This window comes from Trematomus bernacchii, unplaced genomic scaffold (genome assembly GCF_902827165.1).
Source record: "Trematomus bernacchii unplaced genomic scaffold, fTreBer1.1, whole genome shotgun sequence".
NCBI lineage: Eukaryota > Metazoa > Chordata > Actinopteri > Perciformes > Nototheniidae > Trematomus > Trematomus bernacchii.
Genome location: NW_022987609.1, coordinates 4,184,996 through 4,257,084, shown reverse-complemented (window position 1 = coordinate 4,257,084; position 72,089 = coordinate 4,184,996). Strand labels below are relative to the sequence as shown.

Below are 72,089 nucleotides of genomic sequence, written 5' to 3'. Positions count from 1 at the left end.
GTCAAATAAGAAATTAGTATGCTATAACAGCATAATACAATTCCTTGCATTATGGCAGGGCGATTTTTTGATGTGTTTTCTTCAACAGTAGCACCTTTTAATTGTAGGTCTATAAAACATATTATTTTTCTTTTTTAAATCTTATGATAAGTTGGCAAATTGAATCCATTTAATTGTAGATAATCTGTGTTGTGTCCAAGAGAAAAAGAGAATTTCCTTAAAACCTGATACTGATTTTTGATATCTCTTCCTTTGTATTGGGTTATAATTGTGTTTCTACTGTCTGCAGGCATATTGCAGTATTCTCTACTTGAAGCCTCGGATGCAAATCATCATACGGGGTCAAAAGGTGAAATCTCAGCTCATTGCTAAGACACTGGCCTCCGTCAGAAAGGACCACTACAAGCCCACTTTCCTGGTATCCTTTCTCCACAGAGAATAGATAATTGTGTATGATTTGGGACATTTTGTTGTTCATCTTTGTCTTGTCAAGTGTTTCTTGAGTTTCCCTTACATTTTATTTTAGACCAAACGCATTCCCATCACTTTTGGCTATAACACCAAAAATAAAGACCAGTATGGCATTATGATGTATCACAAGAATCGGCTCATCAAAGCCTATGAACGTGTAGGCTGCCAGCTCAAGGTGAGTTGGTGTTGTTTTGTGGAGCGTGTTTGTATATTACACATTTTCAAGGGTTTCTAAATGTCATCATCTGGTATTCATGTTTCTGAACCGTTGCCTTCTGCAGGCCAACAACGAAGGAGTTGGGGGTCATTGGGATCATAGAGTGTTTCTTTCTGGAACCTACCCACAACAAACAGAGCTTTGATGAGACAGATAAGTACAGGTAATGCTATCAATTCTGTTTTGATTATATCGGTACGATTAAGGCCCAGGAATACAGAAATCTGAAGTATTCATGTATTTTTATAGGAAAACAATGAACAACTTGGGGACCAAACTGAAGGAGTACTGGAATGAAATGACCCACAAGAAAAAACAAGAGAATCCAAACAGCACCATACCCATGGAAGAGACCACGTTAGTACATTTTGCAGGGACTATCATCGTGTATTCTACACGTTTATTTGTCTAGCAATGTTTGCTTCCTACTTGCTTTGATACTTGTCTCTTTCTTTGTCCTTAGGAAGCAACCAGATCAAAACTGGGTGCAGTGTCATGAGTGTTTGCGCTGGCGCAAACTCCCTGATGGGATCGACTCCGACAAGCTGCCAGAGGAATGGTACTGCCATATGAACCCGGATCCTCAGTTCAGGTAACTAGAGCATTCTCCAAACCCCTGTTGCAATGATAATAAGCTTCTGTGATAAATTAACTAATATACATTTCTATCCACATCTCCTTTTTTTTAAATGCCAAGTTATACTCCATAAAAGTCTATCTAGATCTACACACACACCTGTGGATACATCAGATACTAGAGCCACTAACAAACCTCTAAACATTAACAGATGTTTTTCAAATGATTAAAACACAATAATCATACTATTGACTCCAAATTGATCTCCAGGTGCAGATTGGCTGTCTGTTTATAGCTGTAATAACTTGTTTATAATACTAGTTAAGCCAGATAAGCAGGGACATTGCTGGACTACTGAGCGGTGCCTAATCAAGACAATTGGGTTAAGAGTCACATGTGAATTGGCTGAGTAGATTTATGATAAAGTGCTTTACAAAAATGAAAGACATGAAGAGCATTAAGAAACATATTATAAAATGACATTTAAAAACACTCATTTAAAAGCAAAGACACATGAATAAAAGTTACAGTGCAGTGTGAGATACACACATCTGAAATGTTTAGGTCTGACTCTCAATCATTGCTAACTTTTTAGCAGAAATAGTTTTCTATCACCTCCCTTTCTTTCTACTTTCTTGTTTAACTTGTCCTTTAGTTATTTCAAGTGTTTCATGCTAAACGAACCCCCCTCTGGAAAATTATAATCTGACCCCATGGTACCTTTTAGTTTTCACCGAAACTATTCCTCTTTTTTAAATGCACATTAGTTAAGTTTAAGTTGTCTTTTCTATTTAACATGAATCTCAGTCTTCCACAGAAATACTACTCCAACTTTTGCCAAATTGTTCTGTGATTTGAAATGAGAAGCATCTTCATTTTCTCTCCCAGGAGCTGCCAGGTAGAAGAGGAGCCTGAGGACGCAGTTGACGATCTGCAACCTTCATACTGCAAGACCTATAAACTAAAGTGAGTCCCAATGTTAATTTTTGACACTGCCCAAAAAGGTAATTTAGTGCTCGGACTCAAAATGAATTGCATATATTGTTGGGAAATCCACCACACCCTAAATGTTTCTGAGGTTCGTATCGTTATCCTCATCTGTAATCGACTGGCCGACTTTCCGATCATATATTTTTGTATCAAGCTGCCAAAATATTCTTTAATACATTATTTGAGCATAATAAAGGAAGTGACTTGCCTTGCCTAACCTGTGCTTGTGTATTATCTACAGAGAAAAGGAAGAGCAAAAGGTAAGGACGCACCCTATGCTGTAATTCACCCGTTTCCTCCACATGGTACCAAGTTGGGTATAAAAAGTTATTTTAATTATAGTATTTGTTTATAATTATTTAAAAGTATACATTTCACTAATAGCACTAAAAAATTGATTTATTTGTCTAGGCTGAGGAGGCTCGAAAGCATCAGGAAGCGCTGGATTTGGCTAAAGTCACCAAGCAGAAACAGGCCCAAATACATCCGCAGGTTGGGAGAGACGACTAACCGTGATGTCATTTTACTGAAGACATCGTTTGTGTTTAACTGTCTATGTTGTTCTTTTTGTTGTTCTTGTTGACAGGCTGTGGCTCCCCCCTCCACACCTAGTACCCCAAAGAGTAGGTTTAACAACATGTTGCCCCAAGGGGGGGCTGGTATGTGTGTCTGTGTTTGGTGTTATGTGTGTGAAAGAGAGAGAGAGAAAACGTTTTACAGATTTAAAAATATCTATTTTATTTCTCTCTAGCTTGCAGCCCAAGTAGCAGCGATCTTCCAATGAATCCCCCCCAGAGGTAGTTTTTATCTGCTGTTTACAAGCATAAATGTATCCATGTGACTTTGTTTAAGAAGCATTCTAATTGTGCTTTGTGTGCACAGCAAGGGGAAAAGAACCCAGCCTGCTTCTCCACAAATGACCCCCAAAAGACCGAGACAGAATGGCTTAGCTCAGAGCAAATTAGACCCATCAACATCAGTGAATGTGAGCCCACTGAGCTCCCCATCAGTTCTCAGTGATAACAAAAATGATGATGATACTGATGATGACATTTGCATCGTGGAGTGGGCCTGTATCCCCAAGCCAAATCTGAACGTCGACTTGACTAAAGTGAAGACCGAGGCGGAGCAAAGTGATGCTGACGTGGGCATGCTGATGGAGTGCATCGGTGATGCTGCTTTGGATAACGGCCCAGAGATAAATGCTGCGGGAACGAGCTCTATAGCATCTGCAGCTGTGGGAACCAGTACCTCCACAGCACCCCCCACAGAGGTGTCCACCAGCACCACCCAAATAACAAACCAAATTCAAACTGAAGGGGAGGAGAGAGTGGAGCTGAGTACATCTAATAAGAGTGATATAACAAAGCCTTCAGGTGTCTGCAGTGTCGAGCAAAGTGTAACTAAGGAAGAGAGCAGTGGAGATACCACGTTAGTACATTTTGCAGTGATTATCATCATGTATTCTACATAATTATTCGTCTAGAAATTTGCTTCCTACTTGCTCAGATACTTGTCTCTATCTGTGTCCTTAGGAAGCGACCAGATCAAAACCGGGTGCAGTGTCATGAGTGTTTGCGCTGGCGCAAACTCCCTGATGGGATCGACTCCGACAAGCTGCCAGAGAAATGGTACTGCCATTTGAACCCGGATCCTCAGTTCAGGTAACTAGAGCATTCTCCAAACCCCTGTTGCAATGATAATAAGCTTCTGTGATAAATAAACTAATATACATTTCTATCCACATCTCCTCTTTTTTGTATACACATACTCCATAAAAGTAGGTCTAGATCTGCACACACACCTGTGGATACATCACTGTGTTTAGAGCAACTAACAAACCTCTAAACGTAAACAGATGCTTTTCCAATTATTCAATCACAATAATCATACTATTGACTCCAAATTGATCTCCAGGTGAAGATTGACTGTCTGTTTATAGCTGTAATAACTAGTATCTGTTTATAATACCGGTGAAGCCAGATAAGCAGGGACATTGCTGGACTGCTGAGCGGTGCCTAATCAAGACAGTTAGGTTAGGAGTCACATGTGAATTGGCTTAGTAGATGTATAACACATAACCTCTGCAGGGAGTGGTTATAGGTCAAAACATAATTTAACATGAATCTCAAATACTACTCCAACTTTTGCCACTTTATTCTGTGATTTGAAATGAGAAGCATCTAATTTTCTCTCCCAGGAGCTGCAAGGCAGAACAGGAGCCTGTGGACTCGGATGATAAAGTCTCAGATGGAGTGACACATCATGAGGATAGTGAGGAAAAAGCTGTACCTTCTTACCACAGTCTTACCTGCCAACTGCCAGACGCGCAGAGCAGACTGCAGGAGCTGATCAGTGTGAAGAAGGAGAGCTCCAACCAGGCCAGCCAGACCAGTGGCGGCGCCAGAGATTTTCTTTTGGGGGTGCTGTGGGGTAGCTTGATGTTTCATAGAGGGGGCTCAAACATTTAGGGTTTCCCATTAAGGTAACAGGCGCTACAGTTGAAATTTCTACTGCAACACTCCCCACACGCACATACACAGTGTATCCGCGACTGTTACAATGAAGGCTCGATAATCAGCTCACGGCATATAGGTGTAAGCAGGGGCGAAGTGCTATTTTTATAAGTGGGGAGTGGACCTAACATCCTCTAGGGGGGTCCGGGGACATGCTCCAATGCATCAATCTTTTTTTTTTTTTTTTTGTCAATTTATTGAACATGTCAGAAACAAAACATACAACAATAATAATAATAATATATATATATCATTTTCTTTCTTGTTTTTTCTCACTCATAATAATAATTATAACAAAGTACAAAAAAAAATAATACAAAAAAAAATAGAAATAATAAATAAATAAATAATAATAATTCTCAAATAGTCTCAAGAAGAAGCTTAAAGGTGGGGTAGGTTTGAGAAACCGGCTCAAGATACACTTTTTGTTATATTCCATGGAATGCTCTTAACATCCCGATAGCAATGAATATCTTAAGTGCTTTGACAAAATACCATAAAAAAATGTAATCTGTGGAAGCCGTAAAAAGTACGACCAATCATTTTAGCCGGCCCGGCTAAAATAACTGGATGGCCTACCTGCCTGTCAGCCTTCCATCTGTGCACAAACTTATCTCGTGCCCTCATTGGTCATGTGCGCGTTCGTGTGTGTTGGAGGAGGGGCTCTATAAGGAAGTGGCAGATTTTCTCCGGTTGTGTATTTTCAAATTCTAGCAATCTCGAGCCGGTTTCGCAAACTTACCTACCCCACCTTTAAGAAAAACTTTTCTGGTCCTACCCCCTCTAGCATACATTTTCCTTATAAATAAAATATTAGGTCATCGTCATCAGCGATATGTTTGTCTTGTTAATTTCTTTTTTTTTACAAAACAATCAGAAAGAAATTACTTTTACAATTACAAGAAATAACAAATGGGATTTTACAGGTCCTGTTCATAACCATTAATGATTTGTCTCCTAAATAATACTTTCAGTTTAGATAGACTTGTACAATATTTCAGTGCATCATTACAATTATTCCACAGACTAACACCTTTTGATGAGATGCAATGAAGTTTGGCATTTGTTGTGCTGGTGCACTTTGAGAGAGAAATGAAGAGATCTATGGATACATCTCTCAACACCCATATGAAACAGAACTGTAAACTGATTTTCTATTTCTTTATGGATATTTTACAAAACACTCCCCATTCAAACTGTATTCTTGTTTTACTGTCATATAGTATTTCATACCTGTTTTTAATTTATGCTCTTATTATTTGTATACCTATAATGATCATATAAACGTGCGCCTCAGAAATACTTATTTACATTAATCGTGACCAAACCGTTTGAGACCCACTGAGATAACTTGGATCTAAACACTGAGAGAGTCCTTTACTTCACCTGAGCTGAGGTTATCTGAGACTCTCAGTCTTGTTGTTGTAATAGTAATCAGCATTCTTATTTCTGTTTCAGGCAATCCCAATCTTCATCCCTAAATCCTTCTTTAGGGAATTAGATAAGTGCACTTCCACTTTTATTTGGGATAAAGCTGTACCTCGAATTAGGAAAGAGTATTAGGAAAGGCCAAAGGGGGAGGGTGGTTTGTCCTTACCCAATTATTTGTATTATTATTGGGCTGCCAACATCCACAAACTGATGTTTTGGGTTGATGTGACGGACGAATCCCCAGTTTGGTCTGTAATGGAGCAACATTCAAGTAATCCAGTGTCACTTTGCTCTTTAATTTGCGCTCCACTACCCTTGAGTAAAAACGACTGGACGAATAACCCAGTCATCCAAGGCTCTCTAAAGATATGGACTCAGTTTAGAATTCATTTCAAACACAAACAGGCACTTATTGCTTCCCCAATTCTGGCAAATGTACATTTTCCTCCATCTCTTTTTTTTCACTGATCCATCTTTTCGGTTATGGCATGGGAGAGGGATTAGGTGTGTTAATGATATTTTTTTAAATGGACACTTTATTTCTTTTGAACAGTTAAAGAAGGATTTTAATATCCCACAGTCATCCTTTTTCTACTGTACATACTGCCCCTACTGTACATACTGCCCCTAGGTTCAATTCTCACAAAACACAACATCCCCTTCCATTGTTACGCCGATGATGTACAGATCTATCTGCCTCTCAATTCAAATGCCAACTCACTACAGCAGCTGATGGACTGCTTAACAGAGATAAAATCCTGGCTGAGCCAAAACTTCCTCAACCTCAACGAGAGCAAGACCGAGGTCATCTTTTTTGGACCCCAACCTCCAGCCTCCCCGGTTGAAATTCTGGGCTCCCTCAATAAAAACATCCTCCCCTCTGTCATGAACCTTGGAGTGACCTTCAATAGCGCTTTTAAACGTAGTCAAATCCTGCTTTTTTTAAATACGACTATTGGCCAAGACCAAGTCGTTTTTATCTTTTAAAGATCTAGAAAGGGTTATTAATGCCTTTGTTACCTAGAGACTGGATTACTGCAACGCTCTGTATGTGGGTATGGACCAGGCCTCAATTAGACGCCTGCAGCTAGTGCAGAACGCAGCTGCACGTCTTCTGACTGGCCATAAAAAGCGTGACCACATCACCCCAATTCTGGCCTCATTGCACTGGCTTCCAGTTCGGTTCAGAATAGATTTTAAACTTCTTTTATTTGTTTTCAAAGCCCTAAATGGGCTGGCTCCGGCTTATTTAGCAGAACTCCTCCAGCGCTACACCCCAGCCAGAGCTTTAAGGTCGGCTGACCAGCTGCTGCTGATAGTGCCCAAGACCAGGCTCAAAACCCGATGGCACCGAGCCTCCGCAGCTGCTGGCCCCATGCTCTGGAACACTCTACCCCTCCATGTGAGGTCGGCCCAGACCCTAGGGGTTTTTAAATCAACACTAAAGACTCACTTCTTCTCTCTGGCTTTCTAGTCAGAGCGGAGCACGACTCCTGACATGTGTGATTTTATTTTTGCTGTTGTAATTTATTGTCTTCTGTTTGCTATTGTAGTAAAGTGTTTTTATTGCATGTACAGCACTCGACCAAAAATCGTTTAAAAAATGTGCTATATAAATAAAACTTGATTTGATTTGATTTGATTTGATGTTTCTTCAGATATTTGCAGATACGTAGTTATGTCAGGACCCACTTCTCTCTAGCAGCCCCACAGAGTACCTGGATTGATGACTGTTTAAATATGGATCCCTGTGACAGGGGTCTGGTGTCTGTATTATATGACCATATTCAGAGGGTCGCCGCCCCATTGCTTAATCACTTAATGTGGCAATGGGAGGAAGAGGGGATAACTATATCAGATACTATTTGGCAGGCAGCTATTACATTTGTCCACTCATCCTCAATGTGGATTAGACATGGGCTGCTACAATTTAAGGTTTTGCATAGGTTACATCTATCTGCAAGTAAACTGGCCAAATGTTACCCAGGTTTAGACCCAACCTGCATCAGGTGCAGTCGGGACCCGGCCAGCCTAAGTCACATGTTTTGGCTCTGTCCAGAATTGGCCCATTTTTGGACTGGTATATTTAAAACCTTTTCGTACATGTGTAACACGGCTGTGGATGCAAACCCATTGACTGCATTATTTGGCGTGGTCCCACAGGAGACACGAATAACTGATCAGGCTGAGGCTGTGGCATTCTCTACCCTACTTGCTAGACGTCTGATACTCTTTAGTTGGAAGAAGGCTGCACCGCCATAAGCGCTGGGTAGAAGAAGTAATGTCCCATCTTAAACTTGAGCAGCTAAAGCACACTACCCGGGGCTCTATCACAAAGTACTATAAGGTCTGGCAACCGTTTCTGTCCTACTTTGAGAACGAATTCTCTGACATTAAAACAACGTTGCCAACCTCCCCCTCCCTTTGTTTTTATTTATTTACGTTCTCATTTTTACTCTTGGTTGAGATTCTTCAAGTTTAGTGGAACGCCATATCCTTTCAAGTTGTCTCGACTTTTGCTTTATTTTGCGGGTTTCGGCATTATGCCATGGAGCTAGTCTATGTTGTTTTATTTTGTTCTTTTTCAAAGGAGCAACAGAGTCTAATTTTATTCGCAGCGCACCTGTAGCACTATCAACAACATGATCAATTTGGGGTGGTGTACATTTTGTATAAGTTTCCTCCCTTACATACAGACATGCTATTGAGTTAAGTATTGATGGAATCTCTTCCTTAAATTTGGCTATAGCACTAACAGATAGGTTTCTGCTGCAGGAGCTTTTGACTAATGGTTTGTAGTCTAGTAACAGTACTTCAAAAGTTACAACAAAATGGTTGGATAAAGCAGGATTATGTGGTTGGACTAATAGTTGCTAAATTTCAATACCATAAGTCAGAACAAGGTCGAGTGTGTGATTATTACATTACATGTCATTTGTTAGACGCTTTTATCCAAAGCGACTTACATACATTCAGGACTGTGGACAACCCCCACAGGAGCAATTTGGGGTGAAGTGTCTTGCCCAGGGACACAACGACATGCTGACTGTAGTGGGACTCGAACTTGCTAACCCGATTCAAAGTCCAGCACTCTATCCACTGAGCCACAGCCACACAGATTATAGTGGGTTGGTTTATTTACACTCTGACGGAAACCAATATAATCTAATATAGAGTTAAAGGTGGGGTAGGTAAGTTTGAGAAACCGGCTCGAGATACACTTTTTGTTATATTCCATGGAATGCTCTTAACATCCCGATAGCAATGAATATCTTAAGTGCTTTGACAAAAAATCCATAAAAAAATGTCATCTGTGGAAGCCGTAGTACTGTAAAAAGCACGACCAATCATTTTAGCCGGCCCGGCTAAAATAACTGGATGGCCTACCTGCCTGTCAGCCTTCCATCTGTGCACAAACTTATCTCGTGCCCTCATTGGTCATGTGCACGTTCGTGTGTGTTGGAGGAGGGGCTCTATAAGGAAGTGGCAGATTTTCTTCGGTTGTGTATTTTCAAATTCTAGCGATCTCGAGCCGGTTTCTCAAACGTACCTACCCTACCTTTAAATGCAACAGTAAGGCTATTTTTATCGTCGTCAACATGAATATTAAAGTCAACTACGATAATTACTTTATCTGTTTTAAGTACCAAAGTTGATAAAGAATTCTGATAAAGTTATATTGGCTGCAAAGTTTTCCAGGTCGGATGCATAAGACTAAAAACAAGGCTTTCAAAGGAGGTATAATTTAATTTTAGTATTGATAAGTAAACTTGAGTCAAACATGGCTGCACACCAGAAGCCTGTACTACGAAGCTGGTTCAACCTAACCTGGATATGTTTGAGTTAGCCGGTTGGCCCAATCCAAAACATACGCGCTCTGGCTAAACTGTACTACGACGCTGGTTATCAAGTGGATCGCTCAAGCCAGCCGTGTCCTTAGGTGCGCGTTCACATGAAAGGGGTGGTATTTGGAGCATTCGACCAATCTCAAACACGGACAAGCGTACTGACAGCGCAGCGTCATACTTCCTGAATGAAAAGTGAACTTTAATATTAGTCAAATATGAAGAAGTTAAACTTTAAACATCCATGACTTAAACACTTTATCCAGGATAAAAGCCACATAGCTGCACCTGCAAGGTGAATACAGCTGGTAAAAGAAAAAGTGTTTGAATGCGTACATTAACAGGTTTATGAAATCACTGCCCCGTCCAAGACACGAGTGGATCTGACTTTAATTACATTTGACTCGAGTGTTTCGTCAACTTAATGTGTTGCTTAAAATAATACTTCTGCATACAGTATGTGACACTGTGAGTGTTGCACGGCCAGATACGGCTCAAGAAGCTGACTCAAATAAGGAAATATATGATACATTATGATGTGATATGATATGAACAGTGGCGTTTTTATATGTACAAAAGTGGTGGGGCACAAAAAACTTAGATGTCTATAAGCTTCTGCAGTAACGTGCAGTGAGGTTCATGGCTGGTGAGGCACTGGCACTGACTCTTCAGGTTTACAAATATTATATTTTGACCTAAACCAAAATATAATATTATTTTCAAAAGCTTTTTTTGTCTGATGCTTCGATTAATTTTAAACAGACAGTTCAACAAAAGGATACCCAAAAAATGTAATTTTATCATTTAAATATTGAATTGTTCTCTCTTAGTAAGATCCCATTTTCAATAAAATGGCGGTCTTACCTTGACTTGAAGATGAAGTCCATTTGCCTATCCTTCTGGACAAACATTTCTATTACTTTTTTGTAAAAGTCCTCCTTATGTTCTTGTAGTTTCAAAAGTCTATCATAAATCTAATCCATAGATTTATGATAAAAAAATTATAAAAGTAGGGTAGACATGTGGATGTTATCCGGCTAATCAAAACGTGCATTTATCTAACAGGTACGTTTCCCACAGATCTTATTTCGAGCTATTTTCTAAAATCCTCTGGAGAAATCTCATTGCTTTTTTGTCGAGGGAAGCCATGCGCAGCTTACTTCCTGGTTTTAGGACGCGCCACTGCAGCTCTCTCGTCTCCTCTTCACACAGCACACTTTTCGCGGCACACGTACTTACAGCCAATCAGCTCTGAATGATTTGAGACGACGTATAGTGGGGATGGTAGCTCCATGCCCCTCTGGTCATTATTTTTTTGCCACACACATTTCATTACAAAATACTCTGAGCATGCGCAGTGTAGTTTTTACAGTCACCGTTGACTTCACAGCGAGAGGAAGGGGCATAATCAGGTTTTGTCCCACATGGCTCTAAACAGCTCAATAGGCACACACTGTGACTGTAGACACACTAATTAGAAGAACACAGACTAAAACAGCAATGTACAGACGAATCAGATGATTAAACATGATCTTAAAATATATTTTATATATTTTTTTATTTTATTTTTTGCATTTTTGTAATCATTATTTGTAATACTTTCTGCTGACACTAGGTGGGGCTGTGCCCCACCTGCCCCTAATGACCAGTCGCCACTGGATATGAATGATAATGGGACACATCGACGTCTGCACTCACATACCCCTTTCACACCAAGGCTTTTCCCCTTCTAGCTCCGTGCTAGAGCTTTTCTGGTTCAGAACCGGTTCTTCGGTTTAGCGCCGGCTCTTTTCACACCGCTCAGAGCCCGACTGGTGCTGCCGCTGCTGCGTCATGACGTCACAGTTTACGTCGCTGAGTTTCTCCCCAACGGAGCTCACCTCACAACAACAACGGGCCGGGGACTGTGTCGGGTCGATCATCGTGTTGCTTTTAATCATACGAAGCCAGATTAAATTAAATAACGACTTCTCCAACCTTATACTTTTCTCCAGAGTGCCGTGGTTCATTGTTTATTAATGTGTTTCAGCGGCATTTACCGACCGCTGCAGTGCTGACTGCTCTTCAACGGGAGTGTATTCTCCCGTTAGCTCCGGGTTAGCTCACACGGCTCTAAAGTATTCACTGTCTGACTGTCACACAAGCAGCTGGTACATATCCCCAATTCCCCTTAAGTGAATGTGTGTCAGTCTGAATTGACGCTGTTTGGCATCACAACGCTGTTATGAAAGTTTCTCTGGTATAACATGGGTGATGTTAGCATAGCAACCGAAGCTAAACTGACTACTTGCTAAGCCGTTTTATACAGGCACTTTTTACCGGCGTATTTTTCATTATGATTCTACTTGTGATAGTCGGACATGACAACCTGTGCAGCCCATGTATTGATTCCATCCGATAGCTGCTATAATAACAAACAAAACGTCTGCCTGCTCTCCACAATGATCAATAACAGCGAACGGATGGTCAAAGTAAGGTACAAATAAACAGAATCACACGAAGCCTGGTTAGTGTTGCCTGACTTTATAAAGCGTGTTTTTTTTTTTACAAGTGTGTGGTTGCGTTCTAGTCACTTTGCTCAGCACTACTGCTTGTTACAACTTTTATTTGCCGTACTCTCCTTAACTGTTATCTCAGGTTAATCTCGCCCCCCTCCGACGTAAGCGGTTCTTGCTTCTACACGGACAACTTTTTGGTGCTCGAAACGAACCGGATTCCGGAGCTTAGAGGCTGCTCCGCTGCGGTGTGAACAGGAAAACCCGGTGCTTTTCAAGCACCAGCACCGAACCGGCCCCGAAACACCGTTGGTGTGAATGGGGTAACAGTGCCGCGGACTGTACTTAATGTTACTCTGATTCGGTTACTTATGTCGTGGCAGATATTTAAGTAAGCTTTCTTAACGCTAATATTATAATAGTCAGATTGCTCTGAAGATGGGAGGGGATATTCTATTAATTTTCACGTTCACATAGTCAGTTGATTTTGGCCGGCCGTCTTTCCTGCAACGGCAGTTTTTCTGTATTTCCTCTATCCTGTAATATGAATTGATCGCTTTAAACTCCGCACACGGAGCTCTGATTGGTCAGCAGGCGGTGCTTTCACTGAGTTGATCTCTTAGCCTGCCACCTAACCTGCTCCGGAGCAGGTTTGTCGCTCAGCATAAGTTACCATGGAGATCTAGCCCGCTAAAAAGAGAACCAGCGTCGTAGGACCGGAAAGCCCGAGATTTCCCTGAAGTTAGCCGGCTAAGCGAAAATCCAGCTTCGTAGTACAGGCCTCAGGTTTAAAAAAAACTGATGAATGAAAAATTCAGAAACTGTACAAGATAAAGTTAAAGGAATCCCGGTACATCCTGATTACAAGGTAGAAGAAATGACATTTAAATATAGTCTTCCAAAATCTACAAAACTAACCCCAAATTGTGAAGGAAAAAACAAAGAAAAAGAGAAGCCATCCGTGGGATCATTTTGCAATTTCTTTCTTTTATTTGTCTTGTCAAGTCCCAAGTAAAACAAATCTTTATTTTCAAACAATTACTTTGCAAAACATACATTATTCCCCTTATCAATTAAAATATCTGGTACTGTACTCTACCCACATTTAAATATGAACATTTAACCCTGTGTACCTCTCAATCCAGCCCTCTGGTGTTCTGTGTAAAAATAGAGTACAGCCCACTTACAATAAAAAAAAGACTAGTAGTTTTCTTTACAATCATCGGTCAATAAGGCCACATGCCTCAGTGGTGCAGCATCCTCACAATCACTTTGTCAGCAAAAAAGCAGTAAATATAAACATTTTGTGACAATTAGTCATTTCAATGTAACACTATTGTCGAATACAACTTATGTTCTGTTGAAAAAAAAAAAAATCATCTGATAATGAATGTTTTGCTTCCCGTGCCCCTGACAAATAAGAAACTCTATTTAACAACAAATAAGCAGCTGGTTGAAAAAAAAAGATCCTTTTGGACTCGGATCGTCTCCCCATTGATACTGAAGGATCAAATATGTTATTATAAATAACATTTAGTTTCTCTAAAGTAAAACATAATACTGAAAATCAATGATAAGATACACACACAAATACACAAAGCAACCTTTAAAAAACACGTGAAAATGTTACAATTAATTACTTTCCACTTCCCTAAAACAACAGTAAAAGATATGAAGATAGAACAAAAAGGATGAAAACATTAGGACAATTCATTAAAAAGAGGATCAGTGTTGCACTCTGAATCTCGTTATACTCTGTGTACAATGACAATAAAAGGCTTTAACTTTGACTTAGTGTCTATACTGTGGAAATTAAGCCACAAAAACCTGGTTTCTTCTCATCGATACCGACAATTTTGGTAATTTTGGTATAACGACCAAGCTTGCTGCAGAATATAAACTATATAAAACTACAGTAGATGTTGATCTAATGAAAATATATTGCAAGTTCTGCTTTTCTCCTGTAAACAACCAACATGATTCAAATATAACAGTAAAGAAAGGAGGCAGCTTTCAGTATAACATGATTCACACAAAAATGCTTGAATATTAACAGACCAAAAATATCTTCCTTTTTAAACATGTGAACATAATTCTTTATCTACTTAAAAATGCTTAAAAGTCTCAAGGGTTTATGCCATATTTGGATTACGTAATCAGCACCTTTATGTCATTGATGAATATCTTTCCTCCTGCAAAACTCTTTTGCACGAAACTAACCAGAGGCCGGTCTCTGCTCTTCAACTGGCTTCTTTTACCATTCCAAGCTGAGATGTGTTGCTGGTCGCTGGTTCGTAGCAGTGTTAACAATCACTGAGTAGTTTAGGCAATAAGGAAGGATTGTCAGTGTCTTTAAACTCCTGTTGGTGGAGGAGTTCAGGGGAAATAATAACAAACTAAAGCACAGAGCTGAAGGGATCACAAACATCCCTCTTTTGTGTCTTTGGAGGACAGAGTGACTGCTAGCTGTGCACACAATCTGCAAGTGTTTCTCGATTGCACAGGCGACAAATAGCTTTTTGTGGCAGTGATCCACAAAAGCCCCAAAAAGGACTGCATAGTTCATTTCAGCTCAACCATTTCTTATAAAGCACGTAGTGGGGGAAATCCTCCACACAAAACATAACTAACGTCCCTTATCTGAGTTGCATCATCTCTGGAGAGTCAGGGGAGGATGGGGAGGTGGAGGATGTGGAGGAGATGGAGGATATGGTCAGAGGAGGCAGCTTCTCACAGGCAAAATATTCCTTGAGGGGAGCGAAGAGGTGGCGGATGACGGGCACGCTCCACGACTTCCCCAACACCTTCTGCCTCTGCTGCCGGGTCATGTTCCTCACGTCCGTGTAATGTTTGGGGAAACCAAAGATCCTGGAGAAGAATAAGGGACAAGATCTCATCAGTCAAAGTCTCAGGGTGTTACATTTAGATATGCAACAATATATTTGATTATTTCTATCAACAGAAATATGACTAACATAATGAACACATAAAAGTGTTTTTGAAAAGAAAAGAAATAATTGAAAGCAGGGAAGACCAACAGTCTTCTTCTTGTCATTTTAGTGTGCAGCACATTTAGCTTGTTACCTTTGATTAAAAATACACAATCTTTAATATATCTATAAAGATGCTTACTTTTCTAGTTCAGTGATCCAGAGGCTGTCCTCCCTGCCGTTGTTGAGGACGGGCAGCAGAGAGGACGGCCCTTTGCCCTGCCTTAGAGAGTTTGAATTGGTAGTGATCGTCCTCACCTTGGTGACCTGGAATAAAAACCACACAGACAGAGTGATTATTTGTATCTTGATGAATACCACAATCATATTTGTTTTTTGGTTAAAATAAAGTCACATTGAGCGAAATAACGAAATGTGATGCAGCGGGTTCAGTCACTGACCCTAGCTTCTCTTCCGATCTCTAAACAGTCCTGCAGAATCAGCTTGTCGTTCTGGGACGCTATGATGGGCCTGATGGGGGGAAACATTTAAGAACATTAAACAAAGCAATGAGACAGCAGTTCAGAGCAAAGAAAGGGCAACAAAGATCATGAGTAAAAACTATAGAATACTTATGTGTTAACAATAACATATGACTCTTATCAAATACATAGTCTGACACAATTAGTTGTGAGTTATTCAACCATTATAAATTATGTTTAATTGAAAGTCTCACCTGCTCATCCCCGGGATGTTTCCCCAGAAGTATCGCGCTCTGTGAGCAGGGCTAACTTTGACTGCATCCACCAGCACCGGGTTGCACTGTTGAAGAATCACATAATCACATAAGTCATTGTTGAGAAAAACACTAGAGCTATGAGGACAGCAGGAAGGGAAAGAAATGGGAAAGGAAAAAGTAACAGTTACGGCCCCTACACACGGCGGCGTGCGGTGACTCTTCAACGCTTCTGCCCATTCACTTTGAATGGGGTGACATCACGATTCGCCGAACTGCATTCTGGGAGCAAAGCGTAGCTTTCCTCGCGGTGCTCGCTGCAAAAGTAGAGCAATGTTCTACTTTTGAAGCTGAGGCGGAGGCGGCAGCCAATCAAATCCCGCGTATGCAAATCTGACAGTTCAAGCGCTAGCCAATCAAACCGCGTGTATGCTGAGAGAGCCAGACCGCAGTTCATTTCCTCATATGCCAAAAAATGGACGAGAAAATAATCGTAGCGGTAGGGAATCACCCGGTGCTTTCAGTCCCTGTTCACCTACCGGGATACAAACCGGAGGAGCCAGGCATGGAGGGAGGTGGCAGAGACAGTGGGTGAAACTGGTAGGTTTTCGCCTGTTTGGGGAGTTTATATCCAGTGTACTTCGTTTGAATGGACAGCAGGCATAGACAGTATATTTAGCCACCATGCAATGTTGCATAAAATAGCACCATAGACATTAATTAAAAATCGCTTTTTAGACATTAATGTCGATGGTGAGATTCATACACGGGAGCCTTTTTAAAGCCTTTTTACCCCGCTGCAAACAGAAACCCCCCCCCCCCCTTCCCATCACAAACTTTACACAGACCCCCCCTTCCAATTATCAACTCCTGTCTTGTTTCCGCAAACTCTTGTGTCCTGCAGCAGCTAAAAGTTTTGCAAGCCCCCGTTTGTTTAGTACCTAAAATAATAGACATCGCTTTTTCCAGCTGACAAACCCGACTTTCTGGTCACTTCTTCAATTTTCCAGCCCTTGGGGAGAGACACGGGAGATTCATGTGATTGGTTGTTGGTCGCGTTGCTCGCGTAAACTCCCCAAGCTCAAGACACGCCCACCGCCAAGCGGCAACGCACGCCGCCGTGTGTAGGCTGCGTAACGGCCCGTCCACACAGCGGCGTGCGTTGAAGCTTCAACGCTTCTGCCCATTCACTTTGAATGGGGTGACGTCACGTTTCGCCGAACTGCATTGTGGGAGCGAAGCGTAGCTTCAAAAGCGTTACTCGCTGCAAAAGTTGAGCAATGTTCAACTTTTGAAGCTTCGGCGGAAGCGTCAGCCAATCGAATCATATGCCAGTACAAGCTCTAGCCAATCAAACCGCGTGCTTGTGTGTCCGGGGCGGGAGATTCATGTGATTGGTTGTTGGTCGAGTTTCAGCCCCCCCCCCCGCCGGCAAGCTTCAACGCACGCCGCTGTGTGGACGGGCCGTAAGAGAAGGAGGAGGAAAGAGCTCAAGATAAAAATAAATCAAATGCATGGTGCCCACCTCGAGGAAGCGGCAGATGTTGACTTTGTCATGTGTGTTCATGAAGACGACGTTCTCAAAGAGCCAGAAGAACGGCCTGGGGTCTTCCTCCTTGGGCTTCAGCAGATGGAGGATGCGGTAGTACTCAAAGAACAGCCTGCCACTGCCCTCTGCAGGAGAGAGGAGGGGATTACAGCAAATACATTGACCATATGTGCAATAAATGATTATGAAGTTAGAAACATGCATTTTAACTTGGCATTTTTAATCGTTGACAACAAATGTATTTAGTGCTGAAACACATACACAACAGTAACGTACCATAGAGGCCTTTTCTTAAATGGTTGACGATGGAGAGGTCGTTACAGGGGCTGCCACCGATCAGCATATCAAACGGACCCCACTGCTCCAGCTGGAGGTCAAAGAGGAACACAGAGATGGTTTGGTTCAGTATTGAGTCAAGATATATCAAATAAGATATGACTCAAAACAACAACAAATGAGAACTTCAAACAAAAGACAGTGTGAAAGGTTGCAAATGTACAGAAAATGAACATACGTGTTTCTGGGTGATGAAGCGGGCGTCTCCAACGTGGATGATCTTCCCGTCGTGGTTGACGGTCGCCACTGCAATCGAATCCTCACAAATCTCTGAAGCATAACATGTGTCTACTTTGAAGCCGAGTTCCTTCAGCACCAGGTAGCCTGAACACATACAGAAAGACACACATCAACATGCTGTAAGCCTGGAAAAGAATCAGGAAGACTTGTATAATCAGAGTTTTGATGAATGATCTTATCATGAAATACTTAATAAAGAACTGATAAGGAACAGGTTTCCCAAAAGCATGTTAGGGCTAAGATAATGGTGAAATCCATCTTATGAACCTTCATTATTTTACACAGTATTTTCCTTTTAGATATTGTTACTGAAAATAAACTCCAAATGATCAGAGATTGTTGATTAACGACAAGAGGAGCTCAAGAACCTGCCGGAGAACCCAGAAGAAAAAAAAATCTATAAATAATGTGTTATTAATTTCTAATGAATACTCATGGTCATTGTTAAGTTCCCTTTGATTTGAAGGAGAAATTATTTAAATGAGAAATTAAGAAAATCTCTCTACTTCTTCTCCAGTTTACAACACATTACATTACATTACATTTCATTTAGCTGACGCCTTTATCCAAAGCGACTTACAATTACCAATTACAGGGACATTCTCCCTGGAGTAACTAAGGACTAAGTGCCTTACTCAAGGGCACACTAGTGGTGGTGTTCCTGGCGGGATTTGAACTCACAATTCCGATCTTCAGCCCACCTGACTATCCATTAGACCACCACTATCCCCTATTACATTACATTTAGCTGACGCTTTTATCCAACGTTTACAACACATTCGCTTTTTCCTGTAAGTATTTTTATTGTTTACAGAAAGTTAAATGTGTGTGTTCACTAACCTGTTGCTATGCCATCAAACAGGGACAGAACTTTGATCGGTCTCCTCAGGTTTGCAGGGATGGACGGGTAAACACGGTGAGGCTCCTACAAGATAAAAAAAAAACAGCAACATAATATTAAAAAGGAGATTTGTCAAATCATTAACTTGTTGATTGACAGAAAATGAATTGCTAAAATATAACCACATATATAACTGTGTTAGACATGAACAATTGTTAAAACAAAAGCTCTGTAGATCACTCACAAACTCCATGGCACTGTTGTTGGCGAATAACTCCTGAACACGGATGCTCCAGTCCTCTCTGGGAATCAGAGCGCCGTGCGGTCGATGAGGCTGACACAGGAAGCAGATCCACGGATCCAGCTCCGTCAACGAATCAAACGTCCCCGCACCGACCAGGATGTCCATACAGTCCGCGCAATAGGATCTGCAGATGGAGAGGTAGAGCAGAACGGGTTGGAAAGACAATTAATGAAGAGTCTGAAATACCTTTATCTAGGGGTCTCTCAGACAAAAACAGTTTGTAGTTCTTGTAGCCTTAACTTCATAACTTACAATAAGATGAGTTCAAAAAAAGCTCCTATCACTGAGGTTGTCTGGCTAATTCAATCATACTTAAATTAAAATAAAATCTCACTTTATGATGCATTAACTTGGTGGTTGGGATGATCCACCATGTACCAATTTTGCTAAGCTTTAGCAAAATTGTAATATCTTATTATGAATGTCTCCACTGGATAACTGTGTTGCGCAAAGCATGCAATTCATGAAAACATATTTTATAAGTCAGAGCAACTACAGGGGGTAAAGAGCATATGATGCCATTGACAGGCGACAAAATAAAACACACCTTGATTAAAATGACATATTTCTTAGGTTGGAACATTATTTGAAACATGTTGGATTTAAGTACAGAGCTCACCTACATTGGTCTGGTCGTTCTAAGATACTTTAATGCAGATGTGTTCCACACTGTATTTCACTTTTAGACAAATAAAGAAAACCTTTTATTTATATAGCTAATAAAACTTAAGAGAAAGAGATTAACCAACCTGCAGCAGCTGTCGTTGCCACACATTATGACCTCCATTCCGTAGCAGCAGATGGTGCAGTAGGACTGATATCCATCGTCATCGTACCGATACAGAGTTTCTGTTAAGTTATTCTACAGGGACACAGACAGCATCACAGACACTGGTTAGGGACGGTTTAACAGAGGTAGAGCACAGGAGAAAGAACAGTGCAAATGCACTTTGATCCCTCTGAAAAATCAATTCGGATAGTGTGTTATCTAGGGGGAATGTTTCTTCCTATTTCACACACATATTCACAGCACAATGGTAACGGCTTGTTCGAAACATTAAGACAAGTTGATGATTCCTTACTTTACAATTCACACAGAGGCTGCCTTTAAAAAGAGGGTGAAATATCTCCACGTCTTCAGTACCACAGCACAAACAAAAGCCTGCAGACAAAATACAAACAAAGACACAATGACTACATTTAAAAGCATGCCTTTCATGTTATACGATAAATATGTTTCAAACCTTAGAAATCATATAAACCTAATAATAGATTACCTCACATTCATTCATATAGAACTGTGCACATAAAATCGACTAATTAACTGCTCACTTCAATATTCTCCGCTACAAAATCAAAGAAACTAATTACATCAAAAAGGACATACAACATGCCTAAGCTCTTACCCTCAATGTCCAGCTTTAAGTCCATGATCCTACGGATGGCACTCTCTGTAAGGAAAAAAATAAAATCAATATATCAAACACAAATCTAGTACTCAGATATACGTATACAATATACATTTATTTTTGTTTTTCACGAATGTTCCTTGCTTAATAATTGCCTCCATTTACACCGTTTTAATTATATATATTTTACATGACCTGTTTTACATCTGTGAATGAGAAAGAAAATGAAAGATTTAGATTGTGATGAACTACCTCTGCGTTTCTGGTCCGGCTGTGTGTACGTGCTCGACGGATGGTTGACTTTATTGTACGTTTTGGCGTAGTCCCTCGTCTTGAAGGGCACATAATCCGGTGACACATCATCATCACAAAGATCATCAGACGGACTGAATTTCTTCTTCTGCACCTTCCCTCCTTTACTCCCTCCCTTACCGCTCCCTCTCTCCTTTTCCAATACTCCTCTCCAGTCATTCCTCTCCCCCTCCCATCCTCCTCTAGACACCTTCTCTTTCGCAACTCCGTTATTGGATTTCCCTGCAAACTTAAATCCTTCTTCCAATGTGTTTCCATTTGCAGGTCTGTGGGAGTACTTCTCCAGCGACAGTCTGTTTAAGCAGATTGACACTTCTTTCGTCAGAGTGCTGAGGATGTTGCTCTTGCTGCTTATCGGGGGTGAGGAGCTGATGGCCGTGTGAGAGGAGATGACCTTCGAGAAGAGTTTCTTCATCACTTTTGGCCTGTTGTTTGTTTTAGTTACACCTAAACAGGAGACAATAATAGAGGTGAGCATCAGATATTTTACACAACAGTAAATAAGTTATATTTATAGGTAAATACAGTAACATGATGTATGTATACAAGTCTGTGAAGCGGTTTTCTTTAACAAGATGCTGTCTGGCAACACTCCAACTTTTTCTCTATCTTGTTGTATGAACTTGTCACAGACAACAATGGCGCACTTCCTCACTTCCACGATTAGCCAAGTTTCCGTCCAAATGTATTGGAAATTGTAACCGAATTTTGAGAAAAATGGCAAAAGAAATCGGAAGGAACTGGAATACCAACATGCAATTACGAGTTATATATTTAAGTTATTGTAACATTGCAGAAGAAGAGGGCGCAACAAGATGAATTAAAACAGTGCCGGTCGAACCTCAAATGTTGAAAGAAGCATAGAAAACATTATGGAAATATGACATCTGTTTGTTTCATCTATTAATGAGTTAAATCTGTTGCTTCATGTATTCAGTGGAGAGGAAGATTCAGTTGACGTTGAAGTTAAATGATTCATGTATGCCATCATTTATGTGCTGAATCTGTTTCTACTTCAGCCAAGTGTAAACAACCTTTCCACTCCACATCCACCTGCTTTTATGCACATTTCAATGTGTGCATACAAACAGTGGATGGGAAATCACCTGAACATGGTGACCTTCTAAACTGCCATCGGTGTCTGGAGTCCATGGTCACCTCTAGCGTCTTTGAGTTAGAGAAAAGCGCTATAGAAATATAATTTATTATTATTATTATTACCTCCTTCATCACCACCTGGTGTTGGTGGAGGGCAGACTGCAGCGCATCACTCACTGAGCAGAGAAGATGATTGGCTGCAGGACCTGTCGCCTCCAGGACTCTGAGGCGGGCAGGAGAGATGGAGGCCGAGCCCTCCAAGGACTAAAACCTCAAAAACACTTCCTGTAGCTGGCCTCATCAACAGGGCCGGAAACACCGCGACCCAGAGTTAAAGCACCCCCTCCCCCCAAGTACGTTGCACATCTTTTGGAGTCATATCTCAGCATATTTCACACATGCTTTATACTGGTAATCGTTGCACAACCCTATATTCTGCACATAACCGTACATATCTTCACAGACATTCTTCACATCTTGTTTATTGTATTTTTATTTTCCCTTACTATGTTTATTGTTATGCACCAAAACAAATTCCTTTTATGTGTAACCTTCTTTACAATAAACCTGATTGTGATTCTGAAGGGCTTTTTACACGTTAGCTCGAGTCCCCGTGTTTGAACTCCTATGTGCTTTTTGATGCACATTTATATTTCAAAAAAGAATTGTGTGCTTGACTTAAAAGTTGGGAGACCGTGAACACTTAATGAAGAAGCAGTAACAGGTCATTCTCTTCCAGAAATGAGAAGACATTTGTAGTAATCCTCAAAGAAAACTGAATAAACTCAACAGTTAAAGTGGTTGAATCCATGTCTAGATAAAAAAATATCAATGCTGTTTTTGTTGCAAACACTGTGGACATATTTTTAGCAAAGAGAACAGCTTAAAGCTAGAACAAATGTACACTTATAGAGTGCTGGTCATGTTATTAAATATGAAAGAAACCTATGAGATACAATGATGAAAGTACCCAGTCTGCTGCTCCAGTACATTTTTAATAAGAGCTGTAGTTGTTGCTAACACATTCGAAACAGAAAAGTTTCAAGGTATAATTCTATGGAATTGCTGTACAACTCTACTGAAATAGAACATTTTATCAAAAAGACAGATACAAATCCATTAAAAAATTCCATTTCATTGAAAACCATTAACATACCGAAATGCGACAAGGCTAGCAGTTAGCTGATGTTCAGACTTTTGCTTTCAATAGTGCTGTCCGGAAAAGTGTATTCAATATACAACAAAAGCACAGTAAAAGATACATATGAATACATATGAATGCTTAATTGGTGTCAAATGCCTCTGAGAAAAAACTCCTTTTACCCTCCACAGTCTGAAAGCAGTGATACATCTATTCAGGCAGTGATACATCTATTCAGGCACTTCCTTCAATCCTACCATTTGAGGCTGCCGTTGCTTTGAATCCGCCCGGCCCCGAGGGCAGAAACCCTCCGAGGGCCCAGTCCAACATCTGCTTCAGCAGCTCGTCGCGGTCCTCATCAGACGCAGGAAACGGCTTCTGACAACGCAGGGCTGCCTCCTAAAAGGCATGGATACAAACATGTTAGCAAGAGCACAAATCTGCTTCACATATGTGCATTTTTTAGGATCCCATACACATGTTATATGTTGTGTGGGCGGTCAAGTCAACAACATATTTTCAGTTTATGTTTATCAGGAAATACACAGAGAGACTCTCAGACCTTCAAAGACAAGAAGATGGATTCTCGGTAGGTGTCGAGGATGGCGAAGGAGTTGGAGGAGAAGTGCTGGGCGAAGGAAGCGAGCGGTTTCAGAGCCTGAAACTTGATCTGGAACCAGAGTTACATTTATTCAGTTACTATAAGTAGTGCATGGCAATGTGTTGACAATAGACAATATTTCAAACTCAAACACATTTTAAAACTATATGAAAAATAGTTTAAAAAAGATTTGATTTTGATACTAGGATTCTCTTATTTATATAGATTATCATGGAGCATTTTTGAAGGGAGACTGAGAATCTAAAACTGTCATTGCCTAAACTTGTTAGTGGTTTAAAAAAGCTTTCCAATTAAAGATCTGTTTGAACAGTGGTTATAGATAGTATCCGGTACTTTATTTGGCTGCATCTTAGTCTGGTTACAAGCATCTGAGCAGAGTTAAAACCATGCAGACCACTGATTGGTCAGAGATAATTACCAAGCTAACGTCAATAGCATAGTAGTTTTAATTCAACCGACATGGAGTTTTATAAAAATACAACCCATAAAGTTTTGCTCTCAGTAGCTCTTTCCGTGCAGACAATTAAATTAGCAAAATAAACAGCGATGTACTCAGCCAATCACATTTTGCCTAACCCTTAGTGTCACTATGAAGCGTTTATGATTATTGTAACAACCTGCAACGTTTTACCGCTCACATCTGACTCACCGTAGAGGACATGTTCTGTCCGTACCACGACACCATCCTCCACTCTGGATCTTCCTTCTCTTCCTTAGATGGGACAATGACGGCTGGCCAGGAAGCAAAGCCCTCCACCAGACCCCAGACCAGCTCCCCCATCACATCCTGGACAACACACACAAACCTTTAATGCCACCAAACTTAACAAGCAAAAAGGTGTTGTTAGAATATGAATGTATGAAGAGATAAATGCAGGTTTGATTTGTTGTATTAAAAAATGCTCATCGGGATGAACTATTTTTACCGTTAAGTCTGCAGTCTTGGGTGGTGTTCTTGTTAAAATGATGCAGTCGCTGTCTTCATCATCGTTTTTACTGTCCTCAACGCATGCATACTTTGCCTTTGGACTTCTTTCACCTGCAATACAGTTACAATGACCTACTGAATATGTTTCCATACACACGTTAAATATAGCATTGTTCACAACACTAGGACTACAATAAGTACATATTGTGTTTACATTTATGTCAATAACTATAACATTATTAATACTACATCATGTACAATATTCCACATCCATTCTTACTTTCTGGCTTCATGTTTCTGGGCCTCATTTTGGACCCTTCGGTGACATCCACCACATCTGAGAAAAAGAGAAAACACAATCAAATTGAATTTCAATCTCGTACAGCATAGTATTATTAAAAGATTTGTGTAAAGTACAATTTAGTCGTTGGTTATGAGTGTGAATGGTGATACACATAAAATATACTTAAAGGTGGGGTAGGTAAGAATGGAGAAACCAGCTCGAGTGCGCTAGAATTTGAAAGTACACAATCGGAAAAAATCTGCCTCTTCCTTCAGACTTCCTTACAGAGCCCCTCCTCCAACACACACGAACGCGCACATGACCAATGAGGGCACGAGATAAGTTTGTGCACAGATGGAAGGCTGACAGGCAGGTAGGCCATCCAGTTATTTTAGCCGGGCCGGCTCAGATGATTGGTCGTGCTTTTTACAGCGCTACGGCTTCCACAGATGAAATTTTGTATCTATTTATTGTCAAAGCATTTAATATATTCATTGCTATCGGGATGTTAAGAGCATTCCATGGAATATAACAAAAAGTGTTTCTGAAGTGAATTACCTACCCCACCTTTAAGACGTAAAGTAAATAAGAAAATTTAAATTAGATAGTGCAAGTAAATGCAGGAATAAGTTAAGAATAAAATGAAACACAATGTGAAATGTAATACTGTACTATAATGATATTTAACTATGTAGATATCGGGAAAGACAGCTGTATCGAAGAACAGCGTATTTTGAACAAATGTAAGTGGTAATATCAGGAATTCAACGGTGGTCAGTGGGATAAAACTGTCCCTGAGGCTGGTACAAAAACGTGAACTACACTCTGAAATCACACCTGACAGTCTTACCTGAAGAATTGTCCGTGTTTTCCGAGTCCTCCTTCGTGATGGGGCGTTTGGAGGGAAGCTGTAACCGTGGTTTGGCCACAGCAGCGTCACCATCATCTGAGGAAGACTCCTCTTTCCTCTTGTTGTCATTTTTTGACTGGACAGGTTTCTTCCGATGCTTGCTCGATGTGTTGGGTATTCCTAGCCTTTCGCACAATTCAGGTAAGGATATGGCGGTTTCCTTGCTTTGAGGAAGAGCCTTGTTGCACATCTTTAATCAGGAGCAAAAACACACATGTTCACAAAAATACATAACCAAGAGTTTAAAGCACACATGTCCTTGATTCATTGATGAGTATATATGTTGTGATTACGAACCAACCATTAAAACATCAAAGTCACCCAAATAAGCTAATGGGTAGTGTAGACCAACATCTCCTTAATTTGGGGGTTGGGGGAGGGAGATAAACTTTGGGTTTTTTCACCGTTGCAGATCATTTACATGCACAAAAAACGATATAACACACTACAGGAAAGGGAAAACCCCAAAGAGCATAATAGGACCCTTTGAATTGGATTTGATTCACTCCTGTGTATGTTTTCTGTTGGTATCAAGTGGTTATAATAAAGACAAACGTATGGGATGTTTTGATCATAAAATATGATGTTTTGTTTTTTGATTGGTTGATACTGTAAACGCTGACTATGGATAAGTTCCTCATACAATCGCACTTTAAAACATATTTTGTGAAAATGGCATCTGATTCAGTTATTGAACCGACTGTCAGCCTTCAGAACAGATTTAGCTATTAACACTCACCTTAGCAAACACCTGCGTCCTGTGAAGAGAGCTCGGCAGGGCCAGGATCGACATGAAGAATATACGCAGACTCGTGAAATGTCTGTTCATATACAATATCTATGAAGAGAACACAGGCAGACATTGTAATTACTTTTGATAGCTTCAGAACCAGCAGTTTTTCTGCAACTTAACAATGGTAAATCAAATCAATATATATATATATATATCATTCAAATGAGGACACATTTTTTTTTCTTCTGAATCATGAGCTACTGTAGGAAATCTGTTACTCATTAAGTTTACCTGATAAGGTAACACCAGTATTCTTCACTTAAAAATGTAATTTGATAATCGTAGGTAACGTTGCTCCATTGTGTTGTTAGTTTACCTTTTTCCAGCCGACACTTTGTTCCTTCTTTGTGGTATTGACGAAATGGATGTAGCTGCTGACCAGACTTTTCTTTCCGATAACCCCAGCTTTCAACAGACCCAGCTGATCCGCCATCTCTCTGACCACTACAGCGGGCAATTTATTTCCCTGGAAGAAAAACACATATATCAAAAGGAAGCAAAATACAGATAGTGAATATGCGGCGCATCCAGAGATTCAAAGTGTCTTCTATTTTGTCATAACAGTTTTAATACTGTGTATATATATATATCTAATTCTGGAGAGAATTTTTTTATTTTTTGGAGAAAACAGCCCAAATATTTGATATAGTCTAGCAAAGACATGTTTGACTGCATCCCTAAACATCTTCCGGCGCAGACTAAAAACTCATCTCTTTCGACTCCACTTCGAGCAATACAATTACTAACAAAGCACTTATATACTAATAAAGGACTGGCTTATCTAAAGCTAGTTGAGTAGCACTTGTTTTGGCTCTATGAAACCTGATGTACTTATATGATTCTGTTTTCTTCAAGTTTGTATCTTCTTGGTTGAATGCACTTATTGTAAGTCGCTTTGGATAAAAGCGTCAGCTAAATGCAATGTAATGTAATCCCTACTATGATTTAGTTTATTGTATTCATTTTAAATATACAATCCGTATCATACAGGCTCAACAAATGTTAAGCAGGAGCTGACTGCATTAAGTGTCACTTTGAATGAACCAAAAAATATATCCTTACGTTGATATCCTCAGAATGTCGCAGCACCCTGCTCATATTCCTCAGTGCCACATCCCCCAGATTCTCAGGAAGACTCTCCGCAAAACTCTCCAGTGCTGCTTTATAGAAAGCTTTCGCATCGCTCAGGAAGACCTTCCTGTCCGCTTCCCCCAGATCCACGACAGCGCTGGCCCACAGGAAGTCTCTGGCACTAGAACCAACGTGCACCTCTTTGACAGGGAGCAGGTCTGAGTTGGTTTGGAGGTGATTCACGTTTCGGCTGTTGAGAAAATTCTCTGTGGCGGAGGGCCGGAGCAGACTGGACGCAAACGAGTGCATCACCATGGAGGCCAGCTGGAGCTCCACGGGCACGCATGCGTTGTCGGAGGCCTGCAACTCTTGAAGGGCTCGGATGGGCTCCAAATTTTGGGCGAGGAAAATGATGCGCAGGCGGATTTTATAATCCAACAGCTGGGCTCTGATACGGTTGGCGTCCTCTACTTGCTTCAATGACTTAAAATACTCCACTAAAAGCCTCCAGCAGTCGACCATCTTCTGACAAGCGTGGATGATGAACAGACACTGTGCAGCGATGGGAAGGGAGGGGTTATAGTACTTCTCATCAGCAAATAGGCCTTTCACACTGTCACTGACGGAGGGGAAGGTGTAGTAGTGGTAGTGGATGTCTCTAATGAGGTCAACCACGCAACTAAAGGAAGACAAGAGTCCGGCCTGGCAGGCGCGTGACGCCATCCCGGGGAGGCCGCAGAGCGATATGATATTTTGGTTGAAAGCCTGGAGGTGTGATAGAAACACGTTGCTCACCCTCAGGTTTGGAGCGTTACAGTAAAACACAGCGGCGTTGGGCAGCCAAAAATCATTCCTCTTCAGCTCTTTGATTAGAAGGCTTGCATCAGTTTCAGCGTGTGTGTGCACAGTGTGTATGTCTACGTCCTCTGAGTTCTGAGGGTCAGCATAGCTGCCGCTCAGCTGCAGCGTGAGCAGCGGCTTTACCACACTGACACCTGAATTTTGGTCGAAATATCCCACCAGGACGACACTTGTGTTCTTTTCTATGCCCAGCTCCACGTCCAAATACAGGTAGAGGCAGTATGGCAGGGAGTAGCAGGTTTTAATGACGTCCGCGAAGTGGGTCGGACTTAAGAAGGCAGAAACTGAAGGGTCTGTACTCGTGTCACTGCAGTATCTTCTGATGAAGAGCAAAAAGGTTTCATGACTTTCTTCATCTGCTTGCGCCTCCTTTTGTTTCTTGATTTTTTTCCTTTCCTCTGTCTCCGCTGTCTCTCGCCCCGCTTTCGCATCCGCCTCAGATTTCAAATTTAGTTTTTTTTCATTTGCCGCTCTTCTGACCTCGTTCTCCTCATCACTCTCTGGGGGATCAGATGGGAGTGAAAACACATTACAAGTGCTTTAAGACATAAACACTTAATATTACTGGCTTTATATCCCTAAAGCTTCATTTTCATTTTTTTATTTTCATTATCTAAAGCAAAAGAAGGCAAAAAACGTTTGCATTTTTTATCTCTCTGCGTGTAATTAACCTGGCATTGATATAGTATTATGTTAATGCGAGGGCATCCAATTGTGACTTCTGCATTAAATCTGCTTATTCAAACATAAGTCCAGCATATCAAACTGACTTCACATAGTTGTAATAGTCTAAATAGAGCATTTAAATGGAAAAATACTGATTGTGCAAACATATTCAAACTTTGTGAATTGATTTGGGAACATGTAGGTTCAATTTTGTCTTGTGTAAATCAGGTAGTACCTATCATGAAAGAACACATTTAATTGACCATCTTATATAAAACAAATTCCCCTTTTTACAGTGTCATGGCTAAAGATGAAAACCTATGTGTTAGGTCATAATGAGAAAAGTAACTTGTAGTGTTATATTTAATGATTACAGATAATGTTTTAATTTAAATATATTGGTTTTGGTGTGCTACTCATTGTGTATATGCTCTATATAAAAATACTGAAAACCAAAAACTAATTCTGCATTCTGTAATATTTCGGATTATGGTGTAAATGTGGCAAATACACAAATATTGCATATTTCAGTCACCCACCCCTTTGCAATGGGCAATATCTGTGTAACAACTGTGTGATTCATCCACCCACAAACTCTTTTCCTACCTGTGCGAGGAGGAGCAATATTCTTTCCACCTCTGGCCTCAAAGGCATTGTACTCCCTGGTCTCACTCATGTTCTTCTTAAAGAAAAGGTAAAACCAGTTCAGGAATTGCAGAGTGACCGATACGTTCCTTGCCATCAGCGGTTCAACAGGGATGTACTGGAAACAGAGAAGAGGCTTTAAACTTTCATATTCACCAGTCAAACATATTCACACCTAATTAAACAAAGAACATAAGAAAACCCTTTTGATAGATAACTAGCATTAAACATTTTATTTTTTAAATTGTGACCAACATATGTACATATGTAAAGAGATACTTTACAGCTAAACTAAAAACTTCCAGGGTTCCTAGGTGAAATGTTTTTAACTACCTAAGAAAAAGAAGTGTCACTTCTACAGGATAACTTAGTGTCTTATTGCTCAACATAATAACTAATATCATACGTGCAAGACTCTGGACGTAATTTTTCAACTGTCCTTGATTTATTGGTCATTCCCCACTTTTGTTACAATACTCACTCGTAATACTGCAACTTTTCTGAATGCAGTTTGCAGTAAACTGTAGTTGTGGAGAGAGTCCACATTTTCATTGCTTTCGAATCGGACGCTTGAGAGGTCCAGGGTTTCAGGAAACAGGCAGTCGATGAGCTGGCAAAAGGCGGCGCCTGGATGTTCACACAAACACACACACACACACACAACGGTAATCAATGATATGCAGTCAGGTCGGCTCAGAGTCCACCATCAACACAAGTATACACAAAATATATACTTCTACGGCCTAGCTCATGATGATGTTTGTTGAGGTGTTATTCCCGCATTTAAAAGTATGCATGTTGACCTACCTGTGTATACCTGCTCCAACCCGGCGAAGCCTGCCTGTAAAGTCGAGTTGAGCCAAGCCAGCACCTCACTGCGGTTTGGCTGCCTTGCATAGGCAGGTACATTCACTGCCACGTTCATCATGGCCATCTTCTAAAGGGATTGACCTGCACAAACACCACAGAGTCAGACAAATACAAACACTGATCCACCACACATATTACGTTTTAGATGTCACATTCCTGACCCTATCACAATTTTAAAAAATGTATTTTCTTATGTGATTTGGAATAAAATGCATGGAATTTATCCCCCGGGAGATATGTGGGATTAATTTTAAATTAAACATTTCATTTTTGTATGTGACAAAATAGCAAATACATCACAACTAGCCATGAATCATTGGGCTAAAAAACGAACAGCTCTACTTAAACGTCAAAAGCTTTGATCTCTTTCAGCAGACTTCTGTGCTGTGAAATTAAAGATCAAGGAAAAATAACTGCCAGTTGTTGTCAAGAGTCTACTACAGGGAGGTTTACTACAAATTGAATTTTACAGGAATATAAAAACAATATCATGTCATGAGGCAACAACGCTGCAAGAAAAAAAGCAAAATGCTGGAGGAAATGCAGTGATTGTTTAAAAAAAAAAATCATATATTTATATATCTAGCTAGATGCAATCTACGCTTCCCTTTTTTTCTAATTTAACAACTGTGCTCTCTACAGATCTTCAAAACTCCCTTCTACTACTCTTCTTAAAACTTGATACAGCAGATTAAAACTATATTATCTAGTAGCATTCAGGTCTGAAACTGTCCAATAATAAAGGATACGTGAAAATAATTGTATTATACCACATTCCATATGCAAGTAAGCTTCATACTAATCTATAATATTGTACACTATTGTTTTGCATGCCACCTGCACATTTATAAGAGGCTTATTTTAGAGCCCGTGTGGGCAAATCAGACTGTTCAGTTATTATAAAGAAATATAATACACACAACCAAATATGAGAAAAGAAAAACAGAAAAACTAGTGTAGGCTACAATATGCCCTGCCTAAAAGAACAATCATACAAGACACAGTATTCCTGTTCTGATCATCTGCATCACCTAGGTTGCCGCTGTAAACACAACAACAAAGAAGTAATGCATTGCAAACAGTTTGTGCTATTGCAACTTCACAGCTTAACATAAATAAAGTATCCCTTTCTCTGAGAATCTGAACTGCTCCGAGATTTACTATCGACTTTAATTCGACACTATTTTCAAAGGAGCTAGTTATTGCACGGTTCTTTTTAGTTGATATAAACCGCAAACACTAGGATATAGAAAACTCTGGATTTAAGCTCAACGTACCTAGCTAACACACTAATCTCGCTTCGTAATACACCGCTCAGATGTGTTGTGGCTCTGGTTGTATCCATCCACTGTTTGCTACTTCCTGCACATGCTAAGATGCTAACAGATAGCTGCTTTGGGCATTTCCGGCGAAAATGCTGCATTCATGTCCTTTCTAAGTGCCGTTCACCCCAGCTCCAGTATATGATAAACAAGCTACAGCTATGAAACTAGGGAAGGGCGATGTGCTCCAATTGATTTGACTCCGGTATACTTTAAATGTACTCTCAAATTAGAATCAGAAGTGAAATTAACCAGCCGATGTTTCTTCTCACAAACTTTACAAATGACCAAGAATACAAAGACTTATCCTTTGAGGCTGAACATTAAATGTAACACGTGTTTGATAAAACAAAGTATTAGACCAATTTGAACGCCAAAATGTTTTTACAATCATTTTTATTATTTTACTATAACCGTATGGACGTGAATGCAACCATTTCTTTGTCCAATCATATTAGAGACGGTAGTATTCTGACCAATATAATTGATAGAATCAGCACTGATGAGTTCTGCAACGCAGAGATTGTTACCGGTGTCAGATAAAGTATCGATGCTAAAGTGATTTGAAAAACGAATCATCTAAACTCAGATCAGCTGTTTCACAGATAACAGATTTTTTTTTACAAGCTCTACGTACAACTTTGACCGGAAGTGAAGCTTTACTTGAGGCGAACTGAGGGGGGAGGATGTCGATGTCGTGTCCAAACAATAAACCATAAACAATTAATCGAGAGCTTTACCTTCCCTAACCATGTGTTGAAGCTGATTGCTACAGTAGCATCACCACATAAGAACTTTAACGTTCAGAACATTATTTTATAAAAATGTTTTAAATTATAATTTAATGTTGGCCGTTGTTCCACCATATTTACAACTGTTTGCTGTGACTTAACTACGCAAACGCCCGGAGCAGCCGTTATAACAGTTAACAAAGCCTATCTAATAAATAGGATATTCAAACTCAGACAGAAAATATCTATCTTTTTAAAATCCCGTCGATTTAGCTTATTTATTTCAAAAAGGAGATGAGTTTAAGGAAAGTGTAATTGTTATAATAAATTCACGTTTTAGCTTGCGTTAGCCGTTGTGGCTAAACAACGCAAACTAAAACGTGAACTTATAACAATAACTTCACGGCACTGGAGCATCTATGTATGATGGCGTCATGACGTACAGTGGAGTACGTGTGCAGAACTAAAAGAGAGTGTGCGTTGAAAAGTAAAATATTTGGCAAACTATTCGATAAAGCAGTTGAGAAAACATCGTCTACTCACCCTCTCTACCTTGTTCCTCCTTCTGGGTATTTAAACTACCAGGATCAAATCATTGAACCCCCCTGAAGCCCATAACACGCTCGCCCGCCCCTTCGATACCCGGCCTTAGCTAATGTTACCTACTCCTTCTTAATATGGGGGATTGTCAATGTAATGAAGTAGGAAAAGAGACGAACTTTACAAAAGTACTACTATGCGTTAATTATTCTGACAGTGATTAGAAAAATATGTCACTTAACAGTTCATGTATATGTATACTTTGCTAACAACCACTGATGTTAGCATGATGAGCTAAGCAGGGCATGATTCCTGGCTAGCTTTTTACCCCCAAAGCTAGCACATTAGCAGCTAGCCGACATAACTAGCTTCATAATACTTCAGTTGAAACTTTAATTAAATCATTATTGTCTTAAGTGGGCATAATATACTGTATGTGACGTTATTTTTAGGTTAAAAAAGGCAAGGGAAAACCTGACGTGCCAAACCCCTCAATGCCCTGCTTTCAATACAAATATTGGACATCAATGCTACACAGAACGATTCCAAAAACAGATGGTTTGGTAGAATGTACGAAGTAAACCATAACAAATCAGGACATTTAATGACAATTAATCATTAGTCTGGCCCATTTCTCACCATAAAAGGAGGTAAACATTGTTTTTAAAGAAAAGGCCCAACGCTTTGTTCACATCTTTTTTTCTACAAGTAAAAAAAAGTGAAAATGAGACTTCCGTCTCGTTTTCACTTTAAATGTAGGCCTTACGTTTATTGTGCTTACACTAATTGAATTGATGGCAAAGACAGTGTCATACACATGCACACTTTGATAACATTGGGTTATGCTATCAGAGGCAATCAGGACATTATAATGTTATAATATAAAGGTAGGCCTATACGTTTTAGTAACTAATTCTTATTACATTTTAATTAGATAGGCTACCCTAGTCTTTCTCTTCAATGTAAATATTTCACAGTTCCAGCTGCATGCCATATTAATTTAACAAGGCCAAAGTCAAACCACAATGACATGTGCCTTATCCCTAAAAAATCCTTATCTAATTTCTTCTAAATAGCATTAAAAAGTCAAAAGTGAAGCCACCAGAATATACACCGGCACATAAAACATTTCTTTTACCTCACCTCAAAGGTTTCCTGTTATATTCAGTTGAGATCTTAAATATGCCTACATGTAAGCTTCTCATGGATAAGCAACTTTTGGTACCACTTTACAATAAGACTACCCTTATAAAGGGTTTACGAATAGTTTGTAATTCATTTATTAATTAGGTTGTGAACACTTTATAAATCATTAATAAGCTTTTATAAGACATGAGATAAACAGGGCAACTGTGACCGGTTGCTTGCCAAATAGTGAGCCCACATTTATCTGTACTGCTAAGTCTTATATTGGCTAATTAGCATACTTCGTCTTCTTCATCAGCCAGCATCCTTGGTATCTGTTGTTCACTGAGTTGATTCTCGCTAAGTAGCCAATATAAGGCTTAGTCATCTTGCCAAATAGTGAGCCTGTGTTGACGTATGCAAACTATGTTAGAACTGGTTTATAAATGGTTCTTAATGATTAATAAAGTGTTTACAACCTAATTCATAACCTAATTATAAACCCTTTATGAATCCTTTATAAGGGTAGTCTTATTGTAAAGTGGTACCGCAACTTTTTATTCAATCCACATGTGCTTTTCGAAAGTTGTCCCACAATCAATTTTAAGATAACTTTATGACTAAGTGTTGTGAATTTGTCTATATTGTTATGATTAATATTGCAGTCACTAGATAATTGTTTGAGGATTAACATATAATGAAATAAATCTAATATGCAACTTCATTTACCTTTACAGACCTTTTGCCAGAGTAAATATTCAAAGATAAATGCACACAATTACATTAACATTTCAAGCACCAAACAAGGCAGTGTTTTTAGCAGCCAAGCTGCGTTTTATTGAGTAACAATTATACATATAGGTTTCTATAAGAAGTACACAAGCAAAAAAATACATCAACACTTTACGACTATTCAAATGTAGTATAAAAATAGCATGGAATCTATTCTTTTGAAATGCTTTTGCACTCTAGATTCATATAAACGCTTTTAACAAAATGAATAAAAGATAAAGAACAAAAAAATGATAGAAAAACGTTCTATATCACTCACACTCAAGCCTACAATTAAACAATGTCTTGCAACTAAACAACAGATATTGATTAACATGCTCTATATCAGGTTATAACATTACAAATTGAAAACTTTAAACTGTCAATATATACTCCTGCATGTGTTTTCAATGAAAGAGCAGTTATAACTAGAATCTTTAACGTACTGTTTTCAAGCAAAACATTCAATCACCTCAGCAGTAATAATGTAGCATGTAAACAATTACTCTTTTTGAAGGAATAAGAAATCAGGCTTTATAACTAAAAGGGGGCCCTCAGAACACTTAACAGGAGTTGAAATTAAAGTTGTATTTTAACTTGAAAGAAAATAGTTCAATAAGGTTTGTGCATCTTGTGTTAAAAAAAGAGACAAGAGTTAAAGTACTTTTAAACCTTTCTATCAATAGAGTATGCAAAACATTGTGAAAAAAAAAGTTCCAGTGATAAAATACAAGCTACAGTATACATTTACAGGGCATGTGGGAGCATAAAGCTACAGTATGAATTCACAGAACAGAGATCCTATAGGAGGAGTGATGTAAAGTTGCCCCTTTTGGCTGAGGTAATGCCCATTTGTTATGATTTGGTGACAGCCAACAGCATTGAAACATCTTCCAGTTATCAGAGCGAAACCATTTCTCAAAGGCACACACCATATTTTGAGAGTTTGGTCGCATAAAGGTAATTGGTATCAAGATAAACTGACCAGTAAATCCCTCCCTCTGATGGAAATGCTCAAGCATACATATGCCATCTTATTGCTGTCTCACAGTAAAACTCTTCTTCTGGCAACAAATGTGCGCCACTTACATACAAACAGACTCTTTGTTTTCTTACAATTACTGAGCACTATTTATACACACTGTTAACCGGCGCATGTACATTACACCAGCCTAGTCTCATGAAATTGTATTCCCATACATAAAATGATATTTCCATGCAAAGAAATTATGTTGTCAATTACGTTTCGGATTACGTTTGCTTTTGACATATTACTAATTCAAAAACCTTGATGTTTCCTGAATATAACTAAGTAGTTTTTATTATGTTTTGTTTCAATCTTTAGTAGACAAAGAGTATTTGCATGGTAGTTTTCTTGCCAAAAGTTTTAGAAACTCAAAAAGATATTTTACAAAAAATATTGCGTGTTCACCAGTGTTTGCCTACATTAAAAAAAATTATACAGTGCCACTCTTTCCTGGAATCAAATAAACTTATTTGAACAAGTATCAACCCGTGTAGAGATTACGGTGAACTAAAACAATGTTTTTTTAAGGATAAAATCTTAACTTTTAGGGTATTAACATAAATGCTATCACTCTTTTATTCTTAGCTGTCTGTAATGGTTTGCAAAAGGCAAAAAACGACTTCTTCTTACAAGTCGTTTTTTCATTGGCTTGTTTCAAGTATTTGTATCAGGGAGACATTATAACTCAAAGTTTCACATTATCTATACAAAAACATGTTTATATAATATTTAAAACATTTTCTTTCTTTTTAAGGAAGCTATTTTACACCTAAAATGTCATCTCAAAGCAAAAGGTAAAATTATAGTTGTGTTGCGTCAAAAAACGATGAAAATGAACTATTCTAAAATAAAGGACAAAATCCTGCTTCATCTCCAGGTGAGCATGTGGTGCACTAGCTTCCATTTCTGAATGTATTTTCCTACAGAGTTTTCCTTTTAAAAACATTTAAAACAATTTGTTCTTACCATATTTAAATCAAAATACTAACCACATACTCTTAAAATGTTGAAAATTGATTTTTTTCTTTTTTAATCCTGGTTCATCTTGTATTATCCAGTAAAGATGTGGATTTATTTTTCCAGAATTTTGACGTTAAATCCCAATATCCTATCGTTTAGGGTTTTTAGACAAACCTCCTTTTGTTTTGAGAAAATACATTCAGGCCTGAGGCTAGTGCAGCAGCAGGTACTGTCTTAAGACTTTGGTTTAAGTGTTTTTATTCAGATTAACAACTTGTTGCAGCAGCTTTTTCATAATCAACTAAATAAAGGGATAAGAGATCTCTGAAATGTTTTAAAACTTCCTTAAAAAAGATGTTTGGTACGAAGCCACATATAAAGCTGTGCTGTTGGTGCCATCTTCTCTTTTTTGTACAACTACTAAGTATTGTCGAAACAATACCCCCTAAGGGCCTTTTCAAAACGTAAGAAAAATCCTGTTAAAACTACTGTGCAGGCCTCTTGTTAATGAAAAAAGCAGAGGGATCAGGTGCCGCCATCTTCCACCACAGCTAAAACAAAACTGGCCTCTCTTAAAATCAGTGATGCCCTCTCTTTCTGACACCATGCTGTATTTGTGTGTCTCTGTGTTAGTGTGTGTTATGTGCGTTTAAGGCTGCAGTGCATTATCTCCAGTATGAAAAAGGGCTGGATACAAACTAACAGCTGCTTTTACTATTTCCCAGTTACACTTATTGTTAGTGAAACTGGTTATTGCCTGCCAAAGTAGAGAAAATATCTGGCTCTTTAGAACATTTTGGCTGGCAGCTGATGTTTTTTTTATCATTGAAAAGCTAGTTTGTAATCATAAGTGGTGTCTGTGTTTGGTGATGGCTGGCGTCTATTCACAGGCGAAGTAATCTTTGAGCGGTGCGAACAGATGCCTGATGACGGGGACGCTCCAGGACCGGCCCAGCAGCCTCTGTCTGGCCCCGCGACCCATGTTGGACACATCTGTGTAGTGGACAGGGAATCCAAAGATCCTGCAGGGCAACAAATGCACAACCATTATTACTATCAGTGTCGAAAGGCATGTATCACACACTTAACATTTGTATCATTAGCCTGAAATAAAGTGTCCAAATAAATGACTCATATATTTAAAAGGTGCATTAAGGGCTTTGTAGGTTAAAGTAAATTATTACACACATTTGATTCTTAGAATAATAACAATAAGAATTTCCAGGTTTAAAGTTGTACATTTCCGCAAATACAGTATTTATAGGATAAACAACTTGAGTATTATCTATCTGTGTGTGTGTGTGTGTGTGTGTGTGTGTGTGTGTGTGTGTGTGTGTGTGTTCCTGGCTCACCTCTCCAGCTCAGTGCACCACAGTATGTCCTCCTTCCCGTTCATCATGACAGGGAAGTGCTGATCCTTCCCTTGTTTGATGGAGTTGGAGCGGGTAGTGATGGTGCGCACTTTCCCAAACTAGGAGACCGCAAATAAACTGTTAAAATAAAAGCAACCATATAGCTTTATTTATATATAGATATAGATATAATCTATATCAAACCTTTGCAACTCTGCCGTGATCCAAACAGTCCTGCAGCTCAAGCTTGTCCATCCCAGAGGCACACCGAGGCCTGAAACCCAGAGAACTAATCACATAAATGCATAATAATACATATTAATAATAATAATATAACATATACGAGTGTGAAAAAACACAGAATATAAAATGTGTCCACAACGGTTTCAGCCTTAGATATTGTGATGTAACATGTTGAACAGCACTGAAGTGAGAGATTATTTTAAAGAAAGTTTCAGAGTGTCTTTCCAACCTGCTCATGCCCGGCAGGTTTCCCCAGAAGTATCGGGCACGGTGAGCAGCAGAGACCTCGATGGCATCGATCATCGTAGGATTACACTGCAAAAACACACAGAGGACACAGTGAATACTAGAGCCATTTTGTTCGTTAAAACTTTGACTCAATATGTTTGACAACATCTTTTCTTTCCATGACTAAGTTGAGACAATAACAAGATGGCACAGACGTCATTAAACACCAGCTGTTACAATATTAATTTGCACTACTGTTACCAAAGAAATACTCGACTAAAATGATGTATAACAAATAAATGTGAAATATGAAAGAAATTAGATACAAATAATATCTGATAAAAGTACACACATGTGCCGCAGGCTTTTTCCAGTTTTTTGGGGATTAGGTCTAAGATTAGGTTTTAGATTAATGTCCACTGCTACTCATTAAAATTTCTTTTAGGAATCATTGTCAGTAAAAGATGTCTTTGGTTCACGTTTTTGATTTTTGCAGCTGTTACACTCTACAGTCCATGTCACTCACCTCCAGGAATCGTGAGATGTCCCTCTTGTCATTGACGCCCATAGCGACCACGTTTTCAAACATCCAGAAGAACGGCCGGTCCTCTCCTTCTTTGGGCCTGGCCTCACTCAGCAGACGGTAAAACTCAAAGAAAAGCCTCCCTGTGCCTTCTGAAAAAACAATGAAAAAAAAAACATCAACCAACCTGTTTCAGTGCTTCAGTACTGACTGAACTTCTCCCTGTGTAGAGTTAAGGGGTATAACCACAATCCAGTGTTCACTTCAGATAACATTTACAAATAAAATACTCACTTTATAGACCATTTATTGCCACAAAAATAACAAGAACTGGGAAAAGCAAAGTAAGCCTTTAGACAATCTTAACTGAACTCAAAAGTGTTGTTTAATAATTAATGTTGGTATGATTCCTCTTGGCAGGTTCTTACCAAAGAGCCCTTTCCTGGCAGGATTGACGATCGACAGGTCGTTGCAGGGACTTCCTCCAATCACCAGATCGAATGGACCCCAGTCCATCAGCTGAGAGAAAACAGCACCACCAAGTGTTAGAAAGACAGATATTAAGATATAAAGGTGTTTTGTTTTATGTCAGTTATTGTACTTTAAGAATGTCCTTTACTTACATTTTTCTTACTGATGTTCCTGACATCGTGCACATACTGGATCTTTCCTTCATGTCGGACAACGCCCACTGAGATGGAGTCCTCACACACCTCTGACGCCACGTACTGGTCCACCTTAAAACCTAAATCCCTTAAAACCAGGTAGCCTGGAAACAGAGAAATGCATTTAATTGTACCAATATTTTCCATTTGTCATATGTCTGTTTATTTTATCGTAGCAGCATTAAACCAATGTTTAGACTAACGAAATACATTTTTGGGACCATTTGGTATTCACAGTAGGATTAGTTTAGTTTTTAGGGTATTTGGTTATTATACGGGTTTTTTAGCTTTTAAATGTTTCTGTGTAATACATGAACTTAGTCCAGTTGTAGACATGTTAGTAAAATGTATTTTAAAAACATTATTTTTAGTGTCAGACAGCTTATCTGGTTGTCCAATTTCACATATCTCCATTATGTCTCATCATTGTACTTTAAACTGATTTAAGTGTTGGTGAATGAACTTAAATTGAAATAAAAAGCACATTTTAAATTAATGAAACATCAAGTGGTTTAAGACAAAAGTAGAATAATATTTATTCATCGTCTCTCTCTTATCATTCTCACACTCATCCTCACCTGTGGCAATGCCGTCAAACAGGGAGAGGACTCTGATTGGTCGTCTCTGCTCTGCAGGGACTGCTTGGAACCTCTTTGGTGACTCCTGGAAGAAAATCAGAAGATCATTTAGCATCTAGTAGGCTTATTAGCAAGTTTGTTTTGTATCCTTCAGTAAACTCTCTTTGTATCTGTGGGAACTGTCAAACAAATACAACAACAAGAAAAGGACTCAACAACAACCCTTTGTTATAAGGTGTATGTCTTGCGGTGCCCCCACAACTAGAATCAAATTCTGTGGGAAACACTGTATACATTTATTTTACTTTACGTCAGTATTGCGGTAGTTATCGCAGGGGTAAAATATCTGTCAACAATGACCAAATACATTTTCTGATCATTACATTTCAAAAAGCATTATATTGAGGTGAAATGTAATAACAGTTGCTCTGTGATAAAAAAAAGTGTCATACGGTTAGGGAGATTGTGCATTTGATTATTATAGAAGATAACTCACAAACTCCTGTCCGCTGTCGTTAGCGAAGAACTCCTGCAGCTTAAGGCTCCAGTCATGCCGTTGCTTCAGGACGCCGTACTGCAGCAGTGGCTGGCACATGTAGCAGCGCCACGGGTCCAGGTGGCGAGCGCTGTTCGACGCTCCGGGATCCACCAGGATGTCCAGACAGTCCACGCAGAAACACCTGCAGGAGAGGAGAGGAGGTGAACAGGCAGAAAAACACGACCGAGGAGGAGTATTAAACGTATTGTATGTACTGTTTCTTGTGTGTGTGTGTGTGTGTGTGTGTGTGTGTGTGTGTGTGTGTGTGTGTGTGTGTGTGTGTGTGTGTGTGTCGGACCTGCAGCAGTTGGCGTTTCCACAGAGCAGCACCTCTCTCCCTCCACAGCAGATTGTGCAGTAGGACTGGTAACCGTCATCGTCATACATGTAGGAAATCTCCAGGTACACGTCCTGAATACAGACACCATTATTGACATTTTTAAATATTTATTATATTATAAATAATCATCAGTGATGGAGATTTTAGTGGGTTAAAGCTAATAAACGAAGACCTAGAACAGTCTTTTAAATTTAGAAAATCACATCCATTTACTGTGATTAAAACCAGGAAAAGCCTCATATCACGATATTGACATACATCAATATATTGCGCAGCCATAATTGACATCTCACTCTCGTGAATCCCTCAAACACTGCAGAAACAAATTAAAGAAAATATATTAAAAAATAAAAACAATTAACAGTTCATTAGGTTAATAATATGTTAATCTGGTAAACAATTTCCCAGTTTGTCATCATTCATTCAGTCATATATCACTATTTGCAAACTCAGTAATCATGATTATTGGTTGAGTTTTTTACATGTTTAAGTTAACCCAATGTGAATCCAAAGTTAAACAAAGGTCTTATTAGTAGGGCTGTCAGTCGATTAAAATATTTAATCGCGATTAATCGCATGATTGTCCAGTTAATTGCGATTAAACGCAAATTAATCGCACATTTTTTATCTGTTCTAAATGTACCTTAGAGGGATATTTTTCAAGTTTTTAATACTCTTATCAACATATGAGTGGACAAATATGCTTTATATGTTTGTTTATTATCATTTGAACAATGACAAATATTCTCATGAATATTAAACACAACAACCTCTGAACATTACAAATATTCGCCTCAATTCAACCTGGAACCTCTCTCATACAATAATACAATACAAAGTGTGTGTGTGTGTGTGTCTGTGTGTGTGTGTGTGTGTGTGTGTGTGTGTGAGAATGAATGTGGAGACACTGTGATGGATCGTTGGAGCTATGTGCAGCTCAAGGCATATATGCCTGGACGCTGCAATCGTGTTGCGCGTACTATCCGTGCTGAGTGTGCTGACTTTTCGTACAATGTCCCACTGTCTGGCTACCTGCATAAAGTCAAGTGCTCGGCGCAGTTGTCGGCGAAATGTCGCTCCTCTGTTTTCATTGAAACAGCTCCTTATATCCGTTAGCGCAGCTAGCTAGCACCAGATGCTAACAACAACAACAACACGTAAGGTGTGCCTCGCTCGCGCCACACATACACACACCCTCCCGGTCCTCCCGATGGCCAGTCCGGGCCTGCCGGTGAGCGTGGAAGTGTGGTCTGCCACAAGCGGGCGGCAGGAGCGGGGCTGTCAGCATCAGCTTGTAGATGGTATTTTAAACTCGATGCGCTCTGAAACTACAGGGCGGCCGAGGACAAAAAATACACATGCGTTAATCGCATTAAAATAATTAGTGGCGTTAATTTTTTTTGCGTTAACGCGTTATTAAACGACAGCCCTACTTATTAGACAATGGGACTTCTTGAAGCGAGAAACCTTTAAGATATCTGTATTATCTTTAAAGTATATGTCCCATTCCCAAAGCCTTGGAACTGGATAACTTAAATGAAATGGATCCATTATCACTTTTAATAGTAGGACAACAAAGTTCTGTTGACAAGGACCCCTGAATGCACCACACACATGATCAACGCAACTGAGAAGAAAGGAGAAAGCTCCATCCTAAGGAACCCGTTAGGAAAAGCTTCTGATCCGTCAAAGTAACCCATGTTTTTAGAATTGTATTACCTTGCAATTTTGGCACAGGCCTCCGTTAAAGAGCGGGTGGAAAGTTGCTACTCTCGTCTTTCCACAAGAGAGACAGAACTCTGCCAAAACACACGCAGGAAGAAACACACACACATCAATCAACAGTGGAAAAAAGGAGGAATAACAGAACTAATAATTAACATGAGTCACACAGAAACACAGCAATGTCAAAGCGTTCGTACCTTCTATACTTCTGTTATTCTTTAGAACTTCATTCACCATTTGTTCTGAGAGGAAAAGGAAAGTCAACGTTTAGATGTTATAAATAGACAAACATTTTATTTGCTTTACAGTGTTCAGCACCTTGTGTTGCGCATGTGTTTTATTTTTTTTGTGCAGCCAAACAGAAATGGAAAATACCAGAAATAATAACACAACCATAATAACATATTTATTGACATAAAGCAAGGAAACTAAAAACTGAACTTATTATTTTATTTCTGTTAGAGTGTTAAGGTACCTCTGCTGTATGTCTCCTCAGGGGCGGCCTTGCCCTTACAGAGGCTGACTCTGGGCCGCTTGGCGCTGGGGAAATACTCAAGCAGCGAAACATCGAGGACCTGGTGGTCCAGAGGGTTACTGTCTGCAGGGAGACACAAAAACAGAACAACTCTTATTTCCTCTGTGGACGAGACATTTGGAAGTGGTTTATACGACTGGTTTGCTGCTGCCTTTCTCACCGGCACTGTGTGTGGGTTTGAGTCCCTCCCCTCCTTTGGGCAGGAAGCCACCATTGGCCCAGTCCAGCATGGGTTTGACCTGGTCTTCTGGATTGTCCGACTCGCAGGGAGGAAACTTCTTCTCCGCCCGGATACTGGACATCTGTGATGAAGAGATGTGTCACAATGTGAGACAAAAAGGTGATATGAAGGTAGTTGAAAAGGTAACGGACTATTCCAATCCTGTACAACATAGCAATACCACACTGTAATGCATCCTTATAATCAAAATTCCTTGATTTAATAAATAAGTTCTCAAGGGCAGACGTAATATCATCAAAACGTGCTTCAAGTATACAGCAAATGTCCTCCGTCAGTGTTATAAGCTGATATTTTATAATTTAATCATCCTGACTAATGAATAAATGTGTAAGAAATATTTTAATGTTGTACTTGACCTAGGAAAGATTAACTTTAAGCGTAGCGCCATCAATAGGCAAATCAGGCAAAACGAGGCCACGTTTTATTAATTTGTGCGCACGAGATGTAATTCGTGGCCTCAATTTAAATAAAACGAGGCCACACTTTATTAATTTGTGCGCACGATATACTTTCTCTTTCGCACAAGATACTTTCTCGTGCGCACAAGATACTTTTTCGTGCGCACGAAAAAGTTACCGGTGCGCCAAGTAGGAAGTGGAGCGCACAGGAGACAACCGTTTCATTGCAGACTGTTATGTTTATGTGGGGAAATGGCAGTGCATACATTATTTGAGATATATTTCAAACTCGGACTTCATTTTAGGGACATTTCGGCCAGAGGTGTAGAGCTATTTGTTTAAGCACCGGATTCGCAAAACAGGAGAGTCTGTGAACCAGTCTGCCTTGATCTATGAATTAATGTCCGTGACTCTCACAGTATCTGCTATCTGCGCGCAGAGAGCTGTGTCTTCACTGTGTTTACCTTCAGAACAGTTGAATAGAGATCGAGGCTGCTACGTTTTAGCCACACACACACACACACACACACACACACACACACACACACACACACACACACACACACACACACACACACACACCTCTACACACATCGAACTGCCCGATTATTCCCCCTATTACTCGTTTTATGAAGGAGATGTCCGGTCACCAGGGCGCATGATGTGTAAACAACCCAATTTGTGTTCTGTGAAACTGAAAAGAATATGACATTGTTTTTGTTACTTTCGTTGCAGTTGTATATGTCTTAAATGTAATTTAGGTTAACTTGTTTTATTTAGATGCTTTTATTTTGAAGGCCAGTTTACGCTGTTGACAGGAAGTTGTTGTTGCTATGGAAACGTGAAATGCTACATGATGTGTGTGTGTTTGTGCTCTGCTCAGCTCAGCTCTGTGTGTGTTCGGTGTATGTGTGTGTCCGACACCGGCATTTGTTTTCAAATGACCATGAACAGTAATTTACACACATGGGAATTCCCAAGTGAAAGAAGTTCGTTTAATCTTAATCTCGATGTAGGCTAGTGCTAAATGCTGTCGGAGTGCACCGGAACAAACGCCACTATCATAATATCTTCTGAAAACAAATGCCCACACACACACACACACAAAACTACATACAGTCAAACTACATACAGTCAAGAAGAAGAAGAAGAAACAGAAGAAGCAGAGGAAATAGGAGAAGAAGAAATAGGAGAAGAAGGAGACAGTTCAAGTAAAGACTAAGTGTTTTTTCCACACGTGGACACTCACCTCCAGAGCTTGGAAGATGGCCCTGCGGTACGAGGCCAGCTTGGTGTAGGAAGGCTGGCTGAAGAACTTGGGGAAGGCGGTGATGGAGTCAAGTTTATCTGCAGAAACCTGGAGAGAAAACACACGGCATCACACCAAGTACAACTTTAACAAAATGTCCCTCTCCGTCCCTCCTACAAAAATGCTGAACTTGTCAACCAACAACATGTCTTTTTATGTTTACTAAAGACAAAACTCTTGCAGAGGGGTTTAAATAAAAGAATCAATCTGCAGTGACCGACACAGAGAAACCACTAGCTGCATAGCTTTATAGGAAACCGTTCGACCTTGTGATTGCAGGATGGGGGCATCTGCTCCAGAAAGATAATAACAACCAAAAGTGATACAAATAACCACGTTCAACTAGCTAGGACAAATGAAGCAAACCAAGGACATACACAGGTCAGACAACTGTGTTCTCCCACAGTTTGAACGAGGGCTGGGCAATATATCAATTTTATATTTATTAGATAAGAGAGAGCCATAAGTGTCTATTCCTGGTTTTATAAAGCTGGATTACAGTAAAGTGAAGTCATTTTCTGAACTAACCCAACTGTTCTACATGATCGTCAAACTGCCTTCACCCACTTAGTAATTAAATCCACATTACTAAGGATTATTTATCATAAATCTTGTCGCGAAATATATTGTGAAAGCACCAATAGTCCACTTAACAATATCCTCATAATATCTATAATGGGTTAGTGATGAGAAATAGTGTGATATTTAAATTTCTCCAGGACTAATTTAAGGTGATGATGATAGGACAGTTCTTTGTCAGTACATACAGTTCTTTGTTAGGACATAGTCTCAGTACATTTCCATTACAATTTCCTTTTCCGTCCTCACCTCAGAGAACTTGCCGTCTCCAAACCACTGCAGCCACCTCATGCCGTTGCTGGCCTGCCGTTTGCCGGTAGCGCGCCACGTCACCACAATGCCGGGCCACCAGGAGAAACCCTTAATCTTCCCCCACACCAGCTCACCGAGGCCAAAACCCTTGTTGTCCTGAAAGATGGAGGGAGAATACAGATGAGAAGAGAATAAGGCCACTGATACAAAAAAAGGTCTTGTGAAGTGCAGAAAGAGAGTACACAAATGCAGAGATGATGGCCAAGTTAGTGATTTGACCTTTTTAGGAAAACTCCCCCCTTTCCCTGGTACTGGAGGTGAAAAGGAGAAAGAAGAGATAACAGGAGACTTTGGCAGAAACAACTTATTGTTAGCCTGTCTTAAAGAAAGGAGGGAAACATGAGTGGAGGCAGAGAAGAGGAAACATGAAGATAAGAAGACTCAGATGTATGGGTTGAAAAAATTTGGCCTGAGACAAAGATGTTTAAAAGAGAAAACAAGGGTTATTTTAGAAGAACCATTCCAACTTTCTCTTACCTCTATGATAACCCTCTGTGGGTAGAATGAGTGGATAATGAAAATAGCTTTATTTTATTTCAAAAGTAGTAGGAAAGGAGAAAGGAGATAGGAAGACAACTCATTAAAAGACAAACACAAATCACAGAAAAATGTTATAGTGGATTAAGATATCACAAAGGTTTTGGGAAAGTCCTCCCTCTCTCTACTCCAAACTACCAAATCAAATGTTTTGTTGGAAAAGGGACAAATTAGTGTGGAAATACGAGCTAACATTTGAGGAAAGAAACATCTCCTGTACCCTACTTGACATAAAAACAATACACTTTAAGTATGTTGGTATTAAATTAGATGTAAAATCTAAGTTTCCCTTGCGTGAGTCAAAACTGAATTGTCTCAAGATTAAACAGGCAGATCTTTAAAGCATAACAAAGTCACTTTACAGCTGTCTGAAAACTCATTGTAATCTCATTTGCTCAGGTGTTTCTATTATTTCTGCTGTTTGCCTTGCACTTCAGTCTTCAAAGAAAACTTCAAACGGTAATAGCCTTATTAAACCTTTTTTTGTATCTCGCCTTCTTTCTTTCTCAAGTTATGTGTACTGATTTATGAGCAGGTGGGATTTCTATGCTTGCAAATAAATCCAAGTTGAGCCCAGGATATGTGATCCTTCAGTCCGCCTTAAGAGAGAAAAACCCATTAGGCTTTGTAAAGGAGTCCGACTCCTCTAAAGGATGCTACGCTCCACTGAGTCCTGCCTGGATCCAGAGAAAACAAACCTAAATACACACATTAACCAGTGATGAAGGAAGTATTCACACTCCGTTAAATGCTATGTAGTCCTGGATTGAAAATGTTACTTGGGTAAAGGCATGTAAGATAAATACGAAAATGTATTAAAAGTACTTAATGCAGAAACATTTTCCTTTGGGAATGTTAAGCTAGTAGATATTTGACAATTATATTGGTATCCTCTCCATTTAGTGAGATGTGGCATCAAAAACTACTAAGACTCCAATAACAATTTCACAATGAACCTCAACTAAATAAAATATGTTAACATTTTTAAATAGGAAAGTAGGATCATGAAATGTATTTTGCATTCAAATAAATATTTAAATGATGATAAAAATTGGCTTTTATACTCAAACTCTTGTAGTGGAGTAGAACATTTCATGACAAGAAAATATTAATTAAAGTAAAAGTAACCCAAAGCTGTACTCAAGCACAGTACTTGATACAAATGTTCTGTTATATTCTTACTCTCGCATTAACATACACATACACATAGAAAGCCTGTGTACTGAGAGACAGTGTGCACCCAGACCTGAGACGTGCAGAAGGACATGCAGATATGCACACAACACACACACACACACACACACACACACACACACACACCACACACACACACACACACAGGCCCTCGTGGTCTTCGTGACCTGAAAGAAGCTATTGATACAGAGCAAATACTGCCAGATTATGTGTTGGTGTGTGTGTGTGTGTGTGTGTGTGTGTGGGTGGGTGTGGGTGTGTGGCCACCTGCACCAACACAAGGCCAGGTGGAGGAGGCTCTGAGGTCTGAGAGGGGAGTTCACTTTCCCCTCTTTCTATCACTGCCAAACCTCCACTTCCCCTTTCTAAAAGATGCAGCCTCTCCTGCTTCAACACAGCTGTCCACTCTCTCTCTCTCTCTCTCTCTCTCTCTCTCCTTTTCTTTCCCTTTGGCGGGGGGCCTTCACAGGAGTGCTTCAAGTAAAGAAAGTGCTCAGAAAGGATTGCACTATACTGTATTATTTAAGAGATACCTTAATCCTGTCAAATACTTTATACAAAATGTTAAAGTGTCTCAGACTTCAGAGTAAATGCTCTTAATATAAACCATGTTGCAGGAGCGCTACCTAAAAGAAGAATTTGGCAGCCAACATTAAGACGACTATGTAGCCTATCAAAACAACAAATACTTAAGATACCACGATTGCTAACAATTGGCTGAGATGTGCAGGAAAATTAAACATCAAACCTAAAATCTACTGATGCAGAAAGCACTGGGCATACACATATACCTCAACTAGAACCAAGTTATTTGGGAACATGTTTTGCTTCTTATATAATAAATAGTGATTTCAAAACCTATAACCTCAACTATTCGCAGTATTGCTTTCAAAAACTGTCTGCTTTGTAGGATATGTTAAACACCTTCAGTGCAGACATCCTGTTGTGTGGGTTTTCTATCGATTTCTTTGAAGATCTTCAAATACCTCTATCTGCCCCTATGAGTTTAGATTCTAGTTCTGTTATCTGAATCTAACCCCCCCTGCAAACTCTCTCTCTCTCACAGATCTTACATTGTACTCTGGCTGGATCTCAGAGCTGGACGAGGTGCTGATGCTCTGAGCCGAGTCCTTGGAGTTTTGCTCCATCAGCTCCATATGGGGGGTATTAGGAATGCTGCCGGATACAACCGCAGCCACCCGGGGAACACTTCCAACACCTCTAGCCCTTCCAGACTGACAAAGGGAGACATAAAAGAGAGAGGTTTATTAGACTTAAAGGAATGAGAGCGAAAGATAAGAAAGACATGAAAGCTACTTTTCTTTTCAGATATAATTTCCCCGAGCTTTTAAAGCCGTGGTAAGCAGTATTCTTTTAGGACTCATTTGGCAAATATTCTATAATAAACCTTCAGCATGCTACTAGACTTCTTCAACTCCTCTCCTGGCACATTTTTCAAGGCTTTTACAAAACTCTAATTTCAGAGTAAGAACGGTCTATTGGCTAATCAATCAATTGGTGATAGCTAGATACAATAGCTGAGGATCCTGAAGGAAAGGCTGCTATTCCAGCATTGGAGCTGCCCTCACTACTAACTGTACTAAGCATAAAAAAGGAAGACAAACTAATTAAAGTGTGGCTCAAAAAGGTCAGTCAAGTACAAATACACATCATGCTAACTGAAGCATTGGCTAACGGTTGCTGCTAGCTCACGGCTAAAGTTAAAATGAGGCTAAACTATTAGCAACTTTTCAAACCAGAACCGGCTAAGCAGCGAGCTTAACTATTAGCAACATGTTCTTTACATATTTTTTAATGCTGATATTGAAGCTAGCTAATCACAGTGTGTCACTTTAAAGAGGTTTGAAAAGAATGAGTAGTACTTGTACAGGTTACTGTTACTGCAAGAAGAAGAGCTGCATTAACAGGACTGTATTTAAAAAAAAAAATGCTGTTGGTTAATTTGCCTCTTCCAAAAACCCTGGGGTACCACTTGAATAACAAAATGAAAGATTTGTATGCAATGTTTGCCCAATGACGGAGAATTAACAGCTTTAGTGGGGTTTTTTCAGAAGCACTTTACACCTGACGACAAGCTGTGAGTACAACAAACACAGATCAAATATTGGCCACACACAGAAAGACACACACACAATCCAGGTAATCTCCCCTTTTAAACACTGCAGCTTCTTCAAAGGTGGTTTCAGTTCTTGCTTTCAACTGTGTGTTGTATCTGCATCTAACCAGGGCATCAGTAAAGTAAATGAATGGATTGACACAGAGAGAGTGTACTTACAAGTAAAAGATTTGCCCTCCAGCTGTTATCAAGAGCTTTTTTTTTTAAATGTGTAATCAAATACAGTCCAAACCCATATACAAAAATATCAGATTTCATATGGAGGAGGAGTTACTGGCAATTAACAATAAATAAAGGAAAACACACAAATTTATACATTTATGAATTCTTTTTTTTTTTACTGTAATGTGTTTAACAGTTTAAATGTGCAAGGGTTTAAAAGGAAGATGTATTGGTTTTTTCAACCCCATTCAATAGATTTGGACACATTCCTCTTGTTTACACCAGGATGTGGGGAAATGATGTGTATGTCCTTGGTTTGCTTAATTTGTCCTAGCTAGTTAAACCCTTTTTTTCCCACTGCTTTGCAAACACCTTGCACCAGTAACTACAGCAAGCATGAAGGGTCAAAAGAACATGTTTGTGTTTATCCTGGCTGATGAGCAGGAAGCAGATTATTTACACATTTAGAAGCACAAACAAGGAGGAAATGTAGCTTACTGAAAATGTGTTTTAAAATAAACATCACAGCCTTTGGAAATGGAAATATTTAATGTGGGGAGAACAGAAAACGGTTTGTGTGTGTGTGTTTACCAGTAACATGATGTGCTCCTGTTTGCGGCTCTGTCTGCGAGGTTTGTTGTGTGTGTGTGGCTTCAGACCGGCCTGGAAGATCGTCCTGGGTCGGGGCGTCTGCCTCAAACTCAACTGAGGCGCTCCTGCAGCTTTCTCCTGGAAACAAAGACACACAGTGGATTAGTACTCCAAGAAATCGCTTTTCTACACACTTCCTCTATGTAAGTTGTGCGTGTCTTACCTCGCTGTAGGAGTCCCAGGTGGTCTCTTCTTCCACTGACTTCTTCCTGCTTCTTTTCCTGCTTCCCTCCAAACACTGGTTACCATCTGAGAAGAGAAAACAACAGAAGGTTCGACAGATGGCCCGAAAGAAACCCAATATTTTCAAGATATCGGGCTAGACAGTCACATACTGTATTCTTTGTTGTTTTGCCTCTGTAACACAGCATGTCCAAAGCAAAACAACACTTTAAGAATTAAGGGTTACATTCTAGCCTTAAAGATATCACAATCTATGTTGATGTCGCTTGTTGATGGTAAATGCAGTTCAATGAAAATTCTTCAGTGCTTGCTATATAAAATGAGAAAGCCATTGTTGATTTGACTCTTATCAAAATGCTGAATGGATTTAAGTTGGGCTTTTATTATGAAAGGTAAAAACTGAATGATTGAAGCTGTAGTGTAATGGCGTTGAAAATGTTGATATAATAAAGAGGTGTTTCCATATTGGTTCAAGTTTGTTTAGGCTACAAAAACTCTGTGTTTTACTTTGACCTTTTACTTCCAGAATAGGTGCAACCAGGCTACATTATAGATTGGATAGGTAGTGTGTGTGTGTGTGTGTGTGTGTGTGTGTGTGTGTGTGTGTGTGTGTGTGTGTGTGTGTGTGTGTGTATGTGTGTACCTTGAGGTGAGGCGGCGTCTCCGTTCTGCTTGGGGCTGAAGGGGGGATGGCGGTTCAGCCACAGTCAGAGGGCTGTTCTCATTGGTCAGCTCCACTCCGCTGTCGTTCTCTGATTGGCCCTCAGCTGGAGGCGATACTCCAATAATCGGCGCCTGATGACAGAGGAGCGAGAATAACGTCAGGGAAGATGATTCATATACTTTTATCTCACCAGCTCGCCAAAGAGAGGCCTGAGTTTTAATTAAAAAAGATGCAATAAGCAAAAGCAAAGTGAAAATAGTTAAGTACAACTCCCAAGATGCACTTCAACTAGGAACGCCATTCTTAGCGTTCTGTTACCACCAGTCACAGAAAATGCTGTTTGGGATACTTATTTTTACATTTAAAATGGGTTAATTAGGAGCCATCAGCTAAAACTTCAGAAACAAATGCAGCAAGTTTAAATATACAAGCTAAAATAACACCTTTATTGTTGTGTTGTTCATGAGACTTCAGAGTTTTTATTTCAAGCAAAATAAAGAATATTATTGAAACTTTGATTTTTTTACGGGAATTTGCAGATTTCTTACAGCTGATGAGAAATTGAGAAAGACTCAAACATGAACTTGTCCAGTGACAAAACAAACCCATATAGCCTTTGCCTTTCTGCCCATAAAATTGTGAGTGAGTGTTTGATGTGCTGTCTAATGTCTAATATCTAATAAATGACCAAATCCTCAGATTAAACCTGTTCTCGAGTTGAGGATGTAATGCATAATCAGAACCTGGGGTTGCACTGGTATGATGCCAGCATGAAACTGTTACATGATATCCCTTTAATATAATCAAACAGTGTTAGCCAACATGCATGAGAACGTGTTCAACATGTCCAATCGCGTTAAAAAAATCTTCGAAACCTTACATTTTCACAGCTTTCCAACTGGGTCACTGGAACCTCCTGGGGAATTTCCATCATACAGGTTTTAGCTCATTGTATTATCTAGTATTGTATATTGTCTACTGTTTATGCTTCATATGTTGTTTTCATTAATGAAACAATCTCACTCTGCTGCTTTTTTTAAAGGTGCAAAATCAAACATTAATGCTGCAGCGGAGCCAATATGAAAAGACACATTGACATGTTGGAGACTGTCATGGTTACCTGCGGTAAACCCTCTGACTCAACACAAACACTTCGGAGAAATAAAAGCAGGTGATGAATCCGAGAGGAATTTGCTTACAGTGACAGTGAGTCATCTGTTTGAGAAGAGGCAGCAGAGGTGGCCTGAAGGTGAGCGGCAGAGCTTTTATAATCGTTTCTCTCAGCGTCACTTCATCGCTCTCCTCATCGCTCACCTCATCGCTCACCTCATCGCTCACCTCATCGCTCACCTCATCGCAGGTAAAGGTGTTTTCGTAGAAACAGAGCTCGGATCAGCTTTGTTTGGACTTTAACTTATGACATCCTACTTAATGAACTGACTCCATCTAATTCCCTGTTTCTGTATGCCCAGATTAGAGGAAGACCGAGTACAAAAGGTTTATATATACTGCTGTATTTAGGTAACACTTAGGGAGATTTACACACACTATGTCTGCTAATGCGTGTTGTGTGTGTGTGTGTGTGTGTGTGTGTGTGTGTGTGTGTGTGTGTGTGTACACGTGTGTGTGTTAGGGTGTGTGTGTAAATATTAGCTACTGAATGCTCATGCAGGAAGCATGAAGATGGATATCTGAGTATTGGAAACTGACATTTCTGACATATTTTTTAAAGCTGTTATGGCTGTTTTTAAACACTAAACACATTTTTGGGTCCCGCTTTTTTTTGGCTTTATCCTAACATGACTAATGTACTTGTCAAACTCACATGAATTTGACATCAAATCAAGTAATTTATGTAATCCATCTGCATAGATTTTCAGTAGTATCCTTTAAACAATATTATACCAGCAATTTCTCTAAACATATAAATAAATACAAATCAATGCATGTTGCATACAAATATCGTTGGTCCCATTAAATGTTATACAATACCAAGTTGCAACAGATTAGAGAGAAGACAGAAACGTAGCAGCTGTGCAACAGATGAGAAAATAGTGAGAATGTGCAGACTTTTTAGGAAAATCCCAGCGTATCTGAGGCTGTTTGTGATTTAACATCGTAAAACAGGGAATGCATGTGGTGTGTGAGTGTTTGTGATGCCAAATTTCCACAGCTGTTGATGAACTCCATGAACCTGTGCATAAGGTGTGTGTTCAAGATGATTGAGAGTGAGAGTGGGAGCAGAAAAGAGTGATGCTTTAGGGACATAAATAAATAATAACAGAGAATCGCAAAAAATCCCTGCTTAAAAAGCTGTTATCAGAGAATGATTGGCATTTTGACTTTTGGCAGTTTGACTTTTGACTGGAGCTGCAGAGTATCCAGGCCTATTATAAAATTAAAAGACAGGATGCAAAAGTGATTTCGGGCCAGATGTAGTCCCATTTTTTACTGAATTGTTCAATTACAGTCAAAGGATTCTGATGTAAAATGTTGGTTGGTATTAAAATAAAACAATTCCGGTGTAATTTGGGTATAAAAATGGACATGTCTCTCTTCATCAGCCTTACATTTGAAAATATTAGAATGAAAAAGGATCATAAGTGAGATTCAGAGGACATGACCTCCCTGAAATTCAACAGCCTGGGATGAAGGATCACAGCTGGAGGAAATCTGAATCCCCGCAGCGCAGCTGTTCTCAGCGGCCTTGGCTGCCACAGACACTCCGCTGCTAACGCTAACAAACACAATAAAACATGAGAAAATCTCAACTTAACCCTCTGAACCCCAAAACCAACTGTCGGCTGCATGTTTTCTTTAGAAAAAATGCCTTAGCCAGAAACTGTGAATACATGCATTGTATCAGACTTTTCAGTCTGAGCTCTTCAAATACCCAAAGGAAGCTGGTCAAGCACCAGAAAAGCAAGTTTTTTTTTATAATATGTCCTCTATAAAATGTGGACAAGTTGAGACTGAATGAAACCCTCTTGTTCCTTTTTTCCTTTCTGCATCAACCATCCTTCCTCATATTTTCTTTCAACTTGTTGTGTTTAAATATTTTTCTGTCTCGCAGTCTGGACTAAACCAGAACAGGTCTGCATTGGTCACTGCCCATTTGAGTCTTTCCATTTAGTTCCGGGTACCAGCCTGATGTCATGCGTACCCGAACGAAATGGACCAATCCCGAAGAGCTATGGCCACACCAGCAGCGGCGTGTTCCTCTCCGAGGTTCGAAGAACCGGCATTTCACAGACGAAAGCTTCCAAAACATTGCACCCAGTTTGAGTCCGTGATATGCACAGCTTGTTTGGACCGTTTGGAGCAGGGGAAGATCTGGGTATAACAACCTGTAAGTTTGCATTGTTATTTGTGTATTTATCAACAAGACTGTTAATGTGTAAACTGTGTTGGACTGCTAAGACCATTGACACAGTGCTAACTGTGCTAACTAAGTTGCTAGAGTTTCCATATATCAACTCTAATATCAGCAGATGGGCCTTGCATACATGTATCTCATAGCAGGAGAAATGTCTGCATTCACACACAAATACCTATTGACAGTAGTACTGCGGGTGATTTGCCGGTCAGTCGCGAAACGTAATTACATTATAGCTGGCGTAGCGATCTAACACACGGAGCTTGAGCTAGTTTTGTCAGAAAAAACATTTTTGTGATGCTACGTTGCTAGCGTTTAAATATATCAACTACAATGGTCAGCAGATGGCCTTACATGTTGTCATGGCAGAGAATGTCTGCAGTCACACACACGGAATACTCATACAGTATACTCCGGTTTACCGTACATTGTGACCGTACATATACTGCATGTAGCTAACGAGGCTAGCTGTATGCTAGCGCAAAACAAATGTATTATCAGCAAGTTACATTGTATGGTAGCAGAATACCCGTATACGATTTGCAATTATAAACACGTTATTGCTAGCCTAATATGAACCACTAGCTTTTGTTCATAGTAGTTTTATTACACTGCATTATAGTTGCCTTTCCTCCAGCTAACGTTCATATCGTGTTAGCTTACCAAGGTAAAACAAAGCTAGGTTAGCATATTAGCAGAGCAAGCTGTTCATTACACAACTACTACTAACGAATCTAAAACAACTAAGTTCTCTAATATTTGTGATTTGCATTTGATTTCGTCCAGCCAGATCCTGGCGGACAATCCATGACGGGGAAGGGATTACTTACTACTACTGAGGCCTCGTGCTAAAAAGGCACCGCACCTAGCACCGGCTGTGCGCAGGCAAGAGGAAGGAGGAATGGGATGATATACCGTTGTATATATGTATATTTATGTTCATTTGTACATTCTAAAAATAAAGTTTAATGGAAATACTTAGTAGGCCTATCCTTTCTTCCCTGAATTCATATATAGCAACCATGATTTGATTTCTCATCAAACAGTAGTAGTTTATAACGGGTAAAATAACTTACTCTTGTTATGAGAGTAGCTCGTAGGCCACAACGGAAAGACAAGGAGACATACACGAGTTTACAAAACCACGGCACATTTATTGTGGTAAAGCAAAGATAGGTGGTTGAGAGGATCGCAGAGTTAGTCTTCCTGCAGCCGCTTTGGAGAGAGACTGGGCCGTAGTGTCCGGAGGTGTCCGTGAATCGTGCTGATTAGCCTCTTCAGCTCCACCCCATCGTAGACAAAGGCCCTGGGGCCGTCACACTCTTCTATAACAACAGTTAAAAATATATATGTATATAAAATATACCGCTGTACCGACGCCATGATAAGACTGATGTTACTCTGAGAGCAGCCGGGAAAAGCACTGACATGGGCGCAGCCTCTCTGGTGGTTGACTAATCAGAACGAGTGGCCGAGCTGACCAATCGGAGCACTCTAGGCTCACAGGAGGGGGGGGCAAGAGCTCCAACGAGTCGTTTATTGGAGAAAGTGAATACGCTGAATACACATTGCTTGACAGAGATGCTGTATGCGAAACCAATGTGAGTTTGGAAAATTGCACAGTATAAATCTATTTTAGTATACCTCAACAATGTAATATGATCAGTGGAAATGGCCATGACATGGGCCCTTTAAAGAAGAGGATCAAAAAAGGTCTCTAATGGCGCATTTCCACTGCAGGGCCTCGCACGGTTTAGTACGGTATAGTTAGGCCTTGGTATGCCAGGCTCACTTTATGCTGCGTTTCCATTACAGTTTAGGAACTGGGGTAGTAACTATAGTAACGCAGTGTAAGCGGAGCCGTGACATCATCTTCAATGCGAAACACAAAACCTCAGCCGTTAGCTGTTAGCACTCAGAGCTCACAGCTCCTCATATCTGTTCAGAAACTAGACAAAAGTTAAACAAGTACAAACCACAGACTGTCTGTGTCATGGCGAATACAGTCGCTGGTTTATTTATGTCTGTAGGCCGTTGTTGTGAGTGTGGACGGTCGGAGCATATACTGCGTTAGTTTAGCCGATCTCCATTCAGAAAACACGCATTTTAAAAGCTTTTTGCCTGCCGTCTTGTCTGCAGACTTGTCAAAGCATTAATTCATGGTTTTTACTAACCGGTATCAGTATGTTGTTACTTCGGCATCATTTTGAAACGTGTATTACAATTAAATCACGGTAAAATATGTTCATCTTGTTGTAGTTGTAGCCCCCTTGCCAGCGACTCTCTCACTAGTTTAGCATATTCAGCCCGGTTGTTGGCCCGGAAAGAACCTGGATTTGATGGAGAGCCAGAAAACTGTGAAACAGTACCCGTTAGCCGGAACTACCCCTAGTGGAAACGCAACAAAAAACGGGCCGGGTTTGGCACGGCACGCTTAAACTGTGCTACGCGCTGCAGTGGAAATGCGCCATAAGTTCAACGAGAAAGGGAGCTCAGACACAACCCTACGAATTCTCGAAGAGTAAAAGCAGAAAGACACAAAAAAACGGCAAGAGCAGTTTGTTTCATGACATATTTTTAGTAACAAACTTTCCTTATATTCTTCGTCTTAAAAGCAGTGATCCCCTCTCCTTTTTTTCTCGAGTACTGCCAGGATGCGAGAATAGTGTTGTGGGAAATGTCTATTGCTTATTCCAACTGCTCTCGTTTCATAAGTGAGTAGAAAATTGGATTTGATGTCGGAAAGGTAGCTGTGTGACTGTCAACATTATGCTCTATTAACCTGCCTTCCTGGATATCAATCATTCCTCCTCCTCTTTCTCTTTGCTCCTGCAGACATGAACACGCCCGATGAAGCATTAAAGATCCTTTTCTACCCTCGTCCACCCCCCTTTCCTGTCTTTTATAGTACAAATACTGCAACTATAGATATTCGCTTACTACAACAGTGGCAAGTGTATGAACATGCATCCTGCACTCTATTTTACTGTGGGTGTTTCTCAATGTCGAGGAAGGCTGCTCCATGGAGAGCCGCCGAAGGACTGTTCCAATGTCCAGCATACTTGGAATTCTACCGAGCCCGGCGTACTTCGTAGTGAGAAATTTCGAGGCTGCACATGTGTAGACTCCGCGGTCTTAAAATCCCCACAATGCTTTGCGCACGGACCAATTTCCCCAAATCTGTGGCGGAAGATGTAAGGCGGGGCCTCTCATATGACGCACACCTGCACACTTGCTAGCCTGTTCCACTCTTCGTTTTCCGAATGCCAGGAAGTATTCTTGCCTCGCTTCTGAAGCAAGTGACTCGGAAGACATGTGCTACCAAGCAAGCGTACTCGACATTGAGAAACACCCTGTGTGTGTGTGTGTGTGTGTGTGTGTGTGTGTGTGTGTGTGTGTGTATGTCTGGTAAAGCAGCGAGTAAATCCCTACACTGTGCAGATTTCACCAACCTACGTCACACACACATTCCTGGCGAGCAGCAGTCTGCCCCGCGGCGCTCCGATGGCGCTGTCAAAACTTCTTAGCGAGGCCTAAATGATTAGAAACGCAGGTCTACGGCGAACACTTGGACAACGCTGTTCCAAAAACACAGCGTGCAGTAAATCGTCACATAAGGGGGGGTTTAAGGTCTGAGAGAGTTATCTTTTTTTAACAATTAAAAGGTGTTTGTCCAATGATGCTGCAAGTCCCAACAATAATGCAAGCTTGTTAAGTTGAGTTTGAAATCAGTGGTCATATTTATTTTCATTTTGTTTTCCCCTACCTAAATAAATCGTCTGTTCTGTTTTGAGAATAATATTTTTTTATGCATGGACTTACTTAATAAAGCAACATATATTTATTATATCTACGGAAGTATTAGAGCTCAGGATATCTTCGCTGCTCTGCTTTTTAATGTAATGTTGAATTCCCCAGAATGCATTCATGAAAATGGGATGGTCTCATTTGCAGCTGTTCTGGATCCCCCATGTCATGCTTTACCAGTTATTACGCGTCCAATAGACACTTTCGCGGGCCAGCGATTTTTATATAGCCCAGAATTTTGCAGGGAGCATGCTCAGGTACTGCTGAGCGCGTAAAGCTTAGCAGACTCTTCACGTTAACGAAGGATCACTTCTAGGCTACTGTCCCGCATCTGCTGCCTCTCTGTTGGACACCGGTACTGCACATTACTCACGAGACGTTGTAAAAAAAAAAATGAGTGGGGGGCGAACGCACTAACCACTCCGCCAACGCCACAGTCACCCCCGTCGTGCAGGCCGGATGAGAATGTCTGGCGGGCCGGATGTGGCCCGCGGGCCGCCAGTTGGTGGTCACTGATGTAAACGGTCTGCAGAGTCAAAAACCCTCAAAGAACACCCTGTAGTGAGTAAAACTCTAACACAGAAAATACCTCCCCAAAACGCCTCGTTGGAGATTCGTCACTGATACGTCATTGTCCAATGTTTCTTCCGGGTACGGCTTAACGTCATGCGGTACCCGGAACCAAATGGACCAATCCGTGGAGCCGTTACGTTACGTCCGCGGAGCCGTTACGTTAAGCCCCCGCTGATTGGTCCAAATTGACCAATCCACGGACTTCCTCACACTCAGTGCAGGCAGCTCTGCTGATTTCTCCTCCCTGGCTGCAGGCTGATAACAGACAGTTGGGATCGTGGCGAAATTCTCTCTGCAGACCCATTCTCACAGCGTTTATCAACCTTTTTCTTACTCAATATCAAGTCACACTTATTGTTTTTACTTCGGCTGTGAGTTTGTGTGTGCTCAGGATGAATTTGGCTGTGTTTCGCTGTGTATCGCTAAACAAGGAAACAACACATCCACGGAGCTCAGCGCGATTCACAACGTCCCGACCAATCAGATCACACTGTGCTCACAGGGAGGGTGGGGGCTGGAGCTATTGGAGCTACAACGAGCCGTTAAAGGCAGAGAGTGAAATTCAGTGAATTCACGTAGTTTACAGAGATGCTGTTTGAGAAACCAATGTGAGTTTGGAAAAATGCACAATATAAATCTATTTTAGTAGACCTCAACAATGGAATTATGATCAGTGGAAATGGCCATGACATGGGACCTTTAACTCAAATCACGTGATGTTTATCAAGAGATTCAGTTTTTTATTCAAATTGGAACGGCTCTGCATGCATTACATTTACAGCTTGAAGGATCTTAAATGTATTGTTTGTTTAAAATAAAAAGGTTTTTGTCTGTGATACGTCTACAGTGAAATATGTGCAATTACAATGCTGCCTTGGTTTTTCTTACATTTAATTTAAGTTCATGAAATCACGATATCTGTATTGCTCTACTTTTTGAATCTTTTTTTTTAACCCCCCATATTGTATGATGAAGTCTGCAAGCTGAAGAGTTGCGACTATCAAAGCACTATTTATTTTTTCCTGATCACTTTAGACCTTACCGCCATCCACCAAGAACTTTGCCTGTTTCCAGGTCGCCTTTGTAAAATATTTATTGTTATAATTCTTAATGACATGTCTGCTTATTAAAACCTGTTTCCCCCACTGCTAGATTTAAGATGTCACAGAAACTGAACTTGTGAAAACTGAACACAGGAAGTGCTGAGGATAAAATCCCCTCTTTTTCCCGCTACAGTTATTATGAACGTTGGTGTATGATCTAAGAAGTGATCATTAATTTACCTGCTTGCTGTCAAGGCGTCTTAACTTGACGTGGACTCATCGGATCGTAAAATGTTAGGATGGCAGCTAAACTGGTTAACAAGGAGACGAGCAAACAATAAACAGAGTTTAAAAGGAAGATTAAAGTTGAAAATGATGGATGAGAAAGAAATGAAGACAGATGGAGGAAAGAAAAGAAAAGCAGATGGCGGAGAAAAGGAAGTGTCCCTCTGAGATGGAGTGATTTATGAGACTGAAAAAGAGGAACTAGTAGTAACGGACAACAGGGCCCCCCCCCCCAACACACACACATTACCGACACAGTTTATTAAAGAGCAAATAGTACAGTAGTGAACATAAAACTATAAGCAGCTCTGAAATTGGACATATCTACATTTTTAAGGCTGCCTTTATTTACTACTGATCATACTTAAAGTATGATCTATTCTATTAATGTGTGTGCTTGTGTGTATGTGTGTGTTTGAGTGTACATATACTGTACCTGCAAGTTATGAGATGGTGAGTGAAAGTATGTGTGCGTGGGTTAATGTGAAACTGAGAGTAAAAGTGTGTGTACGGATTGTGAATGTTTCTGCAGAGTGTGTGAGTCAGAAAATGTCTTATCTCCTCAAAACACTTGAACCCATTTTTGGAGAACACAAAGACGCTAGTGTGCCGCACTCATGTCCTCCATCTTTCTATGAATCCTTCTCTCTTGTTCTCCATCATTCTATCCATATCACATATCTTCCATGTGGATGCAGCTGTTGTTTGTGTGTGTGTCGTGAGTGTGTGTGTTTGTGACTCACTGCGGCCGTTATGTTCTTGCTCTCCTCCATGATCGCAGCAGAGTATTTGTTGGAAGGCATCGCTGTCGCTGTCGCTTGGTCCTGAGGCTGTCCTGACTCCTTTTCAAACCTGGACGAGACACAAAACAGGAAACAGTCAGAAAATAAACAGGAAAAATAAACAAGTTTTGTGGATCATCAACAGTCAATGTTTCTTTGTCTCTCTTTTCAAGAATTCCCCCCATCAACTTCTGTGCTTCTAGAGGTCCTTCTTATAAATTCATTCAACAACATTCTGGGAGGCCAGCTGATACCCCCTCTGGCACTGTATACAAAACCATCACACCCTACAAGACAGTGGGATATACAGATAACCCCTTATCGTAAATTCCTTCCCCTCATCCTTCCTGTAGTGTCATAAAACCCCCTTGCAAAAACATCTGTTGATCACTCACACACATTCAAAGGTCACTCCAGGGATTTGACCTGACATGACATTTTCAGAATACAGCAGTTTACATTTCATTAGGTTTACACTGTATTAAGCTTTAGTACTATAATTTCTATCACAGAGGTCTGTTTTCATATTTATGAATTGATAACACTAAAAAAGTCCTTTTAGCACAAACTGTGTCACAGCTTCTTTGTGTATGAATAACTGAATTCAAGAGAGGTAGTGATATAAAGCCCAACAATCCAGAAATGTCCTTCCAAAACATCCACCACTTCCACCAATTAAACACCATTTCTATTGTTGTATGGCACATTACAGCCTCTTCAGCTGGCTGATGCTTTAGATGTCAAGATGAAATATGGCCAACTGTAAAACATATTGGATAAAGAAACACAGATACAGTATACAGGTTTGTATCTGGAGTTCATGAAAAATAGAGGTAGAGAAAGTAAGAGGAAGCCCTCTCCTGTTCTCTATGAGCAGATCAGACATGCCCACACAAACCTGTAAGTAAACAGATACACAAGCATGTCAGGGGTGTGTGTGTGTGTGTGTGTGTGTGTGTGTGTGTGTGTGTGTGTGTATGTGTGTAAGAGAGAGATTGAACACATTAAGTGAAAGTGTATGCGTTTGTACATGTATTAAGTATGTGGTAACACTGCAGTCTTCTGTCCTTTGTGTGACTGTACATTCTCCATGCTGCTCCCAGAATATTTTAATGTGGATGTATGTATGTGTATGTGCCAGTTTAAATTTCATGGAGGTGGCAGGTCAAAGGATTTGTCAAACAAGCCTGTGCAGAGAGACCTGCAGACCTCAGGTAGTCGACTGTCGGTTTAGTTTTTCTCACTTTATCTGATCTGCCTGGAGACACATAGAAACAAATCCCAAAATACCAACACTGAGAGCAATTGTAAAATGCAAAAAGGGGAAAGACAATGAGTGATTGTGAAGGGGAATGTTAAATATATTATTGCACAGTCAGCAATTGTTTATCCAATACAAACAATTACCTCACTCACCTAAACCCTCTGTGTCAGTGTTAACAACCATTTACATTGTTAAATACAAATGTATGACTCGAATGGACTGCAATATAACTTTGGGTTACTTTATAACAGAAAAAAACCCTTGTGGCAGTTTCTCCACTGTGAGAATTTGCTGATATGTTCTGTTGTTAAGTATATATTAGACATCAGTACACGTTATTTTGGATTTTCTACAATAAATCACAGTTATAAGTTGTACATTTGTTGCAGCCCTCAACACAACCTCATAGCATCCAGTAATACAACTTAATCCACTGACTATCCTCACTAGGAGTCTCTCAATGATGCAGGGTAAGATGAAAAAGGGGTTGCTGTACTAGTTTGAACGTGGCCAAATGGAGTGGGTTTTTGCCTATTTAGCCATACGTTCTGTTATAAGGACAAAACACCAACAATAAAGTTACATGTGACCAAAAAGACACAAATACTGATTTCATACAATATGTGTAATTCAGAATGCTAAAGCCTCCTATTAGATTTTGCTCTATTTCTTACAATGTAGTCACACTACAAAGAGATCTCCATGACATCTATAGGAAGGAGGAGAAACCACTGTCTCTATGTACAAACGGCATGTGAGTATTGTTAAAACCACAGCCTAACTGAGTCTCTAATGCAGCGTTTTCATGTCGCAGCCCCAGGACTGACACAAACCGTCTCTGATATAAATACATACAAATAATAATGTGAGATCAGGGACTCTCCCTCCAGCGGCTGCAGAGAGGTGACGGAGTTCATCACTCAAACAGGATGTTCACGCCTCCTCCTCCTCCTCCTCCCCACGTCTTTGACCTTTGACCCACACACAGCAGCAGCCCAAACAGGTAGCCTATAAATGTAATTCTGCTCTGGATTGGGTTTTCCTGGTTAAGTATGTTAAAAAGCATCTGTCATTATTTGGAAGGGATATTAAACATAATGTGACAACCAACTAGGTAAATGTGCATGCCGAATCAACAGAATTAGGTGAGTGTAGTGGTATGAATGGTATGCTGATAACACATATTTAAGATTACATAGAGACGTTGCTAAAAACTACAACATATTAGATGCTTATGGGAGTTTTCGGCACCATTTTATGACAATTATTAATTTTTTTAGCAGCATGTTGCATATCTTGTGTGACACTTTCTATCAAGTTTAGGTCTGGCTAAGGACAGGTATTGCAATCTAAAATTGACTTTGATATAGTTATTATTGACTGTATGCGTCTATGATTTCTTTCCACTTTTGCTCAACCCATTACATTCTTTCTTAAAAAGGACAATACACTTTGATAAAGTGTAAGGTTTTATCTATAGTGTTCCTATGAGTTTGATTTTATCTTATTTACACATTTGCTTCATGCTTTTTATTATGGATATGGATTATGACTTATCTATGTTCTACTTCGTTTAACTACCTTTCTGTCTTTGTTAAATGAGCTCACTAAGACCAATTCAAATAAACGCTGTTTGTATCGTAGTTGATATTTTTTGAGTGTTCATACTGGCTCTGCATCCTGGAATTAAAGTGTGTTCACAACTGTATCTTTTCTGAAACAGCTTTCAGCTTTAAGAAACAGAGAAGTGAGAATTAATTAGAGGAAGGATGGAGGGCAGAGAGTGAGGGGCCCAGGAAAAGGGGACATGAAGTTGGAGGGGGGGGGGCTTCACATCAAAGTTGTGTCTGGTGGCAAGAGATTAGGGACCGCATTGCAAGAGGGGATTGTTCACTCCCCAAAGGGTATGAACATGAATGTGTGTGTGTGTGTGTGTGTGTGTGTGTGTGTGTGTGTGTATGTGTGTGTGTGTGAGAGAGAGGGGGGGTCTCTCTCTAGGGGCTGCATTCCTTGTCTGTCATGTACTATATGGCCCCTTCAGGCTCAGATCAAGCCCAAATGTGTATACATTGTCTACTTTGTTGCCTATTGTACGACTGAAGGCTCGTACGGTATATAATCCACTCACTCAGAAACCTGTGACGAGAACAGGGTAGGATTTTCACGGCGGCCTTGGCCGTCGTTGCCCCTCAGTCTGGACGTTATGCCCCACAAATAATTGTACGTCCTACGGCCACCATGGCCTTTGTGCCCATCACACTGTTAAAATCTCGAAGTTGCTTTAAAAGCGTCAGCGCAGTGGTCTGGTGTCTGAACTGCATTATGCTGCGTTCACAACGGACGCAATGCGAATATTCGCATTGCTTTCATCGCTGGAGTTTCACGGCCCGTCCACACGGTGGCGTGCGTTGAAGCTTCAACGCTTCTGCCCATTCACTTTGAATGGGGTGACGTCACGCTTTGCCGAACTGCATTGTGGTCGCGTCGCTTCGCACGCGTTGCTCGCTTCAAAAGTTGAGCAATGTTCAACTTTTGAAGCTTCGACGGAAGCGTCAGCCAATCAAATCATATGCCAGTACAAGCTCTAGCCAATCAAACCGCATGCTTGTGTGTCCGGGGCGGGAGATTCATGTGATTGGTTGTTGGTCGAGTTTCAGACACGCCCACCGGCAAGCTTCAACACACGCCGCCGTGTGGACGCTGCGTCACTGCGGCTGTCAGCTGTGTTTACTCAGTCATTCAAACAGGACGCGCTGGAGAGGGGGCGGGGCTTATATCCATGTAAATACTGTGGTAGACTCAACTACAACAAAATGAACATATTTGACCGTGATTTAATTGTAATACATGTTTCAAAATGATGCTGAAGTAACAACATACTGATAATGGTTAGTAAAAACCATAAATTAATGCTTTGACAAGTGTGCAGACAAGACGGCAGGCGAAAAACCCCAAAACACAGACAGTCTGTGGTTTGTACTTGTTTAACTTTTGTCCAGTTTCTGAACAGATATGAGGAGCTGTGAGCTCTGAGTGCTAACAGCTAACGGCTGCTGTTTTGGTTTTCTGATTCAACGTCAGTGGCTGAGATCCTCACTGCTGATTGGCTACCGCGAGAACGCGTCACGCGAATTTGAGGCTCGAGTTGAACATTTTTATTAAAGAGACTCTCGTACACACACACACGCACACACAGACTTTTGCATTTCAAAGTATTGCTTTTTCATACAGTTGATTGTATGAGCTTCACTGTGCACTGCTGAATGATGTATGTGCAGAGTTTGACCCTTGAAGGCTGTTTCTTCTGCTCTGAAATGGAATATATTTGTTACATATTAATAGAATTTTTGATTTTTAGATTTGATTTCGGATTTGTGGGAGAAGTAGTAGATAGAAAACATACCAAACACTAATTATTCAAAGTAGAGTATTTCATTTTATAAACGGTAATACTAAGGAGGCATAGGCCTATATGATTATAATGTTTGACATTATTGATATTAAAAAAGTGATTTGTTTTCCATGTCATTCGTGTGTTTTTGTTATCAGAAAGTGAAGTTATTTATTTGTAAGCTACAAATCAAAATGTTTCCCTCAATGGCCTTTGTGCCCTGGCATGTGGCCTTTGTGCCCTACATAAATTTGTGACACCAAAGTAGGGCTGTCCCGAATACCATTTTTCGGGGTCCGGATATTCGGTAGTAATCAGCAGCGAATATTCGGATATTCGGCCCGCGCGGGAGGGGGGGGAATGCGTAGTAATCAGCAGCGAATCGCTTCAGCACATGTATTTCGGTTTATTCACGGCATTCATTTTGTTATTCTACAGTATTGTTGTTTTATAGTTATTTGTTAATGTATATAACCCAATTTGTGTTCTTTGAAATTGAAAAGGATATTGCATTGTGTTTGTTACTTTCGTTGCAGTTGTGTATATGTCTTAAGTGTAATTTGGCTTGGCTTCCTATTTTGTATGGACATGCTTTTATTTTGAAGGAGAGTTAGCGCTGTTGACAGGAAGTTGTTGTTGCTATGGAAACAACGTGACAGAGATTAACGGAGAAAAGTCATATCTACATATAAAGACGGAGAAAGTAAACGATAACGTTTATGGTTAAGTGTTAGCACCCCCCGAAGAGGCACAAGCTCTTACGTTGATATCGGAGATTTCAATAAATTCAATGCGGCTGCCAAAAAAAAAGAAGACGAAAAAGAAAATGAATATCCGAATAACGAAATTGAAACCCGAATAGTACTCCAACGAACGAATATTCGGGTACAGCCCTACACCAAAGGTGAAGGGTACTTCAGGAAAGTCGACGGGGGGGGGGCTAGTGGAGTACTTCGTGACCACAGAGCGTGAACGTTGTGATCAGCTGTTTTAGCGCAGTTCTCCAGTGAAGGGGGGGAGTCTCCCTCCGCAGCCGGTTGGCGTAGTTTTGGCACAATTCCGTTGTACAGACCGACGTTAACAGCAGCCCTGTCTGTGCACACGGAGACCGACTCTGTCGTCCGGTGATCTAACCGTCTTCTGGAAAAGCTTCACAAGTACGTCGGTACGCAAATGCGCTTTGTGACACAAGTGACGGTACGCATTTCAGATTGTTGCCGCGCATGCGTACCTGCGTACCAGTTATGTGCACCCCTGTATATATGTAATAAACATATGTCACCTGTTGGTTTGTGAACTCAAGTTTAAGAGCCACAGGTTTTTTGGGCATTTTGGCTAAGGATGTGCTTCTAGCGACCAAATGTTACATATACCTTTTATTTTTCATTTCCCGTGTAGAAAAGGCTGTATTGGTGAATCACTACAAGAGTGGTAACATAGCTGATGCCAGGCCCTTACAGTTGCAGTTTAGAGTAAGAATATCATTCTCATCAACTACTAACATTAAGAAAAGTGTGCCCACATTGGGCCTACACCACTCCAAGAGGATACATTAAAAGGATACTTTTTTGCAAATGTTGCTCTTGGTCATACTGGCACTGAAAAGATCCCTTTCTCATGTGGTGGGGGACTAAATCTAGATTATTGCACTTCTCTTTGCCACTACTGACACCTTGTTAATAACAGGTTGAAAGGTCACAGCCTCTGGGCTAGAAACACATGTCACGCATTCAAATCAATTATGAACTGATTCTTAAACTCACTGACCTTTCTGCCTGATCCAAACATGACATACATTTCAAGTGAAAACTATTATATAATTTTAGTAAACAATTGTCCTTTCTTTCTTGATTTTTTGGAGGTATTAATTATCAATCTGTCCACAGACAAATGTAACCTGCTGGATGGCACATAAGTGGAGTTTTTTTTTACTGTGCAACTCCAGTGGTAAAACACTACAAAGTTTCTTGTCATAACCAGTACAGTTTCAGTGGGCATCGGACATTTTTAGTTTGAATGATGGATGGCAAATGTGTCTTGCACTCCGTTAATACCTGTGTGTATAGAGTGAGTCACAGTAATCTCCTCAGGATTTTGTATAAATTAAACAATCAAGAATCATCAGTACTGAATGGGGTCATTCAGTTTGTTGTGAAAGAACCTTTCTTTTTAGGTAAGATATAAAAGATAAAATGTACAAAGAGCTATCCAGGGAACTTATCCATTATAATTTAGAATCTGTATTTCAAAGAACTGCATGCATTCTCAAGTGGTTAACAAAAAGATAAATAAAACTCCAGCAAGCAGCAAAGAAAACACTAGAAATGTTAAATAAACACTTCAAGTCAAAGTTTTTTGCAGCAGGTAAATGCTTTATATCATTTAAAATGTAGTGATTTTTTTTGGCTTTTCTGTTTTATATCGTTATAAATTGAATATATTTTAGTTTTTGTTCATTTGCCGGTAAAGAAATGAACAAATATCAGATTTTTGATTCAAAAGAAGTGTGATGGGTGTTAATATAATTTAGATCTGACAATGAAAACCAAAGTAAATTGCATTCCTAACCTAAACACTCAGGGCAATTCTGGTTAAAAATGTCAGTGTAAACAAAACGTAATGGATTCTTCAAGTCTCCTCAATGCATGCTATAACAATACATTAAAGTTGTCTCTAAAAAACAAAATTAGGAGGTTGGACTGAAATATTTTGGTCATTCTGAAGTATTATTTTTCAAGTATATTTGTAGTGTTAACTTTAGAGGGGTCTGTGTTTTCCTGCTGGCTGCGAACATTACTCATGTAAATAACTTCTGAATGACTCCTCCCTTTTCCACCGCGTGGCTCCTTTCTGCACTTTGCAGTGGACTCCAACATGAAAGAGACTTTTATTTGATAGTTTACCCTGCATGTCATACAATAAAAAGCTCTACTAATGAATCACCGAGTCACAATAGAGCACTAATCCTGAGAGGAAGTTCGACCGGTAAACCTACACCGTCAGTGCGTGTCCAAACACCAGGAAACAAAAAAAGTGCACAAATCCTGTGGTGCAATCCCAATAAGTCATTCCGTTAAAACAAGACCTTCACTTCATAGGGGGTTTATAACATCATTACTCTAAAAAAACTTTTCTGCAACCACACGGGGAACAAAATCGTAATAATAGCGCAATAAGTATCAATTAAGCACGACGAATGGCCCAAAACTCACCATGCAGTGCCTTAATTAACGTGAAATCAATGCAGAAAGACTTAAACATGCAATAAAAAGGGTTATTAGTGCTGTTAAAAAAATAATTGAATCTGTAAATGAGACGAACCATAAATGAAACAGTGTGCACTACAGGTCTGCACAGTCCTTACAGGAATATACGAGAAATGTATTAAGACATGCTTTATAAACTCGAAACAAACCGAGTATTAACGTCTGCGTGACAAATTAGTGAGATGTTTCCTACATTCAGCCGGATCCAGCGTGCACATGGGCAACTAAACTACCGAGCTATAAACTTTACAAGTGCACGATGTAATTAGGAAGAACAACATACCTATAATGAGCCAGGCTCCACAAAGAGCGACGGAAAAGTGTCAAATGTGATTTAAAATAAAAATACTAACATTTTTCTATGTGAAGTTTAATTATTCGCTCGGTGAATTCCTGCAAAAAACGCCATCCCCGGTGAGACATACTTACATAACCATCCACGCTTTTTGCACTCATCCACGGCTGGGAAATGACACGAAGATGTCTTGTTGTCTGAAGAGTCAAATTTGTGGAAAATGTCTTTACAAAGTTCCTAAAAGCACTGAGCAAAAGTCTGACTAGAGCTCTTGCAGGAGTTGATCACTCTGTGGAAGCATGCTGCTGCAGATCTCTCTCTCTCTTCCTCTAGGTCTCTCTCTCGTGCTGTGTGCGTGTATCCTCTCTCTCTCTCTCTCTCTCTCTCTCTCTCTCTCTCTCTCTCTCTCTCTCTCTCTCTCTCTCTCTCTCTCTCTCTCTCTCTCTCTGTCTGTCTCTCTGTCTGTCTCTCTCTCTGTCTCTCTCTCTCCCTCCCTCTCGTGCTGTGTGCGTGTATCCTCTGTGCACTGATTGATCCTCGCGGTGGGTCGGCTTGTGTGCTCTTCCTGCAGGAGGGGTGAGAGCAGATTGGCCGCCCACGTGTGAATGACCACTCCCATTTTCTGAACCAGGCAGGTTAAACATTAGAACAGGAACTAATTTTTTCACAAAGTTGAGAGTTAACATTGCCAAAGCAAGGGTGAAATAAGAAAAAGTGTAGATAAATATATTTTTATATGACATAACAATGCGATCACAGCTTTGAAGCAATGCAATACTGTAATAAAATATATCAATAATAATAATGAAAGTTTAACTTTACTCTCTTTTGCTCTGACTCACATAATCTTTCACACGTTTAACTGTCTGTTTGGTGACAATTCACAAAAAAAGAAAGAAAGTGAGGCGGCAGCTACTACGTCTTTTCTATGCGTATAAACTGGTTGTAAATCAGGAGGAAAAACAAAATAACAAAATTGTGATGCTACAGGCACAACATTTGCAATGCACATTAAAAAGTATTGCAATTGCCACATTTTATTGTATTATTTTATCTTAAACAACCTTAAACATCTCCACAAAATTGAGTACTGAACAGGCCAACTAGATAGGTGCCCATGACCCCGAAGTGGCAGGGCCCTCCCGGTCCTCACCTGCAAAATGTTAATTAAGGGGACTCATAACAACAAAGAAGGGAGGAAAAATGCTCAAAAAGAAACATAACAGGACAACAAGAGCAAGCAATCCAACTGCAAAGAGAGACAAATAGAACATAAAGAGACACAGAATGACTACACAGTGATACAAAGTGACAACAGAGACAAGAACAACCGTAAAGTGACACAATAAC

At 40.0% G+C, this 72,089-nt stretch overlaps 3 protein-coding genes across 3 annotated transcripts in view; 1 reads left to right on the top strand and 2 right to left on the bottom strand.

The window, feature by feature from the left end:
* The window catches only part of LOC117483438 (MORC family CW-type zinc finger protein 3-like), a 32,415-nt gene extending 27,577 nt beyond the window's left edge, over positions 1-4,838 (top strand). The window contains 14 exon segments of the mRNA XM_034131779.1: positions 290-418; positions 527-646; positions 753-770; positions 772-851; positions 938-1,045; positions 1,152-1,280; positions 2,154-2,231; positions 2,497-2,515; positions 2,667-2,747; positions 2,842-2,878; positions 3,007-3,052; positions 3,138-3,686; positions 3,791-3,919; positions 4,456-4,838. Coding sequence (XP_033987670.1) covers positions 290-418; positions 527-646; positions 753-770; positions 772-851; positions 938-1,045; positions 1,152-1,280; positions 2,154-2,231; positions 2,497-2,515; positions 2,667-2,747; positions 2,842-2,878; positions 3,007-3,052; positions 3,138-3,686; positions 3,791-3,919; positions 4,456-4,726 — 1,794 coding nt within the window. The 3' untranslated portion in view covers positions 4,727-4,838.
* An 8,671-nt stretch (positions 4,839-13,509) lies between these two features.
* On the bottom strand, positions 13,510-32,454 carry LOC117483412. The gene is made up of 26 exons (XM_034131742.1): positions 32,365-32,454; positions 31,025-31,168; positions 30,699-30,844; positions 30,179-30,335; positions 28,037-29,406; positions 27,291-27,440; positions 26,921-27,019; positions 26,122-26,371; positions 25,269-25,325; positions 24,987-25,099; positions 24,710-24,847; positions 24,001-24,108; positions 23,679-23,837; positions 21,140-21,686; positions 20,885-20,929; positions 20,561-20,640; positions 20,228-20,340; positions 19,419-19,602; positions 19,174-19,258; positions 18,272-18,417; positions 18,034-18,124; positions 17,734-17,882; positions 16,209-16,294; positions 15,934-16,003; positions 15,675-15,799; positions 13,510-15,410 (listed from the first exon to the last, which is right to left on the bottom strand). Exons 2-26 carry the CDS (start codon positions 31,149-31,151, stop codon positions 15,179-15,181), a joined length of 4,827 nt encoding a protein of 1,608 aa, XP_033987633.1. The 5' UTR covers positions 31,152-31,168; positions 32,365-32,454; the 3' UTR covers positions 13,510-15,178.
* Positions 32,455-35,615: 3,161 nt separating this feature from the next.
* Positions 35,616-71,124, bottom strand: dnmt3bb.1 (DNA (cytosine-5-)-methyltransferase 3 beta, duplicate b.1). Its single transcript, XM_034131820.1, is given in 23 exon segments — positions 35,616-38,585; positions 38,916-39,034; positions 39,120-39,204; positions 39,388-39,473; positions 39,913-40,061; positions 40,338-40,428; positions 40,533-40,678; positions 41,153-41,237; positions 41,649-41,832; positions 41,989-42,101; positions 43,750-43,829; positions 43,953-43,997; positions 44,231-44,353; positions 44,451-44,592; positions 46,179-46,286; positions 47,067-47,225; positions 49,934-50,095; positions 51,751-51,888; positions 51,974-52,059; positions 52,637-52,679; positions 52,681-52,788; positions 62,485-62,593; positions 70,874-71,124. Coding segments are annotated over 23 exon segments (2,511 nt in total). The 5' UTR covers positions 70,882-71,124; the 3' UTR covers positions 35,616-38,443.
* Positions 71,125-72,089: the final 965 nt, after the last annotated feature.

Excerpts from the sequence above, each read along its gene's own strand:
- LOC117483412 (XM_034131742.1), bottom strand. The coding sequence starts at position 31,151 with ATGGCCATGATGAACGTGGCAGTGAATGTACCTGCCTATGCAAGGCAG. Across the intron at positions 21,687-23,678 it reads ATGGTAGGATTGAAGGAAGT|AAATATCTGATGCTCACCTC; the intron begins GCCTGAATAGAT and ends TACTGTTGTGTA. Across the intron at positions 15,411-15,674 it reads TGGATCACTGAACTAGAAAA|GATCTTTGGTTTCCCCAAAC; the intron begins GTAAGCATCTTT and ends ATTCTTCTCCAG.